The sequence below is a fragment of the Oryza sativa genome, chromosome 9 (genome assembly GCF_034140825.1).
Source record: "Oryza sativa Japonica Group chromosome 9, ASM3414082v1".
Lineage (NCBI taxonomy): Eukaryota > Viridiplantae > Streptophyta > Magnoliopsida > Poales > Poaceae > Oryza > Oryza sativa.
The window spans coordinates 19,959,753-20,030,251 of record NC_089043.1 but is presented as its reverse complement, the minus strand read 5'-3'; the positions used below and the strand labels follow the sequence as shown (position 1 = coordinate 20,030,251).

At 40.8% G+C, this 70,499-nt stretch overlaps 5 protein-coding genes and 5 long non-coding RNA genes across 13 annotated transcripts; 5 read left to right on the top strand and 5 right to left on the bottom strand.

Annotated features, from left to right (window-relative positions):
* The first annotated feature begins 20,385 nt into the window (after positions 1-20,385).
* Positions 20,386-22,909, top strand: LOC9267310 (uncharacterized). Its single transcript, XR_010735099.1, has 7 exons — positions 20,386-20,490; positions 20,581-21,108; positions 21,223-21,255; positions 21,345-21,466; positions 22,021-22,127; positions 22,222-22,441; positions 22,547-22,909. It is a non-coding gene; the product is annotated as an uncharacterized lncRNA (long non-coding RNA).
* Positions 22,910-24,325: 1,416 nt separating this feature from the next.
* On the bottom strand, positions 24,326-31,991 carry LOC112936396 (uncharacterized). Its single transcript, XR_003238501.2, has 6 exons — positions 31,825-31,991; positions 31,373-31,591; positions 31,126-31,246; positions 26,355-26,455; positions 26,222-26,278; positions 24,326-24,668 (listed from the first exon to the last, which is right to left on the bottom strand). It is a non-coding gene; the product is annotated as an uncharacterized lncRNA (long non-coding RNA).
* Positions 26,329-31,552, top strand: LOC107275670 (glutamate receptor 2.8). Its single transcript, XM_026020245.2, has 5 exons — positions 26,329-26,467; positions 27,171-28,501; positions 28,790-29,093; positions 29,558-29,964; positions 31,013-31,552. Exons 1-5 carry the CDS (start codon positions 26,344-26,346, stop codon positions 31,550-31,552), a joined length of 2,706 nt encoding a protein of 901 aa, XP_025876030.2. The 5' UTR covers positions 26,329-26,343.
* A 1,302-nt stretch (positions 31,992-33,293) lies between the features above and the next one.
* On the bottom strand, positions 33,294-42,055 carry LOC112936448 (uncharacterized). 3 transcript variants are annotated; one of them, XR_003238655.2, is made up of 5 exons: positions 41,626-42,055; positions 41,073-41,273; positions 40,631-40,910; positions 35,191-35,732; positions 33,294-33,786 (listed from the first exon to the last, which is right to left on the bottom strand). It is a non-coding gene; the product is annotated as an uncharacterized lncRNA (long non-coding RNA). The 3 variants fall into 3 exon arrangements; XR_010735104.1 differs by having other exon boundaries at positions 40,788-40,910; XR_010735105.1 differs by having other exon boundaries at positions 33,294-33,783; positions 40,788-40,910.
* Positions 35,486-41,459, top strand: LOC4347123 (glutamate receptor 2.8). The gene is made up of 5 exons (XM_015755712.3): positions 35,486-35,744; positions 36,479-37,815; positions 38,395-38,698; positions 38,978-39,384; positions 40,675-41,459. Exons 1-5 carry the CDS (start codon positions 35,486-35,488, stop codon positions 41,170-41,172), a joined length of 2,805 nt encoding a protein of 934 aa, XP_015611198.1. The 3' UTR covers positions 41,173-41,459.
* Positions 42,056-44,898: 2,843 nt separating the features above from the next.
* Positions 44,899-51,312, top strand: LOC107275886 (glutamate receptor 2.6). Its single transcript, XM_066303983.1, has 5 exons — positions 44,899-45,556; positions 47,808-49,144; positions 49,448-49,748; positions 50,787-51,147; positions 51,285-51,312. Exons 1-5 carry the CDS (start codon positions 45,295-45,297, stop codon positions 51,310-51,312), a joined length of 2,289 nt encoding a protein of 762 aa, XP_066160080.1. The 5' UTR covers positions 44,899-45,294.
* Positions 51,313-51,885: 573 nt separating this feature from the next.
* Positions 51,886-53,957, bottom strand: LOC112936445 (uncharacterized). Its single transcript, XR_003238637.2, has 2 exons — positions 53,748-53,957; positions 51,886-52,481 (listed from the first exon to the last, which is right to left on the bottom strand). It is a non-coding gene; the product is annotated as an uncharacterized lncRNA (long non-coding RNA).
* Positions 53,958-56,962: 3,005 nt separating this feature from the next.
* LOC107278794 (uncharacterized) lies at positions 56,963-64,802 on the bottom strand. 2 transcript variants are annotated; one of them, XR_001539704.3, is made up of 5 exons: positions 64,537-64,802; positions 63,489-63,691; positions 63,242-63,364; positions 61,536-61,703; positions 56,963-57,787 (listed from the first exon to the last, which is right to left on the bottom strand). It is a non-coding gene; the product is annotated as an uncharacterized lncRNA (long non-coding RNA). The 2 variants fall into 2 exon arrangements; XR_001539703.3 differs by having other exon boundaries at positions 56,963-57,761.
* Positions 57,509-62,289, top strand: LOC107275786 (glutamate receptor 2.8). The gene is made up of 4 exons (XM_015755330.3): positions 57,509-57,773; positions 58,839-60,175; positions 61,374-61,677; positions 61,874-62,289. The coding sequence occupies exons 1-4, from the start codon at positions 57,509-57,511 to the stop codon at positions 62,287-62,289; spliced, it is 2,322 nt and encodes a 773-aa protein (XP_015610816.2).
* Positions 64,803-65,405: 603 nt separating the features above from the next.
* LOC4347121 (uncharacterized) lies at positions 65,406-68,747 on the bottom strand. Its single transcript, XM_015756661.3, has 9 exons — positions 68,591-68,747; positions 68,369-68,490; positions 68,157-68,278; positions 67,859-68,054; positions 67,632-67,724; positions 66,774-66,833; positions 66,599-66,673; positions 66,084-66,164; positions 65,406-65,974 (listed from the first exon to the last, which is right to left on the bottom strand). The coding sequence occupies exons 1-9, from the start codon at positions 68,658-68,660 to the stop codon at positions 65,618-65,620; spliced, it is 1,176 nt and encodes a 391-aa protein (XP_015612147.1). The 5' UTR covers positions 68,661-68,747; the 3' UTR covers positions 65,406-65,617.
* Positions 68,748-70,499: the final 1,752 nt, after the last annotated feature.

The following is a 70,499-nucleotide window of genomic DNA, read 5'->3' as shown; positions in this document are numbered from 1 at the left end:
TGTATAATCTTTTATGTATTTGATTTGTGTGTAATTTTTTTAGGATTTGTGATGTATTTGATTTTTTTATATTAGTAACTTTAAGATTTGTGATGTGGATTGGGATGTTACTTTGATTTGGGGATTTGGGGTTTGATTTGGGATGTGCATGCCACTCGATTCAGGAGAAAATAAAAAAGAAACAAAAAAGAAAAGAGACCATCTAGACTGCTGCTATCCCCTCTTTAGTTCCGGTTGGTGATCTTTCTCTTTAGTCCCAGTTTTTGCTACCAACCGGGACTAAAGATTTATCTTTAGTCCCGGTTATTTCAACCGGGACTAAAGATAAGCATCTTTAGTCCTGGATTCCTACTCCCGGTTGAAAACCCGAGACTAAGGGGGGTTACCAACCGGGAGTAAAAAAGGTTTCTCCACCAGTGGATGGGAACAACGGTGGGAGAACAGAGATGGGGAAGAAAAGAAGAGGGTAGGATGGAGGAAGAAGATGGAACTGACATGTGGGTCCTACATCTAACTATCTAAGGGTATTTTGGTCTATATGATGGAAAACGTGATAGCGATAGTATTGTTCTAATTTTGTGTGAATTCGAATGGCATGGATACGAATAAAATAATTGTATTGACGTTTACATGAAAAAATATATTTGCAATGACATAGATCCAATTAGCCTTTTTTTAAGGACGTATTAATCCCTTTATTTCACTATAAGATCCGTAATTTTTTTGGTGGCCAACTGATTTCTTTGGCTCACTATGTGTTACATCCAAGAGCATTTACAATGTAAAACATTTACTATACGTACTATAGAACGATCAAATAGACGACAATCCTATAGGCGCCGGAAACTCTCTACATCAGACCTATAAGGCTTTTCTCGTGCTCAAGTGCGTGCCCGCGGGACGCCGAATTCGGCACCTATAATTGGGGAGCATTATGGATCGTCTGAATTATGGGTGTTGATTGTTTGCACTAACCAACATCATTTTTTGGGCTCCGCTAATAGTCGCAATCAAATAACCGTGGTAGAAGAGAAGATGGAGCACTGTTGCAAGTCGAGTGAAAGAAGAAGTTATAGGGATGGCGGCAGCGTGTCGTCATTTGAAGCCTAAGGTTATTAATAATAGCTTTAGTAATTGAAATGGTTAGTCATCGTTCCGTTATATCGATTGATTTTTATATGCAAAGTATATATGCATATGGTCCATGCAGAGGTAGGGGTGCCTATCTGGAGAAAGCTACCACTGGTGGAGAAACCCTTTGTAGTCCCGGTTCGTAACCCCCCTTTAGTCCCGGTTTCCAAACCGGGAGTACCAATCCGGGACTAAAGATCGCTATCTTTAGTCCCGGGTGAAATAACCGGGAGTAAAGATCGATCTTTAGTCCCGGTTGGTACACCAACCGGGACTAAAGATCGAGCTGACCTTTTTTTTTTTGCATGCCCCTGTTGCTGCATGGTTTTTATATATATATATATATATATATATATATATATATATATATATATATATATATATATATATATAAACCATGCATATATATGTTTCAATACATATATATGCATACATATATATATATATATATATATATATATATATATATATATATATATATATATATATATATATATATATATATATATATATATATATATATATATATATATATATATATATATATATATATATATATATATATATATATATATATATATATATATTATATGTATATACATGTATAATATATATGTATTTATACATATATATGTTATGCAAATGCATATGTATATAGATATATATATGAACAAAATATATTTACATTATAGAAAATGTGTACACATGCATATAGAAACATATGTAGTCATGTATTAATTACAATCCATTATATGTCCTAGCTAGCTACGATTTCGACGTAGTAGTACTCGCTGCTAGCTCAGAAGCTAAGGACCGGTGAATTGTGTTTCCGTCGTAGTAGAATTCACCCTTGGGATCAAGGATTTCTTCGTTGATGAATCCCATGAGTTGTTCTTGAACCGCCGCGATAAATTCCTTGTGTGTGGTCAGGTTATCCCTCATGCGAATAAACTATATGAATGTATGAAATTGATTAGTAATTAAACAAGAAATCGCTACGTAATGAAATTTTGAATTTATTTGTACGTACATCGAGCTCTCTTGTGGTGATGATTTGGTCTGCAAGGCAGTGGCAATACTCGCACACGTAATAGCCGCACAAGTTAGTTCCCTGCTTTTGCTTTGCGCACTACAAATAAATGACAAACAACGAGAGATCTAATTAATATACACTTGTATGTATTTGAATCGGAGAAATATAAATGTAGAGCATGTGTACTCACAGGAAATTTGAACTTCCGCCTAAGTCTTTCTCTCCATTTGCCGCGGACTAAATGACGGAACCGATACCAAGCCCTACATGGAGTTTAAAGCTATGATTCGTAGTAGCAATTAACATAACAAGATTTTCTTAATTAACAAAGGAACTTATGACGGTACCTGTCTATAAGTTCGAAAACCTTGTCAAACATAGACTCTTTTTTATCCATTGAGTCATATACGTTGACGGTGCAGGCCTCCAGGTCGATGAGTAAAAGCACCCAGTGGAATCTGCAATGTGCGTGGGATGCATTACATATGAAACACTTAGCAAGTTCGTACGGGAATGAAATTTGGTATGTAAGAAGACAGTAAAATTAAACTAACTCTGTGTTGTATGGCAACAGTATGAACGTCTTGTAATGCTGCGCCTTCAGGAGATGGACGAGATTGTCCTCTGTTTCTTGTGGATATTGGTCGAGCATTACGACGTTTACTTTCCGAGGGTCGATGAATCCAGTATCGAAAACCCTCCACCGTCGGGCCCTTTGAATCTCCATTCTACAACGATAAAAGGGAGTATATTATTTTCTATGGTCTACTTATATACAAGGACCTAATTAATTAAAGGAGACGTATAGTAAGAAATCTAACTGAACGATATACTTACAAAATCCAGCAACTCATAATAGAGACGTCGAGGGCGTCCAGCTGGTATAGTTCGTAGATTCCCCTGAAATTGATCCAGAGAATGTCATCTCCTTGCAAGAAGTCCGTGTCCCTGATCCTCGCTCCGATCATCTCTCTACCGGTGGCGCTCATCTCCATGTACAGCTGATAGAACTTGTACATTTGTGTGGGTAGGGACTGCAGCAGCTCAGGCTTGACAAGCGGTTTACCGAGTTCGTACATGTATTTCACTTCCGCCTTTTCGATTGGTGCGACTCCTAGCAATTGATCCGTAGTTACACCGGTGTCAGTAATAAATTGTTCTATCGTCATTTCTTTACCGGTCACCAACGGCTCGATCTCCTGGTTTGGTTGCTCTCCAAGCTGAGGGACTGGTTTGGACTTTCCAGAAGATGCTTTCTTCAGCGTTCGCTCATAGTCCGATAGCTTGATGGCCTCCTTGACAGATGCAGACATACCCCTGAAGAAGTTCCTGACACTGGGGTCTATAGGAATCTTCTTTTCTGGACTTCGAGGCTTGAATTGTCTCTTGACTTCTGATGCAACGTAAGCGTCAAGCTCCTCTTGCGTGCAATCATACCCCGGGTCCTTGTTCTTGGCGGCGTCAACTTTCGCCTTCTTTGTTGCCCTTGTGTGGGCAAGCGGTGGAGCTGGGGGGGCCCTTGACTTTGAAGGTGCCGGAAGAGGAGCTTGCGGGGGAGTAGGTGTAGGAGCACGAGGAGGAGTCGGTGCAGGATCCTGAGGAGGAGTCGATGCTGGAGCCTGAGGTGGAGACGGTGCTGGCGGAGCATGAGGAGGAGACGGTGTAGGATCCTGAGGAGGAGATGACGGAGCCGGAGGAGATGGTGCACGAGACGCCGCTTGTCGCCCAGGGAGGATGATGTACCGCCTGCGCCATAGAATAATGGCATGGCATGTGTCTCGTAGATGCGTCTCACCGTCTCCTCCAGGGTAATCCAGCTCGAGGTCCTCGTACGCGCCTTCGACCAACTCAACTTCGACCTTGGAGTATCCTGCTGGAATCGGCCTGCAGTGGTAAGTACCTGAAGGGTCCGTTGGGATGGCCATGCCCGACGCCACCTTCATGTTGTGAGAGATTATTTATTAGTAATCAACATATATAAGCAGCAACTAGTGGAATGGCTAAATCTTACCTTTATTGATAAGTTCTTGAAAGGAATATGCAGCTCACATGGTGTCCGCTGAGTGATGTCATCAACGGGACAGGTCGATTCGTCCTGTGTTTGCATGGCGTCCATGCTCTGTGATCCTACCTGCCCCGTTGAGGCGCAGCTGCTACGGTTTCCTGACGGGCTCACCATTGCAGGAGGAATGGTCGGCTGGGGATCATGGGACCGATGTGCGGCCATGCGTTCATCAACCTTCCTTGCCACCTCCTCTTGCATGTTGAGTTCGTAGCTCGATACCCGGAACTCTAGGTCTGCAATCTTCGCCTCGGTATCTCTCTTGCTCCTCATCTGACTCCTGTACGTGTGGATGTCCTCCTTGAAACCAATCTTCCAAGGAATCACCCCTTTCCCTCGAGTTCGTCCTGGATGCTCTGGAGTCTGCAGGGCGAGTGTCAGCTCGTCCCTATCTCTGTCTGGTCGAAACGTGCCCTGAGAGGAGGCTTCCACTGCATCTGTTAGTCGTCGCGCAGCCTCTTGTATCTGATAGCCGAAGACCAGTGAGCCATCAGCTGGGTTGAGCGTTCCACCGTGAGCATAGTACCAGAACTTCGATCGTTCCGGCCAATTGGCTGTTGCCGGTTCGATACCCCTCTCAATCAAGCTAGCCTCCATCTGCTCCCACTTCGGCATCGCGACGCTATAGCCTCCTGACCCCAAGTGGTGATGGTACTTCTTCTTGGCGGCATTTTCTTTGTTTCTTTCCATCATCGCCTGCCCTTGTTCACCTGTCTTATATGCAACGAACTCGTCCCAGTGATCCCTTAGCTTTGGGAATGTGTCGAAGTTCGGTGTCTGCCCCTTCAGTATATACTTCTGGTACAGATCTCCCTTGAAGCTCTGAAACTGTTCTGCCATTTTCTTCAGAGTCCACCTTTTCACTTTGTACTCTGTACCCGCAGGAAGGGTGAATGTCTCGAGCATTGTGGTCCACAGCATCTCTTTCTCCGAATCTGGGACAAAGCTCTCATGATCTCTGTGTGCCCTTGTTCTTCGCCAGTACACCGTACTGACAGGCACGTTATCCCGCACAACCCAACCGCTGTGACGTACATAGTTCTTGGCGGCTTCGGCCGGGGCACTAGGACGTCCATCTTCTTCCACTTCCGTTATGATGTGCCGACCCTCAAGCTTCTTCGCTGCACCTCGTTGCTCGCGTGCCCTCTTCTGTCCAACGGAGGGTTGACTACCACTAGCCTCCTCCTCCTGGTTCCCCTCCACATCCCTTTCCACGTGCCCCTGCTGGTTCCCCTCCGCATCCCTCTCCACGTTCCCTTCCTCGTTCAAGTACTGGTTTGGATCCTCGTTCCCCTCTTCTTCATTCCAGTACTGGCTGCTTCCCTCCGCGATTGTATCGTACAATATCTGTTCCTCATCGCGGTCAGCCATCTGTTGATACAAGAAACATCTGCTAAGTCACGAGACATTTATGTTTTAACAATCTAAGTCATGTATGCTAAGTGTAAATGTCGTACATTAGAACCCTACACAACCTTACGTGCTAAGTCTAATTACAAATCGTGATATAAGCTAAGTCTAGGTGACGTATATTATACAACCCTAGCTAGTAAATAATTATATACTAAATCTAATTACAAATAAAATAATCTTATATTAAAACTCAAATAATATTACATGCTAAGACTAAAATAGTCATGTATATGCTAAGTGTTTCGTGCGTATATGCTAAGTCTAATTAAGACTACAATAGTCAATTGCTACTTGTCGCACCAATTCCGTAGTCAATAATTACATACCAAGTCTAATTACAAATATAGTAATATTATATTAAAACTCAAATAATATTACATGCTAAGACTAAAATAGTAATGTATGCTAAGTGTTTCGTGCGTATATGCTAAGTCTAATTAAGACTACAATAGTCAATTGCTAGGAGTCGCACCAATTCCGTAGTCAATAATGTCATACTAAGTCTAATTTGCAATAAAATAATCTTATATTAAAACTCAAATAATATTAGAACACTACACAATCTTATATGATAAGTCTAATTACAGGTCTAATAATCTTAATTAATTGCATTACAAATATAACAATCATTTATATTATTACGTCACTTGCCTGCTCCAATTCCTTCTATGGCTAGCTCTTCCACTCAGGCTTGACGGACGACTCCGACAACACGTCTTTTCTGCAAGATACAAAAAAATGTATTAGGATAAATGCGAAGTAACATATATATATATATATATATATATACATATATATATATATATATATATACATATATATATATATATACATATATGTATATATATATATATATATATATATGTATATATATATATATTTCTATATATATATATATTTATATATATATATATATATATATATTTTTATATATATATATATATATATATATATATATTGCATTTCACGTTAACGTTCGTCCTCGTTCGTTCGCTCGTTCACGTTCCCTAGCTTGTTCACGTTCGTTCGCTCGTTCTCATTCACGTTCGTTCGCTTGTTCTCATTCACGTTCGTTCCCTCGTTCTCGCTTGTCTTCGTTCGATCGTTCTCGTTCTCGCTCTCGTTCGTTCGATCGTTCTCGTTCTCGTTCGTTAACGGCGGTGTGGCGGCATCGGGGCGGCGGTTGGCGCGGCGGCGTGGCGACGGCAGCGGCGGCGTGGCGTTGTGGGGCCGTGGCGGCGGCGGCGTGGCGTGGCGGCGGTGGCGTGGCGTGGCGTGGCGGCGGCGGCATTGCGCGCGCGGCGGCGAAGGCGGCGGCGGCGTGGCGACGGCGGCGGCGGCGTGGCGTTGGCATGCGGCGTCGGCGTTGCGCGGCGTCGAAGGCGGCGGTGTGGCGCGTCGTCGTCGTGGCGCGGCGTCTCGTGGCGGGCGGCGCGACGGAGAGAGATCGAGATCGGAGAGATCGAGATGCATGAAGGGAGATCTGGCGGCGGCGGCTCTCACCCCAGAGATGCGGCGGCAGCGGAGGAGGCGGAGGCGGCGGCGAGGACGACGAGCTCGAGACAACGGCGAGATACGGCGGCGTCGGCGCGGGGATTTGCCCTAGGCAGTGGCGGCGAAGGAGAGAGGCCGAGAGAGATCGATCGGCCGAAAACGTTTAAGTGTTGGTGAAGAAGACGAGGGCGCACCGGAAATATATATACCCTTGGATCTTTACTCCCGGTTGTTCTCAACAACCGGGAGTAAAGAAAAGATCTTTACTCCCGGTTGTTGAGAACAACCGGGAGTAAAGAAAAGATATTTACTTCCGGTTGTTCGGGAGTAAAGAAAAGATATTTACTTCCGGTTGTTCTCAACAACCGGGAGTAAATATCTTTTCCCGCTATTTCGAAATTCTTTTTAAACCCGGTTAGGGTTAAGAACCGGGACTAAAGATTATAGCACTGCATATGATTTTCGCTTACATATGTGTTTATAAAATAGAAGTTAATGCATTAACATTATTTAAAGTACAAAGATTAATGACAATTACTTCGAAAAATTATTTTTGGCTGTAATAAATTAAGTGGATAAATCGTAATAAGCAAATATAATTAATAAAAATTCCAATAATCATATATACTTAGCATATATATGAATGATATTATTATATTGGTAAAAACTCTAATTAAGATATGTATGTACATACTGCATGATTTAAAATTAATAAAAATTGTAATCATCATATGTACTTAGTGTAGGAATTATATTAAATTAAATGCTAAAAACTCTAATTAACATATGTAAATGCCACATGCATGATTTTAACCTTTTAAAAATTCGAATAGTCATATATAAGTAGCATATGAAAGATAGTAAATTAAATTGTGAAAAACTCTAATATATGAATGATAGTTTTAAAAATATATTAAATTTAATACTTTTAAAAATTCTCCAGTCAATTATAATTAGCATATGAATGATAGTAAATTAAATGTTAAAAACTCTAATTAACATATGAAATTGCCACTTGCGTGATTTAAAACTTTTAAAAATCCTCTAGTCAATTATAATTAGCATATGAATGCTAGTAAATTAAATGTTAAAAACTCTAATTAACATACATATGAAATTGCCACCTGTGTGATTTAAAACTTTTAAAAATTGTAAGTATCACATATAACTAGCATATACATGATTTAAACTTGTTGAAACCTCTAATAATCATGCGTAATTAACATATGCCATACATCAATTGATTTATATGGATAATCAATACATCCAAAATAGTTTACATCGTGTACACAATAATTACGGCACGTACTTTCTCCTCACTATTGTTCCCTCCTTGTGATCACTGCGTGAGTAAGGGGTGTCTTCATTTGATAGGAGGATGCTAGGGTCAATCGTCACCGTGAAAGGGGGTTGTCCATCCAACTGATCGTAATCCTCGTCAGTCTTGTCCTCAACTCCGACGATTTTTCTTTTGCCTGGGAGAACCACTTGACGCTTAGGCTCATCAGGCCCTCTGCCCTGCTTTCCTTTGCTAGACATGTCCTTCACGAAAAAGACTTGCGTTACATCATTGGCAAGGACAAAAGGTTCGTCCGAGTATCCAACCTTATTAAGGTCAACAGTTGTCATCCCACTGTCATCAATCATTACGCCTCCACCAGTCAACCTAACCCATTGGCACCGGAACAGAGGAACCTTGAGAGGACCATAGTCAAGTTCCCATATGTCCTCGATGGCACCGTAATACGTGGCAGTTGTTCCATCGTGTCCCATGGCATCGACACGAACAGCGCTGTTTTGGTTCGTGCTCTTCATGTCTTGGGCTCTCGTGTAGAATGTGTACCTATTGATCTCATATCCCTGGAATGTCGCGATCGACCCAGACGGTCCCCTCGCCAGGAAGGCAAGTTGTTGGTTGATCGACTCGTTACCCATGAGATGCTGTCGTAGCCACGCGGGGAAAGTATCAATGTGATGCCGTGTAATCCATGCATCGGACTTACCGATGTTCCTGGCGCGAACTAGAGCCAAGTGCTCCTCGATGTAAGGAGCTACCAATGAAGAGTGTTGCAGAACAGTGAAATGGGCTTTACGGAATAAATTGTTGTCTACCGTCGTTATTGCTTTCCTTCCGAGAGTTCCCTTTCCCCGTAGTCTCCCTTCATGGCGTGATTCAGGTACCCCGATTGGGCGAAGGTCTTCGATAAATTCTACGCAAAATTCGATGACCTCCTCTGTTCCATAACCCTTGGCGATGCTTGCCTCTGGACGAGCACGGTTACGAACATACTTCTTCAGAACGCCCTTGTACCTCTCGAAAGGAAACATGTTGTGTAGGTACATAGGCCCGAGAATACGGATCTCTTTCACAAGGTGACAAAGCAGATGCGTCATTATATTGAAAAATGAAGGTGGAAATATCAACTCAAAACTGACGAGACATTGCACCACTTCATTCTGAAGGGCTTCTAATCTATCCGGATCGATGACCTTCTGCGAAATTGCGTTCATGAATGCACATATCTTTGTTATTGTTGCCCGGACATTGTCTGGAAGGATACCCCTTATTACAACTAGTAGCAGTTGTGTCATCAACACGTGACAGTCATGAGACTTTAGGTTTGTGAACTTCTTCTCCTTCGTGCTTATTATTCGCTTGATATTCGTGGAGTATCCAGACGGTACCTTTATGCTCTCCAAGCATTCAAACATACTTTCCTTCTCTGCCTTGCTAAGAGTGTAGCTGGCTGGACTCAAGTAATGGCTTCCTTTCTCCTTTGGTTCCGGGTGAAGGTCGCCGCGTTGTTCCATATGCTTCAGATCATTACGTGCTTCCAGTGTATCTTTCGACTTTCCGTATACACCTAGGAAGCCAAGAAGGTTTACGCAAAGGTTCTTAGTGAGGTGCATCACGTCGATTGCGTGGCGTACGTCCAAGAATTCCCAATATGGTAACTCCCAAAATATAGAGTTCTTTTTCCACATCGCCACGTGACCATCTTCGCTCTCTATATGCTGGCTTCCAGGCCCCTTTCCGAACACTACTTTAAGATCTTTAACCATAGCAAACACTGTTTTCCCGCTGTGATGCTTAGGCTTCGTACGGTGGTCGGCCTTATGTTCGAAGTGCTTGCCTTTCTTCCGTACCGGGTGGTTTGCTGCAAGGAATCGACGATGACCCATGTATACAACCTTCCTACAGTGCTTAAGATACGTACTTTCTGTTTCATCCATACAGTGAGTGCAAGCCTTGTACCCCTTGTTGGACTGTCCGGATAGGTTGCTAAGTGCAGGCCAATCGTTGATGGTTACGAACAGCAGCGCTCGTAGGTTAAACTCCTCCTGTTTCTCCTCGTCCCACACGGGGACACCTTCCTTCTTCCACAACTGTTTAAGATCTTCGACCAGTGGTCTTAGGTACACGTCGATGTCGTTACCAGGTTGCTTGGGGCCTTGAATAATAATCGGCATCATTATGTACTTCCTCTTCATGCATAGTCAGGGGGGGAGGTTGTAGATACACATCGTAACGGGCCAAGTGCTATGGCCGCTGCTCATCTCTCCAAAAGGATTCATGCCATCCGTACTCAAACCAAACCGTATGTTTCGTGCGTCCTTTCCAAATTCTTTAAATTTTCTGTCGATGTTTCGCCACTGCGAACCATCGGCGGGGTGTCTCAGCATCCCGTCCTGTTGACGCTCTTCAGCGTGCCATCGCAACATTCTAGCATTCCCCTTGTTCCTGAACAAACGCCTTAGCCGTGGTATTATAGGGAAATACCACATCACCTTAGCAGGAATTCTCTTCTTTGTTAGCTGCCCGTCAACTTCTCCTGGATCGTCCCGTCTAATCTTGTATCGTAGTGCTTTGCAAACAGGGCATGCTTCTAGGTTCTCATACTCCTCACCGCGATATAGGATACAATCGTTCGAACATGCGTGAATCTTATGAACTTCCAGTCCTAACGGGCAGACTATCTTCTTAGCCTCGTACGTTGTCTCGGGCAATTTGTTTCCCCCCGGAAGAATGTTCTTGACGAGTTTCAATAAATCGCCAAATGCCTTGTCACTAACCCCATTTTTTGCCTTCCATTGCAACAACTCCAGAGTGGTATCCAACTTTTTGTGCCCCTGCTCGCAACCTGGGTACAACGAAGTTCTGTGGTCCTCCAACATCTTGTCCAATTTATGGGCCTCCTTTTCTCTTTCGCAGTCCTCCCTGACGTCCTGCAACATCTGACCAAGATCATCCGCAACGTCGTTACCATCAGCAGCTATTTCCTCCTCGCCCGTTTGATTTCCTTCAAATCCAACATACTGAGCAAAGTCCGGAATATTGTCGTCTTCCACTTCATCTTCTTCCATTTCAACACCTTGCTCTCCGTGGGATGTCCAACAATTATAGCTTGGCATGAACCCCGACTCAAACAAGTGGAAATGAATAGTCCTGGATGCAGAATACTCCTTCTGATTCTTACACTTATTGCATGGACAACAAATAAAACCCCTTTGCCTGTTAGCTTCGGCCACTCTCAAAAAATAGTGCACGCCGTCAATAAACTCTTTGGACCGCCGGTCAGCGTACATCCATTGCCGATCCATCTACATGAGTCAAAAAAACCGCACACAAATAATTATTCTTACAATAATGACAGTCATACAATAATTATAAGATATCTTTATTCGTACAAAAATCATAAAATATTACACCAAATAATTCTTAAAAACTATTTGTAAAGTTTTAAACTAATTTTAATGTGTTTTACTTCTTTTAATTTTCATTTTAGTTTGTTTTCTATTATTTAAGATTAACTTTCACTAGAGTTTTCCTTCTCAACTATTTTATAAAACCTTGTTTAGCAAATGAACTAAATTTCTATATATTCTTTCTTCCCCACACACATTTTCTCTCTCATCAACTTACAACTAAATTTTGGAGACAAAAAAAAGTGTGCAAAACATAGGTGCAAATGTAGTATGACAAAAAAAACATTGGAGGATGAAGTTGCAAACCTTTTAGGCACCTCCGATTTGTATGTAATCACCAAAATAAATTCAATAGAAATTTTGGCATGACCTCCCCTCTTTTTTGAAGTAATTTTGAAGCTTGCTCGGGCAGTTGGAGGAGGAAGAAGACATATATATAGGGGTGGGACTTTAGTCCCGGTTGGTAGCACCAACCGGGGCTAAAGATCACCTGGATCTTTAGTCCCGGTTGGTAATATCAACCGGGACTAAAGTTAAGATCTTTAGTCCGGGGGGGCCTGACAGGTCCTGACAGCATTCGAACCGGGACTAAAGATGATCTTTAGTCCCGGTTGGTAACACAAACCGGGACTAAAGATCAAATATGCCCGTTTCCCTTTTGAACCGGGACTAAAAATCATCTTTAGCCCCGGTTTTTATTGCATCCGGGACTATTGTGGAAATCGGCCGACCGACGAAAGATGGTTTCTCCACCAGTGTACTTCTAGCTATGCGCCTATCCCCTATTTCACACACAAAGGGTGCGGACGGATGGATGGACGGACAGATCGACATGCCAGATCAAGTGGACAACAGTATATATGGCTCGAGCTGTTGCTATGTATACAGACAGACATGCAAAAGGATAGGTATACGTACGTACTTGATCTGCAAATTGTGTGCTTTCTCGCCAAAGCGGAGAAAGCAGAATGCACTGGCCTGTGGTGTAGAGCTAGCCAGCTTTTGCATCCGTACGTTAATACTATAATAATGTTCGTCGTAAACAACTTGCGATTGTAGTTCATGTCCTTATGTATGTGGTCCGTGCCAATCATACTTAGCTCCTAGATTTATTGCATACGGTGTGCGCGTGTGCTTTTGGAGGGGAGACATACGCGGCCATGCATGCTTTCTCCCGTTTTTTTAATAACTGATCCTTTTCAAAAACTTATTTCGAAACTAGTACATGCAAAAAAAACTTTAACAAAAAATACGCCGTATACTCAGCGCCATTGACCTTGACGCTAAGCTATAACGTTTCAGCGCCAACGTCGTTGGCGCTAAGCTCTAATCCGAGGTGGCGTGAGTACGCTGAGTCATCATTTAGCTTGGCGTTGAGGTCCTAACGATTTAAATTAATGTGGAGCCATATCTAGCAAAGTCCCACTGATAGCACAATGGTAGTGGAGGTCTACTCTAACCTTAAGGAGCAGGGTTTGATTCCCATCCCACCTATTTCTGTTTCTTTTTAGTTTTCCCTTTTTCTTCTCTCTCTCACTCTTTGTTTTTTCTTTTTCTCTCTCTCACTCTTTATTAATATGTTTTTTCTTTTCTCTCGTTTTCTTTTTCTATCTTTATTTAGTTTTCCCTTTTTCTTCTCTCTCTCACTCTTTATTAATATATGTTTTTTATTTTTTCTCTCATTTTCTTTTTCTATCTTTATTTATTTTTTCCTTTTTTTCTCGTAATACTATCTTCAAAATATATAAATATATGTTTAATATGCAACTTTTTTTTGAATATGAAAAAAATATATTGAAGTGGTATATTATATGGCAAATGAGAACTTAAAATGAAATTTCAAATAAAATTCAAAATAAAATAAATTATAGAATTTGAAAGGAGCGTATACTTCTTTCATATTGGCACTCAAAATCAAATTCAAAATAAAACAAATTTACAAACAGAACAGTCATTTTTGTAAACAATAAGAGTGAGTAGGCAAGAGATAAAAACCCAAAAATACAAAAGAAAACAGGAGAGGAGGGATACAAGGATTCAATCCTGGCACCTTTGGGCTCACAACCTAAGCAATCAACCACCAGGCTATCACAGTTTTGCTTCTATATGTTGCTTGCGCTACTATTTAAACCGTTGGGACCTCAGCGCCAAGTTATTTGGTGCTAAGCTATGATGACTCAGCGAACTCACGCCACCTCGGATTAGAGCTTAGCGCCAACGACGTTGGCGCTGAAACGTTATAGCTTAGCGCCAAAGTCAATGGCGCTGAGTCCACGGCCTATTTTTGGTTGAAGTTTTTTTTGTAGGGGCTATTTTCAAAATAAGTTTTCTAAAAGAATCAAATTGTTAAAAAAAGGGTGTTTTCTCAACTGTTGCATTTGATGTCGTATTCTCTCGCCCTATTAACATCTAGTTTATAACTAAGATAAGCTAGGTAATTTTTATTTTTGAAACAGAATATGATCGTCATTTGTTCATCATTATATATATAGGTGAAATAGTCGCCAACCTACGTACATACAGGCTATTACAATTGGCATGAAAAAAAGTTCGAATTACCCTTAAAACTTATCCGACCAGTAGTCTAATTTATACACCCTTAATCTACAATAATGCCAGACATTTGATACCCAAGACTCCTAAATCTAGAGCGGTTTTAAGCATATGTGGTTCATACATGGTGATCCAATCAGCAGAAACAAAAAAAAAATTAGTGGGTCTAGTTGTCGGTGCTGCCTTTCTCCCCTTATATTTTTTGCCTTACTCTTTGTCAAACGCCTGCCCTCCACCAATAGCCCAGCTGGCTGCAGTCTCAAACTGTTGGCCGAGCTCCGCCTCCACCAGCCTCACCGAGCGAAGCTTTGCCTCCACCTCCGACCGTCGCCTCCACAAGCCTCCTAGAGTTGAGCTTCGCCTCCACCGTTAGTTGTCGCCTCCACAAGGCAACCCTCCACATGCCAAACTGATGTTGTCCTTTGCTACCAGATCGACGCAGTTGTGCAATCACCCATCGTCAAATCCATCTCTCCCTCTCCCTCTCCGGCCCTCTCGCTCTCTATGTGGCGAGTACCTCGAGGAGCACACTAGCGACGGGTGGTAGGCCACCACCGCCTTCCTCTTCCGCTCTTCCCATCTTCCCCTCTTTCCCAGCAAGCTTTGCCTCAAGATGCTCGTTGCTAGATGTAACTGCCTAGCCATTGCACATCGTCCACTTGACTCCCTCTTTTTCGCGCTCGTGGGATGAGCGTCAGCAATGAGGTCGCCACGGATCCACGAGTTATGTATAGGACGAGCTCCCTAGCAGTGACAACATTGAGCTCGAAGGCGCCCCTTACACCACCATGAGCTCTCTAGCAGCGGCGGCATAGGGAAGTTGTAACCAACAGGGGGCATCAGGCACAGAGTGGGAACATGCTCGACGATGGTGACCTCTCATCCAACGTGTCGTCCTCTCCTCGGTCTGGTGCATCCAGCGGGACGGGTTAGTCTGATGGTGAGATTCCATAGTGTTGTGGCAACGGAGTGGTGGAGGGTAAGGTGGTGGAGGAGCAGCCAGACCGAGCGACGAGCATTGAGGGAGTCCACATGACACGATCTGCCTCTAGTGTGAATGTGTAAAGGGCACGGACAAGTGGGCCGAATATTCTTTTTCTCCACTGTAGAATGCCACATCAGTTAGCCCAAAACAATGCTTAGGAGGGGGAGTGGGGGTAGAGGGGGGAGGAGGGGAGTTGTTCGTCTGGTTTAAAGAGTTAGGGTGTCAAATGTGTAGTTTTGTAGTTCAAGCATCGGACTATCACAATAGGTAGGGAGGTAATTTGAATTTTTTTTCCTAATTGGTATTATGAATAATATTTAGTTAGCTAGAAGGGTAGAAGAACGAAATGGGGTACTATATTTATATATATTCCATGCTTTGAAATGAAGATTCTTTCTCGAGAAACTTGGTCTCAATTAATTAACAAAAAATACGAGCGTGCCTATGTGTCAAACACAAGGCTTCCACTAGTATAGAACCGGGCATCCAAATCGGCCCATCTGTGGCGAAGGGGCGTGAGACCCATTATAAAGGTACTCATCTTTGTCGAGCCACAAAAAGCCCTATCACAGAGGCACCGAGAGAGGCAATATCTGAGTCCTCAGGGCCATGCCCGTCACCGATGACTCTCATCGGTGACGGGTTTGGTTGCAGCCCGTCAGAGGTAATCGGTGGCGGGACAGGCGTTAACAAAACTCTGTCACCGATGAGGGTAATGTCCCAACAAAGATGATGGTGAAGCCGTCACTGATGAGGGTTGATCTTTGATGGGGTTTGCACTACTACAGAAACACAAATAGGTGCCAGTTGGGAGACCTCCTTAGGTGCCGGTTTTCCTAACCGGCACCAGGGAGGCGGCACTGATTTGAAAATCAAATAGGTGCCGGTTCCTTAGAACTGGCACCTTTTAGGTTCGACGAATAAAAAAAAAGCGGCTCGAGAGTCGGCTCGATCGAGACAATGCATCGAGCTGAGCAGTCCCTCCTCCCACATCCGCATCCATCCACACCACAGCTAGAACAAGAATGAACAAAACAAACAAGAATATCATCATCCATCCACTCATATCCATCCATAGATGGATTCATCCACATATCACTATCCATTCATCCAACATTCATATCCCACAACACAAATTTTGGCACTCAAATTTATGCAGTAAAAAAAAGAATCACACCTCTTCAGATCCGCCATTGTTGTCGTCGCATGGTCGGTCGTCTTTGAGCCGTCACGCCACCTCCTGCCGCGACGTCTCCCGTCGGCGAGCCCGCCGCCGCGTCTCCTCCGCGGGCCCGCCTCCTGTTGCCACCAACTCTCGGTGAGCCCGCCGCCCCTGCCGCCGCCTCCCCTCCTGCCAGATCTAGCGAAGGGGAGGGCTCCTCCCTACGGCAGATCACCGCCTCCCCTCCTCGAGCCCGCCGCCTGCCGTCACCTACCCCCGGTGAGCCCGTCGCCCCTGCTGACGCCAGATCTGGCCACCCCGCCCGCCGCCGACGCCAGATCCAGCCACCCTGCCCACCACGGACGCCGCCTTTAATATATTATAGGTGATAATAAATAAATTACAACTACAAATTTCGTATAATATATAGCCATAGAATTTGCAGGTAGATAGATGTTGGATGTATAGAAGTGAACGAGTGTATAGAAGGGGTGTTGCCAATTTCATAAATGTTGCAGAGCAAGAGAAGAACAGAAGGAATAATCAATACATGACTTCTCCATACGATGATTGTAACAATGGAAAGATGTGAGCCAGTAGTGCACGAATAAACACATATCTGATATGTCGAGGATTCATTATAACAGTTACATATATTGGACCAAGCATGGAGAGCAAGGGTCGTTGAATATTTTAGATGAAACGAGCGATGGTACTACCCCTGCCTCTGCCCTAGCAAGCGCATCTAGAAATGAAGATTAACAATGAAACACACTGAAATTTGGAAGGGGGGTATTACTAGAGTGGTTTTGGGAAATAGGATTGGGATAATGGCAGGCGTATATTGGGACTTAAGATTCTCACATGGAATATGCACAATCTAAACATCACTTGGCGAAAACCTGTCAATGAAAAACACTTGAAGTACTCGCCGGCCGGGCGAGAAATACCCTTTAACAGATCTGCCATAATAAAGTTGTCTAGTTGAGAGTACTTTGAGACCAAACACAGAACAACACACAGACCAGTACACACCAAAATCGATCCATTGGCAAACTTCTTCTGAGAAATTAAGAACTCCATCATCAGGCAAACTGAACTAGAAGATGGAGACACATACCTGTCGATAATAAGAATAATCTAGTAGATCAACAAACTAACGTACACAAACAACATGTGCAAGAACATGTTCTTGATCTCTATAGACACACAGACATACAGAAACAACAGATTAGTGAAAGCCGAGGATGATTATTACAGCCTGAGAGACAGGTCCAGCCCGTCGCCGTGCTCGCCGCCGTACTCCGGCGAGCTCTTGCTGCTGCTTTCCACTCCAACTAGCCTCTTAGCTGATGGAGTGGAGTAACCGGCCGCGGCGTCGCCCTCCACCGCCCCCGGGAGCGCGCGCATCTCGGCGGCGATCGCCTCCCGCGCCGGCGCTTGGCGAGGCTGCGCTCGAACTTGTGCGCGTTCTGGTGGCCGCCGAGCGCCTGCTGCGAGCTGCAGAACGTGCGGTCGCAGTACATGCAGAGGAAGAAGCGGAGGATGGCCGGCTGATCCGGCGGCGAGGCCGAGCTGGTGAAGCGGAGGGTGAGCTCCTTGATTTCGGCCTCCTCCCTGTTCCCCTCCATTATAGTACTAGCTAGAACTGTAGTGTGTCTACGGACCTGTGTTTGGTTGGGTGTGTGTGTTCGAGAGAGAAGAGCTTTGGTTGGTGAGTGGAAATTACTGTGCTAAGAGTGATTAAATTCAGCACCTAACGGCCGGGTGTTACTGTTACACTATCCCGCAGGATCAGGTTACTGGATTGTCTCCGTACGCTTAAATTACATTGTGAAGATTATCCACCACTAGAGAAGAACACTATATTGGTGCTGGTTGGGCACTCCACACAGGTGCCGAACTCATTGCCAACACTGTAAAACGAGCACTGATGAGAGGAGGCTCTCAGCCTCTCAGTGCTGGATTAAGAACCAACACTGACATGATAATATATAAGTTGCATGACTTCGAAAAGAAAAAAGAGCTCACTCGGTGCTTCAAATTAATCCGCCAAAAATAAATCAAAAAGTCCTATAGAAAGAGAGTAACAAAATCAATTACATTCAATCCCGGATCATGGAATCAACAACATTCAACGTAACTTAGCACATCAAAGAATTCATTCAACTTAGTGTTGAAAATGAAGAATTCCGCCACCGTTGCTCACCTTAGGTAAAGTCCATCGCTGCTCAATGTAGGTGAAGTCCGCCGCCCACCAGCATTGCTCACCATAGGTGGAGGGAGAGTGATGCCGCTATTGAGTGGGCCGCACCTGTCAGATCTAGTCAACCCTAAGCTTGTGGTGGCTAAATCCAGTTGCCCCCGAGCTCTAGGTGGTCGGATCTGGCTATCCTCGAGCTAATCTAGACAACCACTTCTTTAGAATAAGGGATTTTTGATGAAATTTTAGAAGAACTCAATCCTATGGAAAATTTGCTTATGTGGCCCTTTTGATTAAAGGAATAGCGCTCCAAAATCCTTTGAAATTCCTTTGTATTGGCTCAAAACATAAGTTTGACATTAGGTCCATTCTCTTGAGAAAAAAAATTCATTTTGTGTCTATCTCTTTTCTGACTCCCGTGTTTTTCTACGCTCCACCTAGACGGTCATTTCTGCAATTTTCCTATATTTTTTTAAAATCCATAGGATTTAAAGTGTTCTCCTGTATTTTCCTATTTCTATATTTTAATTAACCTGCATTTCGAAGGAGCCTCTATATGTTTCTATATTACACGGTTAAAAACAGTTAAAAAGATTGACCCAATTATTTTTTTATTGAAAACACATCTCGTGTACATATAATATTTGTTGAAACCTGGATTTAAACTTTGGTGGATAGAGTTATACATTCAAGATTCCACAATGCCACCAAAACATCCCCCACATTCTTTGACGTTTGAGCAAACTACCTATAATTAAAATAGGTCTGGCATAAAAGGAATGACATAAAATCCAAGTGGCACATAAGAAATTTACGCGACTTTTTTTTTTGTCTTTGATAAATATTCATCTATATATATCCTGCAACGAGCTTTTACTGGTTGTAGCCTCAAACTCAATATATGCCGCAGAGGCTGCTGATGTAATCACGTTCCATATGAAAAGGACAAACTTGGGTTATATGTGTTCCTTTAATATGCACCCACCAGCTGTCAAGTCAGCGCCTCTTCATTTAAATTCAGCTGAGGGCCTGTTCGAAGGAGCTTTATAATTAGCAAAAATAATGCTATGCATACAATTTCTATATACGACCATTGTATGATTAATTGCTAACAAATGGTGAACTTCATGTGTTGCTACGTTAGAAAACGGCCGGAAAAAGCCATGGGCTTTGGCTGAAAAACGTTACGTTGTACGAGCATCGTACGCAAATAATCCTACGTATAGCAGCTATCTGTAATTAGCACATAATTAATTAATGGCATCACAATAAAAAGTAGTAGGGTCATAGGCTGAGATGGTAGCTTCTGATTAGTATATATATATATATATATTATACATTATGAAACCTGACAAGAAGGAATATTAGTTTACTTAAACACCGTGGGAATGCTTGAGCTCCACGTCAGCGTATTTTTGCACAAAGGTCCCCGAACTTCCAGTTAATTATGTGCCGGTCCTAGATTCCCACCGTCCGATCTTGCGCTACGATCGATCTGAGTCGTACATCTGTCCTACTGTGCCGGCGCTTCCACACCCGTGGTATCGTCGGATCGCAAACGGACGGCAGAGATTGCACCAGCCTGCGCCAAACCCTAGCCTCATTGTCCGCTTCCCTCGCAGCCTCGCAGGTGCGCCGCCTCGCCTGCTCCTCCCTCACGCGCGCCGGCCCGCAGCCCGCTCCCTCGCCCTTCTCCTCCCCTCGCATACGCCGTCATCGCCGTCGTCGCCGCCGCCGCCGTCGCTCGGTGCCCTCTCCTTCATGCTCTCCATCCTCGGCTACTCCTCCCCTCGCTTTGCGCCATTGCCGCCTCACCCTCCTCCTCTTATCATCGCAGTGCCGACGCCGTCCTCCTTGCCGGTGGATCAGCGAGGAGCCCGGGGCTGCCAGATCCGAAGACCCCGACCTCGCTGGTGGATCTAGCAGCCTGGAGGAAAGGGACGCAAGCCATAGCGACCCTCTTCCCCTCTTTCATCTCTGCTCCGCCATCACATCTCTCTCGATCGACCTATCCGCGCCGCTTGGTTGTTGCAGGTTTGTCTCGATGGCCGTCGGAATTGATGATCTCGACCAGAAGTGAAGGCTGCCACCCCTGCTCTCTTCTCCTCTTCCTCTCCGGTCCTCCACTGCTCCTCTCGACCCTCTTCCTCCCGCTCTCCGCGCCGCTCGGTGGCAGATCCAAGGGGCTATTTGGTCTCCTATGAGGAGGACACATGAACGCTAGGGTGTGGGGGCTGACCGATGGCTAGGAGGCTGGGAAGGAGAAGCTAGAGCCAGAGTGGCGCGGCTCAGACCCCAAAGCCACGACGACGGCAGGGCAGCGTCGACTATGGCTAGGTACAGTGACGACGACTGCAACAGCTTGGTTGGTCCTGCTCTTTTTTTCTTCTTCACTTCTTTTTTTGGTTCACTGGGAGAGGCAACCCACTACTGATGGGCATTTGAACTAACATGGCATCTCTCCTGGAGCAACTGTCAGTACTTGCATTGCAGTCAAATTGGCGAATCCAGAGTAATTTCCCATTTTGTCTCAACGATATGCTTTGTGCTTATTTCATTGTGATGTCTAACATATGTTCATGCTCCATCTCAACCTGTCAGGAAGTATACCCTGTGCGACATTCTAATTATGGGTCTCCTAATTTTCATATCCAAAAATAGAAGTATGAAGCTGTGCTAGGTCTGCTCACAAATGGTTCTTTGTGGAGCATATCAGTATATAGGTAAATTGTGCTTTAGATTTTCTCCTTAAATCATATGAAAAGTCTATATATGCTTCTTCATTGCGCATGACTGTTGCAGTACTGATATGACCCTTTGCCATGGACTCTCTGCGATCTTCCCATTGTATGGAGCACAAGAATAACATATACGCCAGATATTTAATCTATAGAAACTTCAATGTTGCACTTTGTCTTCAGAATTACCTATTGTCTAAATATACCATGTATCCAGCTGTAATACCAATTATTTACTTACATTTTATAGAGGAGTTTATCAAAATTGTTCTAAGATAATATAATATGGCAGGATATTTTTATAGTTTCATGGAGGTTTACACATTTAGTACCATAGCTTTCGTTTTACTAGGCTTTCTCAATGTTTCCTTAAAGGCATGAGATCATTTTTTTTAAACATGCTGCTGATGGCAAGTTAGTTTTTCTATGTAACTGCGGTGAACTGATACCAGTAATGTGCTCATCCAATCGTTAAAGAAAACTTGCGCTGAGTTAGTGATCTTAAGATAGTAACTGTCATACAAATGACCTTTTGTTAGGTGCAGCATTGTTTAGACTTTGGAGGATTCAACTCTTTTGAACTTATGTGAATGGAAGTATCTAATACTACCTGAGTACCTGTTCAGTCAAGAAAATCACATGCAAGGTATTTTGGATCTTGATAGGTTCTACACAAACTAATATCTAGCTTTTGGTTGATGAGAATTTCTGCTCCATACTGAAGGAGTTTGTTGTTGTAGTTGTACATATCCTGGTGGATGGGCTCACGTAATTTTCTGGAGCCTCAAATCCGCAATTACATTGTCAAATTTTGACTGACTGCCATGCTTGACTGATTCTTTACCTCATGCACGTGCTCTATGGACGCTGTAACCTTTTGGTTTAAGTGCATTGCTCAGGTGCTCCTGACGACAGGACTTCGTTGTACACAATTGTGCAAATTTGAGTGGATGAGCTTGTGTAATCCTCTGAAACTCCTATTACAGTTCCAGATTTTGACCTGCAGTTATTTTTAGTAATCATTTACCTTATGTCATTATTTTCTTTGTATGTGTATTTTTGCAGACTTGCAGGACCATTTTCTATTTTCTTATAAGCAAAAAGTGAAAGAACAAGAGTGACCCACAAAGCATGGCTTTCATTATTGAATCAGAAAGTGCAAAACTTAATATTCACATTGTAGAGAGCATATTTGAGGTTGAAAGATTGTACAGCTGCATTCGTGTAGAATCGATTTGCTATAGAAAGAAATGGTTTGTGGGTCACAGTTTAGTTGGACCAACCTTTTTCTCATTAGTCACCTTACAACTCACAAGGAGCAACACGTAGCAGTATAGCACTTTTTTAGAGGAACCATTTCTTCTGTTTGATGCGTGCACACTGTACGGCTATGATAAATCTTAAACGGGTGACAGGTAATTGGATGCACACTGTACTCTTGATTTGTGCAGCTATCCTTTCTTTCCAACGAGTGTGAATCAATCCCTTCAAAATTTCTTCTACCTATGTACGTATTGATGTAGTTGCGATCCAATTTGTACTTTTTTAATTGTTGCATGCTCTATGTATGTACATGCTTTTTATTTCATTCAATTTGGTATATACTATGTGAGCACAAAATGCATTCAAGTAATATTTAGTCAGTAGGTCTCAACTCTTCTCTAAAGGACGTAATGAATTGGATTTGTATACTTGCTCTGTTTTCATCTGACTAACTCTGGATTTGTATACTTTGCTCTGTTTTCATTAACTCTGAAACATCCTTACAATGCAGGTGCCATATAGTGTCGATAATTCAGGAAGGGAAAGCTATGTGGACAAAAAATGATGTCCTTTTTAGTGTTCCATGGTAGTTTATTTATTTTTACTTTTTCAATGATCGTTGTGACAAACATGTAAAGTTATCTAATATACTCCATAGTGTGTAGGGCTATGTCTCTTGGTATGAGAGCTGCTTTTGCTTAGCACACGATTTTACACATAGTCATCCGATCAAACGAATCAAAATATATTTGGATCTTACCTATATATACATGTATATCATTTTCCACTTAATGCTGAGAATTGTAGCTATTTCGTAGAAAGTTATGCTGTTATTATTATGTCTGATTGGTCGCACCAAATTATTTATAATCACACGCAGCGTAGCGCGTGATTCTTTCTAGTTATATGTTAAAGTTCATTACAAGCTTATGACTCGGTCACAAGAAAGAAAGAAAAAACAAGTTAAAACTGAAGTGTGAGGATAGTTCATTTCTCATGAGAAAGCTGACTCCAGGAAACCCAAAATAGGCGCCACATAGGACGACGACGGGGACAACACACCACATCAACCAAAACCGTCGTGTGACTCAATTTGTATTGGTTTCAGATGTTTATGGTGCTTTATATTTGGTTTTGTGGTTGGGGATGCGCTTAAAACTCAACCCCTATTTTCCTCGGAAAAAAAAAACTCAACCCTAATTGAAGGACCTGAATTGGACTTTTTCCTACACCGGTGAGGGAGAATGGGCCTTTGGGCTTTGGTTCCGTCAACTTATATCAGGTATCCAATATTAATTTAGGCCTACTGTGCAAACTACATGCTAAAATCTTTTTCAATTTTTTTTTACCAAACTGACACCGAGCCAAAACCCGGGGCTCAGCGGTTTTTTTCAGTTTTTTTGTCAAATCCCAGGGGACTCCTAGTAAAATCCAATCAATTTTTGTAAAAAAAAAAACCAGTTTAATTTTTTTTTAACTTGACTGAAAAACTGTAAAGTTGAGCAGAGCTGGTCCGAGAGGTCTGGTTCTCCTAGAGGGATTGTAAACCCTGGTTGTTGCACTGCTCATGTATAGGCATTCTTTTTTTTTTTAAGATAATAGAAGCTTTATTTAGACTCAGTTAATTACATCAAGAGCAAAGCTCCGGCGAGGACGAGGACGAGAACAAGGCCCGGTAAGCAGCAAAGCTGTAAGCTCGGGAAGCTATACTAGTTGCTAATGCTACCGGACATTTCCTTCGACAGGTGACAACCCCCCTGTGAGAACTAGCATTGCCTGACCCATTAATTGGGAAGAATAGCCATTTAGATCGCCTGCAGCTGCCAGTGCCAGGAGAAGCATACCTGACGGAGGCGAAGCAAGGAATCGGAGTGAAGAAGGCAGTGCCACTGCAGCAGACGATCGTTAGCGATCAGTCCATTACCTGCAAAGTCGAAATGGACGACATTTGATCAGGATATGCTTCTCTCATCTAGTGTTATTCTTTAACTCTTTTTTCAGTGTATTAAAAAAATTCAGGGGAGGAAAAGAAAATGCTTGAAGTTTCCTTGAAACTTCCCAAAAGAAAAGGACAGACATGATCTTTTAGTTCAAAATTGAGGGCGCGTTCTTAACAGCTATAATAGGTTGTTCATCACACACCACCAAAGATTACGATTTTACTAAAAACTTCCCACATCAGCAATGTTGAGATAACTCTCTAAGCTATTTGATAGCTTTATAACATTCAGTTAATCCATAGGAGAAATTTTCCTCTGTCCATAATCTACCCAATCATGCAGTTATAGAATGTTCCCTTAGAATGTTATAACAACAGCTTGTCAACAATTCCCTTGAGTCAACCCTTATACCCTGGCCTAACCTTCCTTAGTGTGGGTTGTAACCTCTTGAATCTTGGTGTATAAAGGAGAGCAACCTTTGAACCAATCAAAATCTAGGTCAGACAAAGATATTGTAAGTGTTGCTACTCCAGTACTAACCTTTGAACCAAGCAAAATCCAGGTCAGACAAAGGTTTTGTATGTGTTGCTCCTCCAGTGCTTACCACTTATTCTTGGTAGTGTACGTCCTGCACCTTACAATATTGTTCATCTTAATTCGTCAATCAACATCTCAATAAGTTTTTAATTTTTTTTATGGACCAAATTGATTGGATTGGATTGGATGGTCCTTGAAGCTTCAACGAACAGAAGCTCAATTGAATGTCAACCAAATCTGATTGTTGAATGTCAACCACATCTGCCAATTCTGGACTCTTGTGATCAGAGAAAATCCCATTGAGTTGACTTGCCATTACAAACAGTATAATCAGTGATGTACCCATAAATTACGATACCAGGAGAATATTTTTAGACCTACCATATGCACTCTTCAAGGAATATCCCATACCATTTTAAAAGAAGCTATCATTCTGTTTATAAATATAAATGATTTTTCCTAATAGCTCCCTGTTCAGGTATGTCTGGAAAATACAAGGAAATTCTAGCTTGCAAACGTAGGAAAAATGAGCTGGACATACACACCTTCCTCAAGTGGTCTTTGGGCCTTACGAAATGGTGTGTTGTGACAACGTATTTAATGCCTGAGGTTCTGAATTTTGACTCTCCTGGTATAATACGTTGTGTTTTTAAATATTTATAAACAAATTTATTACTAAAAGGTGAGTAATCAAAGTTTGAAGAATAGTAATTTCTGGTGACAAGTATAGGGAAACAGAGATGGTAAGATTTCATTTGCAAAGCCCATGCACTCTTCTAGGCGTTGCCGATCACCTTACTATTGTTTATATAATCTTGCCAGTTCCTTTCAATCCTATGAACAGCAAGAAGGAAGCTTATAATTTTAATTCAGAGACAACAGAGCCTATAATGCAATCTGACCAAGTCAAAGAAATGAAAAATCAGTGCTATAAGACTGCATGGCACCATACATTCAGTAACCAGCAGAGCAGACCACAGGATAGGGATGGAGAGAGCACCTGAGAGGGCTGCAATCTTCTTCTTGCTCCTCAGTCTGACTGTCGCTCAATATACAACTGAAAGTGGAACAGGTACACTGAATGTTGGAGTGATTCTCCATCTGAAATCGTTGGTGGGCAAAATGGCACATACCAGCATTATGATGGCTGTGGAGGATTTCTATGCAGTCCACAGGAGCTTCAAGACAAAGTTAGTTCTCCACATTAGGGATTCCAATGGAGACGATATCCAGGCTGCATCAGAAGGTACGTTTTAGAGTTTATCAACTGATATTGTCAAATTTCGGATCACGGCATCATAATGAGGCAAGATCATATAAAGAAGGGAACTTCAGAAATTTTAAAACTTTAATTTCTTTAGATTAAAAAGTTATAGAGGAAAAAAAGATTAAAAAAAACACTGAAACTCCATTTCTTTTCATTTATATAGCTTTTATTTTCACATTTCTCTTTTCTACTGCTGCTGCAAATCTTCAAAATATTATGTGCATTTACAACGTTAAGCTAAATCCAACAAATTTTAAGCTAAATTAAATTTCCTATGACAACTCCATGGATCTGTATTGAGTTAAAAGTGAGGACCTCCCAACTTGAGTTACTGAATTTACGTTTATACCACTGACTTTGCAAATAAATCCCTCTGTTCTGTTCTCTCTTATTAGCAACTTCTTCAATTTTGGAGCAGGAAAAAAAAAGAGGAAAGCTCCATACCAAATATAACTAAGATAAGTTAGAGCAAGCTCCCTGTTTTGCTCCCCTGTGCTCAGTGTCTGAATAAACCACTATCATAGTTCCGTATTAAGTGATTAGACAGTCAACCCATCATATTCTAAGTTATAGAACAGCTAGTTCTAGCTGCATAACACTCCTATACCTGCAATAATATTCTTAGAGAAAACCACAGTACAAATGTCCATTAAATTAATTGCTTTCCTATTCCATTGCAAAGCAATTGATCTGCTGGAAAATTACAACGTGAAGGCTATAGTTGGCCCACAAAAATCTTCAGAGGCTACTTTTGTGTCTGATCTTGGGAACAAGAGCCAAGTCCCAGTTATCTCCTTCACTGCAACAAACCCCACTCTATCATCTATCGATGTGCCATATTTTTTGCGTGGAACATTAAGTGATGTTGCTCAAGTGAATACAATTGCTGCTCTTATCAAGGCATATGGCTGGAGGGAAGTGGTACCCATCTACGAGGATACAGACTATGGTAGGGGCATCATACCATATCTTGCTGATGCCCTCCAAGAATTCGGAGCTTATATGCCTTATCGCAGTGCGATATCTAAATCAGCAAACACTGACCAAGTTGAGCAAGAACTCTACAAGCTAATGACAATGCAGACTAGGATTTACGTTGTTCATATGTCAGTGAACATTGCCTCCATTCTCTTCACAAAGGCCAAGGAATTAGGAATGATGAGCAAAGGTTATGCATGGATTTTGACAGATGGTATTTCGAATATTGTTAATTCCCTAAGCCCTTCAATTCTTGAGGAAATTAATGGTGCAATTGGTGTCAGGTTCTATCTGCCCGCATCAAAGGAACTTCACGACTTCACTGCAAGATGGAATAAGAGGTTCAAACAAGACTACCCAAATGATCCACCATCACAACTAAGCATTTTCGGGCTTTGGGGTTATGATACTACTTGGGCCTTAGCACAAGCAGCAGAAAAGGTAAACATGGCTGATGCCATATTTCAGAAACAGAAAGATACAAAGAACACAACAAGTTTGGGAACTCTGGGAATTTCTACAATTGGTCCGAAACTCCTAGATTCGATCTTACATAGTAAGTTCAGAGGTCTAAGTGGTGAATTTGACCTTAGAAACAGGCAGCGGGAGTTTTCCACATTCCAGATAATTAATGTGGTTGGAAGCAGGTCAAAAGAAATAGGCTTTTGGACAGCAAAACAGGGAATCTTCCGACAACTGAACGAAAATAAAACAACAAACATAAACTTTGTGCCTGATCTTGATCCAGTGATGTGGCCAGGAGAAGTATATACAGTGCCTAAAGGATGGCAAATTCCCACTAATGGAAAGAAGCTCCGTGTAGGTGTACGGACAAGTGGATATCCTGAGCTTATGAAGGTGGAAAAGAATCCTGTCACCAATGAAGTAACTGCCTCTGGGTATGCAATCGACGTATTTGAAGAGGTATTAAGGAGGCTTCCTTATGCAATACCTTATGAATATGTAGCATTTGATAATGGACAAGGAGTAAATTCTGGGAGCTATAATGATTTTGTGTACCAAGTTCATCTTGGGGTAAGACATTCTGATTCTCACTTTGTCAAAAAAATCCTATACAAATTGGTATGCCTACTTGAAAATTTTATTAAAGCTAATTTAATTATTCCAAGAAATTTATTTTTCACCAAATTATATTAGTCTACTCCTATTGGAACAATTCGGTGATCTTTCACGTAGTTCAGTTTGGATATATTTTATCTTCTTTTACATTTTCCACCATATTTGTATCATTTTTCCTGTTGTTTTCCACTAGTCACCAGAAAGTCATGAGTAACTGAAACAAGAGAATAAAAAACCTTACAGGTATATGATACGGCAATTGGGGATATAACCATCAGGTATAATAGAACTTCATATGTTGACTTCACACTACCTTATACAGAATCTGGAGTGGCAATGATAGTGCCAGTCAAGGACGACAGGGATAAAAATACATGGGTTTTCTTGAAGCCATTAACTACTGACTTGTGGTTTGGAAGCATTGCTTTCTTCATCTACACAGCAATTGTAATATGGCTGTTGGAGCGACGAATCAATAATGCTGAACTGACTGGTTCATTTTTTCGCCAGCTTGGGATCGCAATATATTTCTCATTCTTTGCAGATAGTAAGTGATGATATTAGGTTTTCTTAATCTTATGACCAGTTTAACCATTTAGATTTGTTTTCTCGAAATTATATCATTGGATTTATCATTAAAAATATTTTCATGATATTATAATTTTATTATTATACCTTAATTTAAAATGTTAAAATATGATGCTCAAAAGTTGCATCTTCAACAATTCAAAATCCTCAAGTAAAATAGAATGGATGTAGTATTTACATACGAGATAATGTCTACGTCACATTCAATGTCTTAGGAATTTCTTGGTGACTGATTGTACTTTGGTTAAAGGCAAGACAAATCCAAACTATACACTAAAAAAAATAGAGAGAGAAAGCTGACAAATAAGCAATTTATTCAGCAATTCCAGTTAATAACAAACAAAGGATACTGCAGTGGTAACAGTAAATTCAGCATCAATGTTTATTTCATGTTCTAAAATATAATGGTTCTCCATTTTGCAGGGGAAAGGGTGGACAGTATTCTGTCTAGATTGGTTGTCATTGTATGGGTCTTTGTGCTTCTTGTGATTACATCAAGCTATACGGCCAATCTATCATCAATGCTAACTGTGCAACAGCTTCAACCCACAGTAACTGATGTTCATGAACTCCTTAAAAATGGAGAATATGTAGGGTATCATAATGGTTCTTATGTGGGTGATCTATTAAAAGGACTTGGTTTTGACAGAACAAAAATTAGGGCATATGACAATTCAGATGACTTTGCCGATGCACTCACCAAAGGGAGCCAAAATGGTGGTATTGCTGCTGTCGTACATGAAGTTCCATACATCAAAATATTTCTTGCAAAGCACTGCAAAGGGTACACGATGGTTGGGCCAATTTACAAATCTGAAGGTTTTGGCTTTGTAAGTTAAATTGCTAGTAGTAAATACATACTTGTGAGTGTGAGCTGCTTATATTTATCAGCACATATGGAACATTTGGAAATGGAGGCATACATAACAAATACAAGATGATAACAAACCTGTGGACTCTAAACATAGCTATGTCTGTTATGAAACCCATCATCCTCCATAACCATTTACTGCAACAAGCAGTTTATCTACTAAAATTCATACTGTAACTTAACAGTAATTTATTCTGTGAGATGTCTATAGTGAGTAAGTAGCATTCAATATTGAACAATGTTGCAAGTAGTGTGTACCTATGACATGTTGTAACTGGTGGTTAGCTCACATTTCTTCATGTTGCAAACTGAATTTGGCTTCGAGGTTATAACTTCTAGAAATTGAAGAGCTTATGTATTCAAAGTCTTAGTTTTGGTTCTAGAAAAGAACAGAATGACTTAAAAAGTATAGGCAGTGGATTGATGTACCACCGATACAAATTTCATATGGTGATTTGATCAATACAAGGACAACAAAAACTACTACCTCCATTCCTAAAGAGATACTACTTATTTTCTTAAAAAGAAAGGAAGATAGAAAGGCTATCATCAATGGTTTTTTCTGTTGCTTGTAATGCCAGTCGAATTTAAAACAGTTACTTTACATGGTAGATAACCCCAGTACATACTTCCACCATTTCAGAAAGTGATCATTTCAGAAAGTGATAATCTATAAAGCTGATCTGGATTTTCCAGTTTTTAATCAAATCGATTTTTCTGAATTGATATTGCCCCTACCTATATGCTTACTTAGCCCATTGAGAAAAACTCAAAACCACAGTCCACAGGTATGTCATTACAAAAACTAACTGCAAGTGTGTACCAAAGCAATCTATTTTACCATAAACATGTTTCTCATATATTATGGAGAATTTTAGAATGTTCACCTTTTAAAAAAAAACTAACCATAGTTAGACTGTGCCTTACCTTTTTTTTTTTTCTGCTGAGGAATCGCTTCAATACTTATCAGTTTGCACATAGCTGAATTAGTTCTACTTCTTGTGTAGGCATTTCCTAAACGATCCCCACTAGTTTATGACTTCTCAAGGGAAATCCTCAGCATACTAGAGGGAGATTCTATAATTCATATAGAAAAGAAATGGATTGGGGACCAACATGCCTGTCAGAATGATGGCACCGTCATTGGCTCGAGCAGTCTAAACTTCAACAGCTTCTCGGGACTTTTTCTAGTCACAGGAGTTGCTTCAACCTCAGCCCTTTTGATCGCCCTGCTGATGTTTCTATACAAGAATAAGCACAGGATAAGAAACAGCATAAGCCGTGACCAGACTCGGAGCAGATATGGACCAGAGCACATAAACGAACAAAATGAAGAAAGGGTAATAGATTCCAGCCAGGTCCAGAACCTGCAATTGACAGTACCAGATGACTCTGAATACACATGCCAACAGGAGGAAGAAATATCCATAGAACTGAGCCCAGCTTCAGGGTTCCAACCAAGTCCAGATTTCTCATCCCAGGAACATCGAGCAGTAGCTAGTAGCACAATCGTAGCTAATTCATCTTCTCAAGTCCCTAGAATATGACCAGTAACATCTCCCATTTGCAAGTTCGTTCCTGAATGTCTGTGCAACGCAAACCAATTACCCAATGTCAACTGATAATCTACATTGCTCAGGTATCAGACGTAATCTAGCAGTGTAATGCACAGCAATGAAATCCAGGAAGCTTGTGGAAATGAAGTTGCTGACCAAAATTTGCCGAGAAACTTCCATCACTTTGCTAAATCTCGTCATGGGCACTTCGATGTTGATAATATAAAAACGCTCGCATTAGGAAAACAATCAGAAACGCTCACCTCCCATGGGGGAACAGGGGGCTCGAGACGCAGGCGCGCGAGGGAGGGAACCTTCTCGCCCTTGACACGGCTGTGGCGCCGCCCGCGTGTTTCCCACCGGCGGCGGCCCTCCGCCGGATCGCCGGCGGCAGCTAGCTTTGCCCCTCCTGCACAACCGCGCTAGCATGTGAACACTGGGTTTCCGTATTCAATTTTGACTGTCCGTTATAATTTGTATTTTTATTATTATTAGATGATAAAACATGATTAATATTTTATACGTGACTTGTCTTTTTATTATTTTCATAATTTTTTCAAATAAGACGGACGGTCAAACGTTGGGCACGGAAATCAGGGTTTGTCTTTTTTTTTGGATGGAGGGAGTATGCCACAAGTGTGGCATGTCATAGTTTATGTGGCGTAAAAAAAAGAGCCACACTTGTGACAAATTTTTGTTAACAAGTGAGTGCATGACGTATGGGTAATAAGAGTAGAAAAGTGTGGCATATGCTATACCTTTAGCTTCAACCTAACATTTACACCACAAAGTTAAACTTGCCTAACTATAGTGTGGCAATGTTTGTCAAGCAACCAAACAGCCCCTGAAACACCGGCCTCTAGATTCCGGAAGCCCCCCCCCCCCACCCCCCGCGCGGGCGCGACGGTGGAGGAGGAGAAGGGACGAGGTGAGGTGAGGCGGCGGCTCATGAAAAAAAAAACTGTGACGAGACGTATTTTATATTGAACTTTAGTTCTCATTACTATCTCAGTTTAAAATAGTTATAGGATTCAAAATTTATTACAAAATAGTTGTAGTTTTGTAGTACTCACTCCGTTTATATGCCGTTTTGATTTTTTTTAAGTTTGATTAAGTTTATAAAAAAATATAGTAAATACTTTTAACACAAAATAGATATATTATCAAAATATATTCAATGTTGTATTTATTTAAACTAATTTGGTGTTATAGATATTGCTATTTTTTTATAAACTTAATCAAGAAAAAAAAGTCAAAGATGTTTCACAAAGTATTTGAGGAGAGTGGACGATGTGAGGTGAGGTGGCGGCTTATAAAAAAAATCAAAGTTTCACGAAACTATAAACTATAGATGTTTTGACATGTAGCACATAATCTTAGTATTGTAGTTCTAAAGTTTCACAAAACTGCACGGTTGATTATTTTGACTTATTTTGTCACACTTTTTTAGTTCTAAAAAATTTGTGAGGATTTTAGCCACTATTTATACAAATGTTACATCCACTTTTAAAAATTTTGATATGATAGTATGCCAAAACAATTGACGGTGTGATTTTGTAAAACTTTAAGACCATAACACCCAGAGTTATGAGAGTTATGTGCCACATGTCGAAATTCAAATGGTTTTATGTAACTTAGTTCATAATATATATGGTTTGTGGAATTTACTTACAAAAACAGTGTTCTAGCGATGGAAACCTCATAGCAATGGGAACAAAAAAGGAAAAAAACGTTGCGTAATGACATTTTATAGTATTCATATTCGTCGATGATAATTTATAGAACCGGTTGCCAGTCCATAGCAAAATGTACAATTTCTCAAAAATAAAGGATAAATGTACAATTAGCTCATCTTATCTACTATTACTGGTTCAAACCTTTAATTCTGAACTAATCTTCCACATGCCAGCAACGTACGTCAGACTAGCTTCTTCCAAACGAGGATTTTATAAGCGTTGCTACTCCAGTGATCTTCACTTTATTCATGCTATCGTCCTGTCCTGCATCTTTTACAGTTTGTAGATTCTTTTTGGATAAATATTGATACTGGATGGTCCTTGAGACTTCAAGGAACAGCATCTGGCAGTCGAATGTCAACTGAATCTAACAATTCCCGACTATTTTAATTGTTTGTCAGAATATACACTTGGCATCGCAAGGAAGTCCCATGCATTGATTTGCTTTGCAGCAGGAAGTCCCATGCACTGATTTGCTTTGCTGCACTGCTGCGTCCATAAATTACAATACCATATGAGATTATTTTCAGAAATGTCATTCTTGAAGGAATCTCTCGTGTACTTTTTAAAAGATAAAAATTGCTACTGACATACTGCACACAGCAACAGGCAATGACCAATGGCTCTATAGCGTTCTTTTATAAGAGGAGCTGACTAGGTAAATTGTATACTACCTCCGTCCCCTAATATAAGAGATATTCACTATATTTTTTTAACGTTTGACCACTCGTCTTATTTTAAAAAAAGTTGTGCAAATATAAAAAACGAAAAGTTCTGCTTAAAATACTTTGAATAATAAAGTAAGTCACAAATAAAATGAATAATAATTCTAAATTTTTTTAATAAGACGAGTAGTCAAACAGTGCAAGCAAAATGTCAAAATCGCTTATATTAGGGGACGGAGGGAGTACACAGTAGTAGTAAAGTTGATCGGCAACGCCCGGAGCACATAGGCTCTACAAATAAAATCTTCCGATCTCGCTTTCTATTAAATACTTGTTCATACTTTATTCTTAAATTTTGAATACTCCCTTTTATAATAATTTGTAAATACCTAAACAAAGGCCATATTATCATAGTGCGGTGTATCATAAACATAACCATATATTCTCTCCATCCTAAAATATAAATATAATAACTTCTAATAATATATTTGGATAAAGATATGTTGAGATACATAGTTAAAATTTACTACTTCCTCCGTTCCACAATGTAAGATTTTCTAGCATTGTCTAAATTCATAAAGATGTTAATGAATCTAGACACATATACAAAACATATACATTGATCAATGGATATATCTAGGTAAGACTAAAAAGTCTTACAATATGAAACGGGGGGAGTGTATTTTAGGATGGAGATAGTAACTTTCATTTGTCATAATATAATCATTTCAAAATAATTGACCACTAACAGAACTAAGGCTGTGTTTAGATCTAGAGGTAAAAAGTTTTAGCGTGTCACATCGAATATACGGACACACATTTAAAGTATTAAACGTATACTAATAACAAAACAAATTACAGATTCCGCCCGTAAACTACGAGACGAATTTATTAAGCCTAATTAATCCGTCATTAGCAAATGTTTACTTAGCACTGTATTGTCAAATCATGTAGCAATTAAGCTTAAAAGATTCATCTCGCAATTTACACGCAATCTGTGTAATTAATTTTTTTTTGTCTATATTTAATACTCCATACATGTGTCTAAACATTTGATGTGATATGATGAAAAATTTTTGCGTGGTAACTAAACAGGGCCTAAGTACTATTTGAAAACTCAGAGAGTAATGCACATGCAACATACCAGGAGCAAGCAAGCAAAGCCAGCAGAGTTGAAGATTCAAAACCTACAACCATGTCAATTGTAAAAGGCGAGTCCTTGACTTACACAACATGCCAGCTCATTCTTCCCGCGTCTGCAACTTGCAACCCAGATTTTTCTTGAATTCCCAAAGTCGTCACCTTAACACGGAGCTATCCAGAAACATATCTTTTTATACTTACAAACAGAACGTTTAGCTTCTTACCAAAGAAATAGCAGTAGATAGCCAGAAGGAAGGTTAAATTTTCAATTCAGAGACAAAGAATACTATAATGCAATTTGACCAAAGCAGAACAATGAAAATTCAGTGCTATAAGACTGCATAGCACCATACATTCAGTAACCAGTAGAACCATCCGGGATGGGGAGAGCAGTTGGGAGGGCTGCATTCTTATTCTTGTTCCTCAGTCTGACAGTTGCTCAAAATATCACCAAAAATGGAGCAGGCACACTGGATGTTGGGGTGATCCTCCACCTGAAGTCGCTGGTGGGCAAAATAGCACGTACCAGCGTTTTGATGGCTGTCGAAGATTTCTACTCGGTCCACAGGAACTTCAAGACAAAGCTGGTTCTCCACATTAGAGATTCCAATGGAGATGATGTCCAAGCTGCATCAGAAGGTACGTTATACAATTGTAAGCTGTCACTAAAAATCATCAAAGTTTGGGTCATCATCGCATCATAATGTGGCAAGATCCTATGCAATAGTTATTTCTTTGAAGTTAAGGGAACTTCACAAATTTTAGAACTTCAATTTCATTATATTTAAATGTAATGGAGGGAAAATGATACAAAAAAGGCACTGAAACACATGTTTTTCATTTATACAGTTTTTATTTTCGCGTTTCTCTTTTCTACAATTGCTGCAAATCTTCAAAGCATTATGTGCATTTAGAACTTAATCCTAAAAATGAAAATTTTAAGCAAAATAAAAAACTAGAATCCCGTGACACCTCCACAGATCTGTATGCAGGTTAAAATCCAGTGTCTTCACAGTTCACACTTGTCTTATCGAATTTAAGTTTTTGCCATTGTATTTTAAAAATACAACCTTTGTGTAGTCTTCTCTATCTTTAGCAACTCCTTCAATTTTGGAGCAAAAAGAGAGCTCCGTATCAAATATAGCTATGCTATGTAGAATGAGCTCACTATTTTGCTCTGATGTGCCCAATGTCGTGATGAACACCTAATAAGAGGTGATTATACAGCCTAGCCATTATATTCTAAGTTATAACACCGCTACTTCCAGCTGCCTAACACCTCAAGTTGCACTAAGATTCTTATGTGTGCAACCACAATGTATGCACGTCTTACATGTTCTTCAAATTAACTGATTTCCTATTCCATTGCAAAGCAATTGACCTGCTGGAAAATTACAACGTGAGAGCTATCGTTGGCCCACAAAAATCTTCAGAGGTTACGTTTGTGTCTAATCTTGGGAACAAGAGCCAAGTCCCAGTAATCTCCTTCACAGCAACAAACCCTGCTCTTTCATCCATCAATGTGCCATATTTTTTGCGTGGAACGTTAAGTGATGTTGCTCAAGTGAATACCATTGCTGCTCTCATTAAGGCATATGACTGGAGGGAAGTGGTACCCATTTATGAGGATACGGACTATGGTAGGGGCATCATACCATACCTGGCTGATGCTCTCCAAGAATTTGGAGCTTTTATGCCATATCGCAGTGCAATATCTGAATCAGCAACTACTGACCAACTTGAGAGAGAACTCTACAAGCTAATGACAATGCAGACTAGAGTCTATGTTGTTCATATGTCATTGAACATTGCCTCCATTCTCTTCGCAAAGGCTAAGGACTTAGGAATGATGAGCGAAGATTATGCATGGATTTTGACAGATGGCATTTCAAATATTGTTAATTCTCTAAACACTTCAATTCTAGAGAAAATGAATGGTGCAATTGGTGTCAGGTTCTATGTGCCTGCATCAAAGGAACTTGATGACTTCACTACAAGATGGAATAAGAGGTTCAAAGAAGACAACCCAAATGATCCACCATCACAACTAAGCACTTTCGGTCTTTGGGGTTATGATACTATCTGGGCCTTAGCACAGGCAGCAGAAAAAGTAAGAATGGCTGATGCTATATTTCGAAAGCAGAAAGACGGAAAGAACTCAACAAGTTTGGGAACTCTGGGAATTTCTACAATTGGTCCAGAACTCTTAGACTCGATCTTACATAGTAAGTTTCAAGGCCTAAGTGGTGAATTTGACCTTGGAAACAGGCAGCTGGAATTTTCCACATTCCAGATAATTAATGTGGTTGGAGGCAGGTCAAAAGAAATAGGCTTTTGGATAACAAAGCATGGAATATTCAGGCAAATAAACGAAAATATATCAAAAACAACAAACGTGAACTCTATGCCTGGTCTTAATCGAGTGATGTGGCCAGGAGAAGTATATACGGTGCCTAAAGGATGGCAAATTCCCACTAATGGAAAGAAGCTCCGTGTAGGTGTACGGACAAGTGGATATCCCGAGTTTATGAAGGTGGAAAGGAATACTGCCACCAATGAAATAACTGCTTCTGGATATGCAATCGATGTATTTGAAGAGGCGTTAAAGAGACTTCCGTATGCAATACCTTATGAATATGTAGCATTTGATGACGGACAAGGAGTAAACTCTGGGAGCTATAATGATTTTGTCTACCAAGTTCATCTTGGGGTAAGGAATTTTGGTTCTCACTTTGTCAAAAACTGTTCTATAGATTGGTATACCCACATGAAAATTTTAATCAAGATAATTTAGTTATTCCCTTGCTTTTGCTAATTTTTTTTAGTTATATGTTTGTCAATAATATATAAAACATAATGATGTGAAAGTGCTTTTGACAAAAAGTCTACTATAGCATTCCCTTTAACAAATCTAAATTATTTTGTGTGTATTAGTGGTCAGAGTTTTTAAACTTAACAATTCACATTCTGAAATGAAACTTATAGTAGATGGGTATACAAAAAAAATGAGCAAACTATGTGAAAACTAAGGGAGTAACTTTTCCTTGTTTTATGTATAATAAGTACAGATTGATTAGATGTATGCTCAAGCATAGATTGCAGTACTGTTCCTTTCAGATTAAGTCTGTCTATGTTGTCTAGTGTGGAACTTCTTGGTATCCCCTCAAGGGGAGTAAAAAGTCTTTCATCAGATAAGGATAGATTGGCACGGTGTAACTATTGCCATTTTTCTATGATTTTCCCAAATCATCATAGAGTAACTGAAGTTAAAAAAGAAAAGGCATTGCAGGTATATGATGCAGCAATTGGGGATATAACCATCAGGTACAATAGAACTTCATATGTCGATTTCACACTACCTTATACTGAATCAGGGGTGGCAATGATTGTGCCAGTTAAGGACGACAGGGATAAGAATACATGGGTTTTCTTGAAGCCATTAACTACTGGCTTGTGGTTTGGAAGCATTGCTTTCTTCATCTACACAGCAGTTGTAATATGGCTGTTGGAGCGAAGAATTAACAATGCTGAACTGACTGGTTCATTTTTTCGCCAGCTTGGGATTGCAATATATTTCTCATTCTTTGCAGATAGTAAGTGATTATATTAGGTTTTCTTATTTACATGCAAAATACTACATTTTTGACATTTAATTCTGTGATTTAGGAATTTCTTGGTGACAGATTCTACTGGGGTTAAAGGCAAGATAAACCTGAACTATCACTACAAAATTAGAGCGAAAAAGAGCTGACAAAAATAATTTTATTCTGCAATCTCAGTCTTTAACTAACAAAAGATACGCTGTACTAAGAGTAAATTCAGCATTAATGTTTATTTGAATTTCTAAAAAATGAAGGTTTGTCATTTTGCAGGGGAAAGGGTGGACAGTATTTTGTCTAGATTGGTTGTCATCGTATGGGTCTTTGTGCTTCTTGTGATTACATCAAGCTATACAGCCAATTTATCTTCAATGCTAACGGTGCAACAGCTTCAACCTACCGTGACTGACATTCATGAACTCCTTAAAAGTGGAGAATATGTAGGGTATCGTAATGGCTCTTATTTGTCCGATTTACTAGAAGGACTTGGTTTTGACAGGACGAAAATGAGGGCATATGAAAATCCAGATGAGTTTGCTGATGCACTTGCTAAAGGGAGCCAAAATGGAGGTATTGCAGCAGTCGTACATGAAGTTCCATACATCAAAATATTTCTTGCAAAGCATTGCAAAGGGTACACAATGGTCGGACCAATTTACAAATCTGAAGGCTTTGGCTTTGTAAGTTAAACTGCTAAATATTTCTTTGCACAGAACATACCTCTAAAGTACAAAAATCCTTGTAAATATATGTTCGAGAGCTGCTCATACTTATCAAAACATACAGAACATTTGGAGACAGAGGCACACATAATAAATTTAAGATAATAACAAACCTGGGACTCTAACAGAGCTATTCGTGGTATGGAACCCATCATTCTCCATAATCATTTACTACAATAAGCAGTCTGTGACTAGTAAAGTCATACTGTAACTCTTTTGTTCTGCTAGCCGCCTATAGTGAGTAACATTCACTGTTGGATAATGTTGTACGCGGTACGTACTTATGATTTGTAGTAATTTGTGATTAACTCACATTTCTTCTTGTTGCAAATTGAATTGCCATGGAGGATGTAACCTCGAAAATTATTTTATGTGCTCAAATAGTTCTGAGTAAAAACAAGAATTACCGAAGTTTCACTTCCGACCACCCTCTATCCAATCTTTTTTACTTTGGACTAGGTTTTTTTTCCCCTTTGTTTCACTTTGGACCACCCTAACTCTTTTTTCTAGCCAACCTCTCCTCCAGCAAAGATGTGAGCTGAACGTAAAAGGGGAGACCATCGGAATGAGGGTGCCGATGTGCTTGAGGCTGTTGATGTGATCACGAAGAGAGTTTGAGTGGTCCAAAATGAAAAAATGACAAAAATACCTAGTCCAAAGTGAGAAGATTAAGTAAAGGGTGGCCCAAAGAGCAATTCACTCAAAAAAGTATAAGCAGCGTTTTGATGTATTATCAATACAAAGTTTCATATTTGTGATCTTATCAATACAAGGACAAGAAAATAATTCTTTTCTCAAAAAGATAACATAGGAAGGCTATTATCCTTGGTGTTTTTCTGTTCCTTGCAATGCCAGTCGAATTTAAAACAGGCGTTCTATAACACTGCTGTGGACAATTTTCCTTTTTTTTCATTGAATAAATTTCTCTTGTTTGATATTGCCCCTACTTGTGTGGTAACTTTAGTTCATGGAGAAAAACTTTAAACCACAGTGCATAGGCATGTCTTTGGTAACACTAACTGCACATATGTACCATGCAATTTATTTAGCTCTATTTCAGACACCAATTTATTTGTCTTAAACATATTTTTCTTGTATTATGGAGAATCCTAGAATGTTCACCTTTAAAATAATATTAGCTATATTTCAGACCTATAGTTGAGTGTGCATTTGCTGTTTTTCTGATGAGCAAGCGATTCATTACCTATCAGTTTGTACATAACTGAATCAGTTCAACTTCTTGTGTAGGCATTTCCCAAACGATCCCCACTAGTTTATGACTTCTCAAGGGCAATCCTCAACATAACAGAGGGAGATTCTATAATTCATATAGAAAAGAAATGGATTGAGGACCAGCATGCCTGTCAGAATGATGGCACCATGATCGGCTCAAGCAGTCTAAACTTCAACAGCTTTTCAGGACTTTTTCTAGTCACAGGAGTTGCTTCAACCTCAGCCCTTTTAATAGCCCTGATGATGACTCTCTACAAGAATAAGCACAGGATAAGGGACAGCATACGTCGTGGGCAGACTCAGAAAGAATATGAAAGAGAGACAATAAATGAACAAAATCAAGAAAGGACAATAGACTCCAACCAGGTCCAGAACCTGCAACTGACAGTGCCAGATGATTCAAATGAATATACCTGCCAACAAGAGGGAGAAATATCCATAGAGATAAGCCCAGCTTCAGGGATCCAAACAAGTCAGGATATTGCATCTCACAGAACATCGAGAAACGGCTAATAGAGGAATGGTAACTCGGCTAATTCAGCTTTTCATGTCTCAACAATATCGAGCCTGGTCACCTTATGTTTGCACCCCACATTATGTCCGCATCCGCATGTCTGTGCAAACAGAAACCAATTAATTATCCAATGGAGTGTCAACTGAAAATCCACACAGCTCAGGCACTAAATGGACACAAACCATCTAATCTAACAATTAAGTACTAATACACAACAATGCAGTCCAGGAAGCTTCTGGAGCAAAGTTTTGACTTAATCTGTATATAGATTCTGTGACTTCTGACATCTCTGTCGAGCTAGCATATATTACTACTACTACTAAACAGATATAAACAAGCAAATCAACAAACATGTCCAGAGCATGGATGATACATGCCGTAAAAAAGAGACACGATTGGTTCAGGTTGCATCCACATTAATCTCATAGCTAGAGCTATAGATAGTGTACCACCTGAACTGCAAATCGCATTGCTGCTTCTCTTCCACTCCCATTCGCGAGCAACCGACAGCCCCTCCTCCACCTCCGGAGAGCGGCCGCGTCCGGCACGGACTGCCCCGTCGCATACCGATTCTTCTCCGCCGTCCCGCTGGCGTCAGGAGGAGACACAAGGCGGAGATGCGGGCGGCATAAGGAGGGAGAGGAGAGAGGACGGGGCGCGGCGAGATCTGGCGAATGCTTTCGACGGAACGGATGCGGCGAGATTCCAGTATCAGCCATGTTCTCCGCAGCGCTCCTCTCGAAACCCTCCCTCCCTCTCCGTCGTCTCCGCCGCCCGCCGTCGGCGTCGCTCTCATCGCCGGGGGCGGCGCTTCGCCGGACAGCGGGTGGGGACTGGGAATCCATGCCTATCCAGTTATCACACCGACAAGACGGTCCCACTGGTCAGAGAGAGAGAGAAGGGTCCGTAGTTCTTCACGTGGCCCCTCAGATTACGTATCAGCGTTCAACTTTAATCATCCGTCTTATTTAATTACTTTTTTAAAAAAATAAAAAACATAAGTCACGCATAAAGTACTATTCATATTTTATCATCTAATAACAATAAAAATACTAATCATAAATAAATTTTAAATAAGATGGACGATCAAAATTTACCTAGTTGCAAATGACCTGGTGTAGCACCGAACACGACCTCTGTGGAAGCTTATCCAACAAGGCTCTGCTAGAGTATTTCCAACTTAGGGACGTGGTCCAAGACATCGGGCTATAAGGGGATGCGAAGGATTCCATTAGATGGACATTCATAGTGGGTGGAATATACTCAAAAGTATTTCCTATGGCATGTTCTTCATGGCGCGCGCACATTTGCAATGCGTTAATAAATATTAGAAGCTAGTATTCCCCCAACAATATGAGTAGAGAGTTTGAAAATTGCTAGAGCATGGTATTCCGTCCCAACTACAAGATACTTTATATGCTGATGTCATTCGCGCCTCCACTTCATACTCACGAGTCCACGCCTATGTCCCACCCCATGCCGTATGCTCGTGCCCCGCACCTTGAGTAGAATCATCAACTAGTGGAGAAGCATGGCGAGGCGCTAGCAAAAGATGTTTGGCCGTATTGGCTGGGACACTAGGAGGTGCTAGTACAGGTCATCACAGTAGCAGGGCGATGCCTGTAGCAAACACCGTAGGGAGCAAAAGTTGGAGCCAAACGGAAGGAGTGGAATTGAGAGGAGGAGACGAGGCTCTGGTAGATGGCTCGCCGATCGACTGAGCAGCAGCACCATATAACCTCTTACCGTGCCTTGATACCTAATACTTGGTATCAATGGGATATCAGCGGGTACCCTCCGTACCAGCCATGGTACCCTCATGTACCAAGCTTGTACATATAGGTATTAGCCGTTGAGTACCTATGGTTACCAACCGAGGATGGCACATCGCATGATGTACCTGCACACAATGCTGACGAGGATAGGGGTGGTATTCGGTCAGACCGAAAATTTTGGTATAGGTCTTCGATCTTTTGGTCAGTTCGGTCAATGAAAAGTAAAAATCGAATTTCAACGGAAAAATATTAGGACCGGCAATTCGGTCTCAGGCTCGGTCCTGACCGAAATTCAGCAACATTTTCATATATGCAAAGAAATCATAGAAATTTTCAACACAAAAATCCAAAAAAAAATCGTAAGCACATATAAGTAAAGACTCTTATCGGGTTGCATGCCTAGAAGTAGCAGGGATATGAAAATTAGAGTTTAATCCTATTGAACTTAGTAGATTTGTAGGTTGCATTTGGACATTTCTTTTGTTAATTCGGTCTTTTCGGTTAACGAGGAGACTAACCGAATTGATCAAATAAAATTCGGTCTTTCACTACCTCGGACCGAATTTTTCGGTCTCGGTCTTTTAAGTTCGGTCTTTTTTTCCCACTCCTAGACGAGGAGCATGATGACTTCACCAACCACATTGTTGCCTCCAGATCTAACAGCTTCATTGGCCTTCTCTTTCCATCACCTTCGACAATACGCCTAAGAAGAGGAGCACATGCCGGTCGGCATCCTCCTCGACAGCCTCTCTTTTACCTAGTTGCCCCTTCTAGTGGGCGCTGACATGTCTTAGAGCATGAGACAAAGAAAGAGGCCACAAGACTGAAGCTGTCCACCGCTCTTGCCGCTAGATCCAGAGGAGTAGCAGGGGAGGCCTAGGCCTAGGCTAAAAAACCTGCTTGCCCGCCCCGCTTGTATCCCTACTAGAAATGGCACTAGTAGCCCGCTTCATGTTGCCAAACCTGTCCGTGGAGAAGATTCCTCACAGCTAGAAGAAAGAAGAGGAACATGAGTTATTGGGAGGGAAAAGGAGCTAGGGGAAGGAGGAGATGGGGAGCATAGCATGAGAGGAGAAAGAGAGGAGTATGTGGGGAAAGATAAGAGTGAATGAAGGAGGAATAGGGAGCCGCGAAAGAAAGGATAAGTATCCTGTAAGTTGATGCTTAGACAGGATGTCGTGCATGGTCTAAAAAAAAAAAGACAGGATGTCGTGCAGTAGTACTTCACAGATAGCTTAGCAGCGTTTTGCTTTGTTTTTCGGGGGCAGCGATCATCGGACCGTTGTCCCGTCTAGACAGTATATTGTCGATAATGTAAACTCTGTACATTTCTCTCTCCTGGATACAATCTGGTTTGGCCGACCCGGCAAAAATGATTTACCTAGGCTGTGTTTAATTAGTGTGCCAATTTTTTTTTAATTATACGGACACATATTTGAAATATTAAACGTAGACTAATAACAAAAACAATTACAGATTCCGCATGTAAACTGCGAGACAAATTTATTAAGCCTAATTAATCCATCATTAGCAATGTTTACTGTAGCATCACATTGTCAAATCATGGCGTAATTAGGCTCAAGATTCGTCTCGCAATTTATAGTCGGACTGTGCAATTGGTTTTTTTCATCCACATTTGATGCTCCATACATATGTCAAAACATTTGATGTGACGAAAAAGTTAATAGTTTAAAGAAAAAAGTTAAAATCTAAACACGGTCCTAGTTAGAAGTACTGCCCAATTCTCTCGACAGCAATCTTACAACATTTCACTCGAAGCATTTACTGCTCAAAATAAGCTCGCAAACATCCTCTTCTGCGATGTCAACACGCGCATTTCACTGAGGACAAACCCCCATTGTCAAAACCATTAGTTTATGAACTGAAAGCAGTTCCGGAAGGATCCCATCAATTGGCTTTTAAATAAGCTACAGAAACCTCCTGCACAAATCAGTTTCTTCAGGAAAGAAGGCAACTGCTTTGAAACTTACATAAACAACTGCTACTCTCTCAAAGTCTCAATTGATCTAACGAAAGATTGCTTGCATCTGTGCAAGTAACTATTGCCTATTGCTTAGTGCTGTAGTACTGTCAGTAGCTTGCAGAAATGCAGAGCTGCATAATGGTGCACTGCATGGCTATGGACACATCATTTGACCTTCAAGGGTTCCAAAAATACAACTGAAATAGAGTAAAATAACACCTATGGCACTACATTATTTCACGCGTAAAGTTTAAATTAAGCTAGCCTTACTGTTTGAATTCCTCAAGCCCCTAGCCTTATAAGAGTGTAAGGCCTTGGGAGGCAAAGTCTTTCACAAACATTCCACAGCCACAGCACTGGTAATGGAGAGAGCACCTCAAACCATACTGTTCCTGTTACTCCTTGTCCATTTCACTGTAGCCCAAAATGCTAACAAAACTGGGGTAGTAGATGGGTTCCCAGTTGGAGTGATCCTTGACCTTCAAACAATGGTGGGGAAAATAGCACGGACCAGTATTTTGATGGCGCTGGATGATTTCTACGCGGCACACACAAACTACAGCACAAAGATAGTTCTCCACATCAGGGATTCTGGAAGTAATAATGTCCAGGCTGCATCAGCAGGTAAATGTTCTGAAGTCTTGTGGTACAATCTTGTAGCAATATGGATGTTTTTATTTTCTACTATTTTTTGTGGCGATGAATAGATGTTTTACTGTTGTGCTGCCTCCAAGATTCATTTTCAGGCCGAGTTTAGTTCGAAACTTTTTCTTCAAACTTCCAACTTTTCCATCACATCAAAATTTTCCTACACACACAAACTTTCAACTTTTCCATCACATCGTTCTAATTTCAACCAAACTTCTAATTTTGGCGTGAACTAAACACACCCTCAGTCACTAGTTTTCTTCAAAACATGCAGCTGCAAGATAACATATTCCACAGAAGTCCTTTTCTTCAAGAATCTATGTATGACAAAATTTCTCCTAGTACGTATGGCCTTTTCATAAAATCATTCAGCTAATTGCACAATTGGATAAATTACATTATACTCCACAATCTATTATATCTTGCATGTTCTTACACAGTAACACTATATATATTTTAGCAGTTCATGCCCAAATGTCAAATCAGCTAGTACCAATAGGTACAAGCGTTGTAGTATTAAATAGTGTTGCATTAGTTCCAGATCGGTTGTTAGATGAGGCTGTACTCATGGACAAACCTCCCCCTAGACCAAACACCAAGAGGTTTTGTTGTTCAATTGTCAACATATTAGCCAGCTAGTTACTATATAGTTTAAAGTAACTTGGTTCAAATGTCAATGCATGCAAATTAAATTTTAAGTTATGTTCTGCAAATTGGAGGTTTCATGAGTACCCATGGACCTTCTCTGTTTTAGGGCCTACCATAGATGCAACTTAGCAAATAAGTAACCCGTATCCATTCTCTTGCACTAGCAGGGCTGCCCACCATTTAAATTGTTTCTTAATCTAGTAGATTCAGTATTAATCTTGAATTAAGAAAGATAAGAGATCCCTGTTCAAAATAAAGTAAGTCATAATTGAGAGGAACCTACCACTGTTTGCTTCTGATTTTTTCTTTGCACCAACAACAGACAAATTTCACACTGGTTGGGGATCAGTCTACAGGACTTCTTATTCCCAAAGCTGAAGCCATGCATTCAGCTGACAAGAACGGAGAATGATAATATCAAATACCAACTGAGAAAACATATACTACAATGTGGTATCATATAACTGACCATTCAAGTCAACATTCAGTCATTCATATTAACCAACAGAAAGATTGAATTACAAGTTACTGACTTTGAGAAAACTTGATGGTTCAGGGATGCTCAGCATCCAAAAGGAAGCAAATGAGTTTCAATGTACCTACACTTTTTTAATGGGGTCAATCAGCCTTAGTTGTTGTACATGAATAATTGGATATCAATGCATGGTTCGAAAGAAATAATTTAACTACCAACAAATTAACAGAACATCGAAAGGTTGTAAACTAGTGGACCCTCGAATACCTAGTACTTAATCAAATTCTTTTTAAACAAATTGGTAAGTTCAATGTAATGTTTCATTCTGTGCACAATAAAGCAAACTCATGATTTTACTAAACTCTGAATAACATCCAGAATCAAACTTCAAGCAGATGTAGACATCATACCATGGAACTATCCTGCTCCTCTTGACGTCAATTAACTTTACGGCCACCCAAAATTTCACTAGACAAAGAGCACATGAATTCCTTGGTCAGCAAAATAATTTGGGTTTCCATGAGTGATTATGTCTAAACTGCATCTCAAGCCCATGAGTTTTGGGCTTCTGTCATGAGTAAATTGCTCTTGTTCATTACAGGTATTAGGTGATATAGTTTGGCAACATGTGCAAGATATGTGATGCTTTTGTCAGCCCTGAATCTGTAGCTGTTATGTTACCTTTTCCTTGAGGGAGAAGATTGTCATGTTCCTGGACCAAAGATTTGATGCCAAGTATTTCAGATTTCTCCATACGATATTTGACCAAAGTTAAAATGAGTATGCAATTCTGCAGTCCTTGATCTGATCGAGAACCGTAATACTAATGTAGTGATCCCAGAGAACTTCACGACCTGTATTTATCTCAAGATCACTAAAATAAAATTTCTAGGCCAATCTTTCCTTCACGACAACCAGCCCATCACAATCTTCCAGCTGCCTTAAATATTTTTGTGCATGCAACACTCAATGGCTCAAGAACATCTGAAATGCAATAATGCATTGCCACTCTAACCCAGGAATTTCTTTCTTTTATTTTTAGGGGATCAGCAATTTTTCCTGCTTGTATGATCATTAATTACAACTTGTTGATCTATGCTGCAGCTCTTGATCTTCTGGAGAATCACAATGTACAAATTATCATAGGCCCTCAGACATCCTCACAAGCTTCATTTGTATCAGATCTTGGAAATAGAAGTCAGGTCCCTGTAATATCCTTCACAGCAACAAGCCCATCTCTTTACTCTGCCAGTCTTCCATATTTCGTTCGTGCAACACTGAATGACTCAGCACAAGTGCAAAGTATTGCCTGCCTAATCAAGACCTATGGCTGGAGAGAGGTAGTGCCAATTTATGAAGACACTGACTATGGTAGAGGTATCATACCATATCTTGTAGATGCTCTCCAAGACATTGATGCACGTGTTCCCTATCGGAGTGTTATCCCCCTGTCAGTAACTAGTGAAGAAATTAGCCAAGAATTATATAAGCTTATGACAATGCAAACAAGGGTCTTTATTGTGCACATGTCATCTACTTTGGCTGCATCTCTCTTCACAAAGGCAAAAGAGGTTGGTATGATGAGCAAAGGATTTGTGTGGATCATGACAGATGGAATAACCAATATCGTGGACTCCATGAGCACTTCAGTTGTGGAGGCAATGAATGGTGCCTTGGGTATCCAGTTTTATGTTAATAACTCAGAACTTGATAGCTTCACCATAGGATGGAACAGAAGATTTCAAATCGACAACCCAAATGATCCACCATTAAAACTAAGTATATTTGGACTGTGGGGCTATGATACTATATGGGCAGTTGCCCAAGCAGTTGAAAATGTTGGGGTTAACAACAGAACATCAATTCAAAAACCATCAGTTGCAAGAAACTCAACAAGCTTGGAAAACATGGAAACTTCTGTATATGGCCCAGAACTCCTAAAGGTCATCTTGAGAAATAAATTCAGGGGTAAGAGTGGCTATTTTGACCTTTCAAACAGGCAGCTGCAAGTCTCCACATTTAGAATAATAAATGTATTTGGGAAAGGGTGGAAAGATATTGGATTTTGGAATGAAGGAAATGGTATTTTACGACAGTTAAATCTTGGAAAATCAACAACAAAGTATGCGGACTCAGTTTTGGACTTAAACCCTGTGATTTGGCCAGGGAAATCGACAGAAATTCCCAAAGGATGGGAAATCCCTGCAAGTGGAAAGAAGCTTCAGGTTGGAGTACACAAAAGTGCATACAAGGAATATATGACGAATCAAAGAGATCCCATCACAGGTGCAACTAAAGCAAGTGGCTTCTCAATTGACATATTTGAAGAGGCAGTAAAAAGACTCCCTTTTGCGCTACCTTATGAATATGTAGCATTTGACACAAGCCGGGATACAAGTACTGGAAGTTATGATGACTTTGTTCACCAAGTTTATCTTAAGGTGCTAAGATCATTAATGCTGTTTGGTAAAAAAAAAAAAGATCAGTAATGCTTCAGCTGTTCAGCATACAGTTTGTAAGCAAACTGCAATTCATGATATATGTCAAGAGTACATACGACAACTGCACATAGGAATATTATATGATATAATTAGGTGCTCTTCTCAGTTAATCAGAGTACCTATTTGTTCCTCAAAAATAGTAAAAACATATATTAAAAAGAAATTAAAGAATTCTTAGATAATTTGTACTAAGATTTTTTTTTTGCTTGATCAGTAAAACTATTCTCTTTGGTGTCCTTGCAGAAATATGATGTGGCAATTGGAGATATAACAATCAGGCATAGCAGAATGGCCTATGTTGACTTCACTGTACCATACACAGAATCAGGAGTGGCAATGATCGTTCCATCCAAGGGCACAGTAGATAAAACATGGATTTTCCTGCAGCCACTATCACGTGATCTGTGGGTTGCAACCATATCAATGTTTTTCTACACAGGATGTGTTGTATGGTTATTGGAACTTCTAGGCAACAAAAGAAATGTTCGTGAACCAATTCCCAGGAAGATTGGGATTGCGATATTCTTCTCCCTATTTGGAGATAGTTGAGTACACTTATCCCAGCACCTCAGTTATTTACAAAAGAGGAGTGTAAAATAGTGGATAAAATATCGAGCTGACTGATCTGCACTAAAAATCATTTGGTATTACCAGTGCATTTAACAAACCTACCTTGTTTGCTAGGAAACATGAATCTGGTAGTTTAGTTTCTTGAATGGTTCTACATGCATGTCTTGCATGATGCAAGCTTATGAGCCTTGAAAGAAACAAATGCTAGTTACATGCGTGCATCTTAAAATACTTAAAAGATGCATAGCTGGGCACAATGGGCAGAGAGAATTCAAAACAGATTTGTGCCTGCTGGTCCTAGGAGTGAATAAAACTATGGCCAAGCAAAGGCAGGTCCGTTGGAAGAAATATTGCTAACTACCTCTATTGGAATAGTGAGTTTACACTGACTACATTGTGGAGTTTAGAACATATAATGTATCCAGTGAGTTTACACTGACATGAGTTTATTATGAAAGACTTCATTTTTTTACGACTATTACAGGATAGAACTCAATGTTGTTAAACTAACAGGATGGAAAGGAAAAATGAATTATATGCAAGTAGGTGTCAGGTTAGAAACGAGTTTTGCTAATCAACTGAAGGAAAGTATAGCTGTATAAGGGAGTAGTTCAAGGAAAGAAAGCTAAGAAACAAGGCTAACATATCTTAACAAATATTTCTTATGTATTCACATGGTTGACTAGATAGAGAAAAGATGCAGTGTTGCTCATCTGGTAAATGAAACCAGCTAGAAGTAGACGTAAATTTGGCCATTCTCTCGGCAATCACAATTATGAAAATTGATTATTCCTTTTAACCAAGCCTTGATAAGTCGTTGCAAATTACAACCACTTTTTTGGAGAAAGTCCTTTTCTTGGAACTACAGATAGTTTGCAGCGAATTTCTTATGAATATTTTCTTTGTTACAATTCTTTCAGTTCAAAAGCATTTTTATTTGGCAATTCTATATTTGTGAATTTTTGCTTGGTATAACTGAAGATAACACTATATATTTTTATCAAAATTTCAGATGAAAGAGTGGAGCGCATCCTATCTCGGATAGTTTTGATTGTATGGGTATTTTTCTTCCTTATACTTTCATCAGGTTACACTGCAAACTTGGCAACAATGTTGACTGTACAGCAGCTAAAACCAACTATAAATAGTATTGATGAACTTCGGAAAAGCGGGGAAAACATAGGATACCACGATGGTTCCTTTGTCAAAAACCTTTTGGAAGATCTTAATTTTAACACATCTAAGATCAAGGCATATGATACACCCGATGATTTTTACAATGCACTATCAAAGGGAAGCAATAACGGTGGTATTGCTGCCTTCGTGCATGAAGTCCCATATATCAAATTGTTTCTTGCAAAGCACTGCAAAGAGTACACTATGGTTGGACCGTTTTATAAGACAGCAGGTTTTGGATATGTAAGTAATTTTATTTATGTTCCTGTTTGCAACATAACTCTTCAGTCAATTAGTTACTCTCGTATGTTGAAATACAAATGTGAAACTATAGATGTTGGCATGTTGCCTTTCATGCCTGAGTGTAAATTGAGGGTACGAATTTGAACTAATACAATAAGCTTCATTTGGAAGGTTAATTATATCCACAATTTCACAGAAATACCAAGGAAATTAGAAACACACAAGCTAAACAATGAGCAATCCAATTACTCTGAAGCATAGGGTTTGAGTGTAAATGTACACAAATTCAACTGGTTAGGCTTTTCAGTGCATATTCGCAATGTAAAACTATGTATCCAATTGCGTAGATTATATATAGCCCCTCCTGTCATGAATATTTGACACTTAGGACAACATCCTGTCAATCTTTTCAAACTTTGACCATAAATTTTATATTAGAATGAGTTTGCAAAATATAATTACTTTATGATATTATTGTAGTACTTTTCAAGGCAGATCTATACATGGCATTTTTTTTCCTTTTTAAGATAAGCATTTGGATTTTGGAAATTATTGATGGTCAAAGTTTCAAAAGTTTGACCAAATATTGTCCTAAACATGAAATATTTATGACTGGAGGGAGTACAAACTAGAGAAATACTATACGTTTTCTTAAGGGAAAGAATAATATGAAAAAGCCAGCTTATGAGTGAAAATGTGAAATCACCTTTGATAGCAAGCTCGTATGAACAACCAAATTTTGGGGAAATTGGATACATTAAGAAATAGCTAACATAATACATCTGAACACATCAAACTTAAAGTTGATGATAAATTTTGCTCTAGAATACTATATACAAATTAATAAGGATGGAATTGATTATTTTATCTAGTTATGCTAGTTCATTTTATCATTTACCATGTAATATGTTAAGTTCAGTTCACCTTGCTTTTAGTCCTCATCACATGGAAATAACCCCAAATTAGAGCCAACAAGCTAACAAAAAATCTACCTTTCTCACACAGGCATTCCCAAAAGGATCTCCTCTACTTGGAGACATTTCAAAGGCAATCCTCAGCATAACAGAGGGGGACATTATCATGCAACTTGAGAACAAATGGATTGGGTACCAAAATGACTGCAAAAGTGTGGATTCTGCGGTGGGCACTGTGTCTGATCCAGACAAACTTAACGTTGACAGTTTTAAGGGCCTGTTCATACTTACTGGAGTTGCCTCAACCTCTTCTCTTCTCATAGCTGTAATGATTTACTACTATGAAAAGAAAAAGTCGATGACTAGCATGCAACCTGACCAAAATGGAGAAGGTTTAGAAGAAAATCACAAGCCACAAGAAGTGAATGAAGGAGACAGAGAAGAAGAAAATAATCAGCCTGGAGCAAGTACAGGCCAAAGTGGCCAACAACAACAACAAACTGGAGCAAGAGAGATGTCTAACATAAATTTACAAACAAGCAGTGTTAGAAGAAATAGCTCAATTTTCATTTGGCATGAAAGAAATCTTGGTGCAAGAGTGGCACCCATTTCAAGTTCAAGTCATTTTTAGCTAAACAATTGATATTTATGTTCAGGATCAGGATGTTACATAAAGCAGTTTCAAGCTGAAAGTTTAAAATGGTAAAGTTTCGCAGAAAATGGCATGACATACAGCCACTAGTTGTGTTAATGTTTTTTCTTTACTATAAAAAGGCGTTAGATGATGATGCGTTCTGCATCCATCCTCCAGTCATTTTAGATTTTCTGTGGCTGCAAGTAGACATGTATGTGTTTTCTGTTCTTTTTAATCCTTTGCACATTTGCATCTGCAATTACTTAACTACTCTCGTATGATTGTGTATAGAGGCAACTTGCCATCTGCGCAACTCGCAGGCACTTGGTAGTAACCTAATGTTTGCACATAACCAAAAGACACAGTTGTCAGTATTGATCATTTCCCCTTTTCCTTTTGTTGTAAATTGCTCATGCATATCTTGTTTAAGGGCACAGATCGAAATCTGTTCTCCAGGGAAAAGATCTCAAAGCAGGTGACAAGTCGCCTCTAAGCTGAACCATCAGATGAGCATCTGAAACTGAACCTAATTGAGCCATCTGTTCAAGAATATTGCCACCCGCAAAAATATAAGACTGCTGAACTCCGCGTGCCAAACAGCACTTCCCTCAGATAGGATGATGAGCGCCAGCCCTTGCAATAGGGTCGCAAGACGAAATGCAAAAGAAAAATGGAACCTCGGCGATGTACGAGTACGGCACTTCTGATCCTTGATCACCAATTCATCATCGTCCTTCTATCAAGCACATCTTTGACATCGAGTGTAGGTTCATCTTGGCATTCTAACAAACATCATGAACGCATTGTTTCGGGAGCTGAAAATTGTGGTACAATCGTACAACTAAATTGCAATAGGCCCTGCCTTAACGATTAAATCTAGACACACCAAACCACGCAGCGTCCATCGGGTGAACTAACGTTAACCCCCACATTTCAAAGCCACGAAATCATGAATGGAAGGAGGTCTGCGGGAATAAGCCAGAGTTTCTCGCAGCGGGGGTCGTACCTTGTCGGAACGACGCAGCGTGGGCTCCTCGGCAACTGGAGGCATATCCTCTCCGGCGTCCATTGCCTTGTCGGGGAGGAGGAGCACGGATACGCCGGGAAGGCCTCTCGGCCGCGGCACCGCCGACGACGAGCCCTGCGGCCGCGGCAGCCGCCCAGGTGTCGCCGTCATCGTCGAGGTCGGCATTAGCGGTTCGTTTCTGGTCGAGTTGGGCTGGAGCTGGACTGCACGCGAACTGTTTTAGATGGGCCTAGGGCCTGAGAGTGTTATGGGCCATTGGATTCGCAAAGTAGCCCACGCGTTGCAACGGATCAGGCCCATGTAACCATGGATGGGGGCTGACCGGCTGGGAAATTGGATTGAGATGGTTGGGAAAGTGGAATGAGGATAAAGTGCTGGTGGTGGTGGTTGCGGATGCGAAAGCTTGGAAGAATGTGCGAGGAGGGGATAGAAGGAGAATGACTTTGCTTTTAAATTTTAAATACTAAGCAGTAGAGATAACGATATCGGGTGGCAAGAGCACATTTACTTCAAGAATTTCCATATCGTCAATCTCTATGAAAGAAAATCGCTCTTAAATTCTTCTTTTAAATAGGAAAACATATAGAATCCATTAACCTCATGAATTTTATAAGAATTTCACATACTCCATTGCATGAGCTCTAACTTATGTAGTACTATGAAGTGCTTACAGGTGTTGGTTCACAAGAGAATGGACGCATTCTCGACAACAATGTTGGAATTTTATCAATTTCTTCTGTATGACATATCAATGCCCTCTACATGAAGATGGTAGATCACGCTGGTCGACGGGTCAACTAATTGGTGATCCTCATCTTTTTTTTTGTTCAATCACATCCTTAGTCGTGACGCTTATTAGTAGCCAAAAAAAATTTGGTAAAATTTGTGAGTGTTTTTAGCGATTTAAGAGCTAATAATGCTGAAAATAAACCACAATAAAAAAAACATTAAAGTCAACTTTACAATTAAGTTTTAAAATCAAAATTTTGCTACAATTGATCAACTGAGGAGAAAATGATAGTTGTAGCAATGCTGGTCCAGGAGTAATAGGCAATTATCAGTATCATTTCTTATGATCGTCTCATGGGGACGAATCTGTTGAGAGAGCGACCTGGTGGTGTCGCAGCCTCGCAGGTGGCCAAGAGAGCACTTCCCTAACAAGATTCCGAAGCTCATATGCAGTACATGCAGACTAAGTAAATCAACGTGGTTTTAATGGTTGAGGAGAAAAAAAAAAGACTCGAGCTATAGCATGAGAAAGATAAAATATACTTATTTTTTTCATGTAATAAGGTAACCATCGTAAATCAACCTGGTTTTAATGGTTGAGGAGAAAAAAAAATAGACTCGGGCTATAGTTGAGAAATATAAAATAGACTTCTTTTTTTTCAAATCAGGGCAGAGACAAGTAGGGCTTAAGCCCTCGGCCTCCATCTTAAAATTTGGAGAAAACCTACATATAGCTCATCAATTGAGTTCTAGTTGAGCCTTAGGCTTCGATAACTTTTGGTTTTGTCACCGCATCCGATGTTTAGCCCCAGCTCCTATGAATACTCATGCTAAAATCTTTTCAAAATGTCTGGGTTGTTGCACATTTTCACTGAACGCAGTCATTTGGTTCTGGCGAGGACAAGGGCCGGAAGCAGCAAGCTACCTCAGGAAGCAGTCATTGATCTCACCATTGAACATTTTCCAGCTGGTGGTGAAGCGGCAGCGCCGCCGGAGCATCAGGCGAAAATGTTCAGTTGAAGGAACCATTAGAGCATGTACAATAAACCATTTTAGCTGGCGATAATGCATCCACACTGGCGTTATTGATATCAGGATAGGAGAGAGGGTGTGAGCGGACGACTAATTAATCACCGACTGCACACGAGCTCCAAGGCGAAAGAAACAATAGAAAAGAGCAGGACGAAGAGATGGCGACGGGAGCAGGCTGTGACGCGAGATACCAAATCCATTGAAGCTTGTGAATATAGCCGGCTGCTGTACGTATTAACTTTTTGCTGTCTCCATTGCTGACGTGTTCTTTTTTACCGCCAGCAGCCATCGCCATTATTGATCTTGCTCTTAGGAGTTTATTCTATTACCTATCCACAAAGTCAAAATGGACATTTGAGGAAGCTTCACTCATCGACAGCTATTATTTACTCTCTTTCAATATGTTAAAAATTCATAGAAAAGAAAAGAAAACGCGGGAAGTTTCTTTGAACCAACCCCCCCCCACCCCCCACCCCCACAACATAAAAAAGGATAACCAATGCGTTGTTAGGTTCAAAATTAGAAGGCTATGATACCATCTTCTCCAATATCTGTTATCTGTTAGGTCAACCCTTATGTACTGGCCTATCCTCTTGAATCTTGGTGTATGAAGGACGGCAATCTTTGGACCAGGCAAAAAATTTAGTGTTGCTACTCCAATGCTTGCCACTTATTCTTGGTAGCGTCTTGCATCTTACAATGTTCATCTTCATCAACCAACAGCTTAGTATTTTGTAAATTTTATTAGGACAAAATTGATTGGATGGTCCTTGAGACTTCAACGAACAGCATCTGATTGTCGAATGTCAACTATAATCCTGACTCTCTTGTTTGCCAGAACCATAGGCTTGACATCACAAGTCCCATTGACTTGACTTGCCATTACAAACAGCATGCTCAGTGCTGTGCCCATAAACTGCAAAACTAAGAGGTTATTTTCAGAGATATATCATTCTTCAAGGCTCTCGCACTTTGTTTAATTGCTACGGACTTACTGCACATAGGAAAAATATACATGCATTGGCCATTGACTGTCATTTCTACGAGCGAACTGGCTAAGTACATTATATACATGTATGAACTTGGTTGGCTGTTTACATCCCGTTAGATGTAGATGCCGGGTTTCTAATCCATTATCTAAAAGAAGTAGATTATCTACAATAGTAAGGTGAATGTCCTATTCTTTTCTCCAACAAGAGTTGGATGAAGATTAAGATTTTCGTAGCACGCTTTTCAAACTGCTAAATAATGTGTTTCGTGCGAAACTTTCTATATGAAAGCTGCTCTAAAATATCATATTAATCTATTTTTCAAGTTTGTAATAATTGAAACTCAATCAATCATTCGTTAATATCACGTCGTTTTGCGTAAAAAACTTAATATTCATCTTCATCTTCAGGAGAAAAGAACACCACCGAAGTGATGCCTACAAATGAAATCTCACCGTTGCCATGCAACCTTTATTTATCAAAATCTCGTCATTCCAAAGTTATCGGTGATCAAAGTTGAAATAATAATAGTCAAAGCTAACAAACATTTGGAAACAAAGGGAGTACCACACATCAAAGCATGCCAAGAGAGTCAAACATTCAGAGCAACTCCCCATGCCAAACGCGAGTTCCGACTTCCTTGACTATCACAATCCCATTCCTTGAGGACCAATGATTCACTTGAGGAAGGTGAAGGTATATATGCGTTTCCAGCTCATTCTTCCTGGGTTTCCAACCCAGAATTTCCACAGCCATCACCCTAACATGGTTCTATTCAGAAACGTCTCTTTTGTACTTATAAACAGAACAGTAGCCTCTTACGCAAGGAAGAGATTGCCAGAAGCAAACTTAAAATTTTAATTCGGAGACAATAGAGACTATAATGCAATCTGACCAAGTCAGAATAATGAAGGAAAAAAAAAAGGATAGGGCTATAAGACTTCATAGCACCATGCATTCAGTAACCAGCAGAACATCAACCAACACAGCATGGGGATGGAGAGAGCAGCTGGAAGGGCTGCAATCTTCTTCCTGTTCCTCAGTCTGACTGTTGCTCAAAATATCACTGGGAGTGGAGAAGATACACTGAATGTTGGAGTGATTCTCCACCTGAAGTCGTTGGTGGGCAAAATGGCACGTACCAGCATTTTGATGGCTGTGGAAGATTTCTATAAAGCCCACAGGAACTTTAAGACAAAGCTGGTTCTCCACATTAGGGATTCCAATGGAGATGATATCCAAGCTGCATCAGAAGGTACATTTCACAATCTGTAAATTTTAGCTAAGATTGTCAAATTTTGAGTCAATACTGCATCATAATGAGGCGAGATACGATAAAGAAGTTACTCCTTATGTCCCAAAATATAGCTACTGCTAGTACTTTGTTATGGAATACTCTTTGATCTTAGGGAACTTCAACAACTTGAAATTCTTTAGATTAAAACTTTATCGAGGAAACACACAGAAAAAAAAGCACTGAAACGACAAGCTTTTTATCATCTATATAATTTTTTATTACACACTTATCTTTTCTACTGCTGCTGCAAATCTTCAAAACAATATGTGCATATACAACTTCTCTTTTATAAATATCATAAATTTAAGCAAAAATAAAAGGCTGAATTTCATGATAACTCCATGGATCTATATGCAGGTAAAAGTGAGGGCCTCCCCACTTTTAAGTTTATGCAACTGTAATTTACAAACGAATCCTCCTATTTTGAGTTCTCTCTTATTAGCAACTCCTTCATTTCTGGAGAAACAAAGAAAGTTCCATACCAAATATAGTTAAGTCATATAGAGGGTGCTCTCTGCTTTGCTCAATGCCTGAGGAGTTTGGATGGGGCTAAAAAATTTTAGTCACTATCACATCGGATGTTTGGACACTAATTAGAAGTATTAAATGTAGACTAATGATAAAACCCATTTTATAACCTTGGACTAATTCACAAGACAAATCTATTGAGCCTAGTTAATCCATGATTAGCCTATGTGATGCTACAGTAAACATTCTCTGATTATGGATTAATTAGGCTTCAAAAATTTGTCTTACAGATTAGCTCTCATTTATGAAAATTAGCTTTGTAAGTAGTCTATGTTTAATACTTTAAATTAGTGTCTAAACATCCGATGTGAAAGGGACTAAAGTTTAGTCCCTGAATACACCACTATAATAAGAATAGCCATTATATTCTAAGGAAAGTTATAACATAACTAGTTCTATATGCATAACACTTCTAATTGCATTAAGATTCTTAGCTGCAATTAATATGAACACAGATATTCTTCAAATTAATTGTTTTTCTATTAAATTATAAAGCAATTGACCTGCTGGAAAATTACAATGTGCGAGCTATTGTTGGCCCACAAAAATCTTCAGAGGCTACATTTGTGTCAGATCTTGGGAACAAGAGCCAAGTCCCAGTTATCTCCTTCACTGCAACAAACCCCACTCTATCATCTATCAATGTGCCATACTTTTTGCGTGGGACATTAAGTGATGTTGCTCAAGTGAATACACTTGCTGCTCTCGCTAAGGCATATGGCTGGAGGGAAGTGGTGCCCATCTATGAGGATACAGACTATGGTAGAGGCATCATACCATACCTGGCTGATGCCCTCCAGGAATTTGGAGCATCTATGCCTTATCGTAGTGCAATATCTGAATCAGCAAATACTGACCAAATTGAGCGAGAACTCTACAAGTTAATGACAATGCAAACTAGAGTCTATGTTGTTCATATGTCAACAAACATTGGATCAATTCTCTTCAAAAAGGCCAAGGACTTAGGAATGATGAGTGAAGACTATGCATGGATTTTGACAGATGGCATTTCAAATATTGCTAATTCGCTAAGCCCTTCAATTCTTGAGGAAATGAGTGGTGCAATCGGTGTCAGGTTCTATGTGCCTGCATCAAAGGAACTTGATGACTTCACTACAAGATGGAATAAGAGGTTTAAAGAAGACAACCCAAATGATCCACCATCACAACTAAGTATTTTCGGGCTTTGGGGTTATGATACTATTTGGGCATTAGCACAAGCAGCAGAAAAAGTAAGAATGGCTGATGCCATATTTCAAAAGCAGAAAGATACAAAGAACACAACATGTTTGGGAACTCTGAGAATTTCTACAATTGGTCCGAAACTCCTAGATTCAATCTTACTTAGTAAGTTCAGAGGTCTAAGTGGTGAATTTGACCTTAGAAACAGGCAGCTGGAGCTTTCCACCTTCCAGATAATTAATGTAGTTGGAAGTCAGTTAAAAGAAATAGGCTTTTGGACAGCAAAACATGGAATCTTCAGGCAATTAAACAAAAATAAATCAAAAACAACAAACATGAACTCTATGCCTGATCTTAATCCAGTGGTGTGGCCAGGAGAAGTATATACAGTGCCCAAAGGATGGCAAATTCCTACTAATGGAAAGAAACTCCGTATAGGTGTACGGACCAATGCGTATCCTGAGTTTATGAAGGTGGAAAGTAATCCTGTAACCAATGAAATAACAGCTTCTGGGTATGCGATTGATGTATTTGAAGAGGTGTTAAAGAGACTTCCATATGCAATACCTTATGAATATGTATCATTTGATAATGGACAAGGAATAAACTCTGGGAGTTATAATGATTTTGTCTACCAAGTTTATCTAGGGGTAAGAAATTTTTACTCTCAATTTATCAAATTTATGCCACAGAAATCAGTATGCCCACTTGAAATTTTAATAAAGCAAATTTAATTATTCTCTGACTTTTCTTTTTGCAAAACTTTATTCATCTACCCTTATTGGAACAATTCAGGTGATTTTTTATGTTGTTCAGTTTGGATATATTTATCATTTGTTTTCTTACACAACATTTTCCACCATATTGGTACCATAGCAAGCATTGGCGCAGTCTCATGTATACAAATTTGAACATTATTTTTTAATTATATGTCAGTCAAAATTATCTTAACATAATAGTGTGAAAGTACTTTTGATGAAAAATACACCCTCCGTTCCATATTATAAGTCATTTTAGTTTTTTCCTAAGTCAAACCTCTCAAACTTTGACTGAGTTTACCAAAAAAAAAATACACCAACACTTACAACATCAAATTAGTTTCATTAAATCCACCATGAAATATGTATTGATAGTGTATTTAGTTTTTACTGTAGATGCCGGTGCATTTTTATATAAACTCGGTCGAAGTTAGAGAAGTTTGACTTTGGACAAAAGTAAAATGACTTACAATGTGGAACAAAGGGAGTAGTAGCGTTCCCATTTGATAAATCCTTTTGTGTATATCAGTGGTCAGAGTTTCAAAACTTGACAATACATGTTCTGAAATGAATTTTAATAGTCAATGGGTATATAATAAAGGAAAAAGTCTATTTAACCCCCTGAAGTATGTACTCCCTCCGTATTTTAATGTATGACGCCGTTGACTTTTTGACAAACGTTTGACCTTTCGTCTTATTCAAAAAATTTATGTAATTATCATTTATTTTATTGTGACTTGATTTATCATCAAATGTTCTTTAAGCATGACATAAGTATTTTTGTATTTACATAAAAAATTTAAATAAGACGAATGGTCAAACGTTGGTTAAAAAGTCAACGGCGTCATACATTAAAATACGGAGGGAGTATGTAAAATAGATTGCAGTACTTTTCCTTTTCAGATTGAATCTTTTTTATGCTTTCTACTGTGGTACATCTTGGTATCTCCTCAAGGATGGTAAGAAGTTCCATTCAGATTAGATAGATTGGCATGATGGAACTATACCCATGTTTTCTGCCATTTTCCACAAATTATCATACATTTCAAAAGTAACTGAAATAACAATTTTTTTAAAAAAAAACTTGCAGGTATATGATGCAGCCATTGGGGATATAACCATCAGGTACAATCGAACTTCATATGTTGACTTCACACTACCATATACTGAATCTGGGGTGGCAATGATTGTGCCAGTCAGGGACGACAGGAATAAGAATACATGGGTTTTCTTGAAGCCATTAACTACTGACCTGTGGTTTGGGAGCATCGCCTTCTTCGTCTACACAGCAATTGTAATATGGTTGTTGGAGCGACGAAGCAATAATGCTGAACTGACTGGCTCATTTCTCCGCCAGCTTGGCATAGCAATATATTTCTCGTTCTTTGCAGATAGTGAGTGACTATACTTGTTTTCTTATCTACATACAGAATACTGCGTTTGTCAAATTCAGTGAGAAAGAGCTGACAAAAAAGCAATTTATTTTACAATACAGTCTTTAACAAACAAAGGGATACAGGCATAGTAAGAGTAAATTCAGCATCAATGTTAATTTGAAGTTCTAAAATATGATGGTTCACCATTTTGCAGGGGAAAGGGTGGACAGCATTTTGTCTAGACTGGTTGTCATTGTATGGGTATTTGTGCTTCTCGTGATTACATCAAGCTATACAGCCAATCTATCATCAATGCTAACTGTGCAACAGCTTCAGCCCACAGTAACTGATGTTCATGAGCTCCTTAAAAATGGAGAATACGTAGGGTATCCAAATGGTTCTTATGTGGCCGATCTATTAAGAGGACTTGGTTTTGATAGAACAAAATTGAGGGCATATAATGATTTAGATGGCTTTGCCGATGCACTCGCCAAAGGGAGCCAAAATGGTGGTATTTCAGCTGTCATAGATGAAGTTCCATACATAAAAATATTTCTTGCAAAGCACTGCAAAGGGTACACAATGATAGGACCAATTTACAAGTCTGAAGGTTTTGGCTTTGTAAGTTAACTTGATAGATATTCTGTCCACATCACATATCTTTGAAGTTTGAAGTACAAAATCCTAGTAAATACATAATTGAGATCGGCCCATACTTATGAAAACATATATAAAACATTTGGAAATAGAGGCATACATAATAAAATCCAAGATAATAACAAACCTGTGGTCTCTAGACAAGATATGTGTGTTATGTAATGCCAGTTGAATTTAAAACATGCATTTAACATGGTAAATAACCCCACTAGATACCTCCGTTGTTTTAGGATGTGATAATCTCATAGTCTATAACATTGCTCTGGGCAATTTTCCGGTTTTCCGTTGAATCCTTATTTTCTTAATTGATAGTGCCCCTACTTATGTGCTACTTAGCTGATGGATAAAAACCTCAAACCATACCCCGCAGGCATGACTTTGCAAAATCTAACTGCAACTATCTACTCCCTCCGTTTCAGGTTATAAGACGTTTTGATTTTGGTCAAAGTCAAACTGCTTCAAGTTTGACCAAGTTTGTAGAAAAAAAATATTTTCAACTCAACACAAATTTATTATGAAAATATATTCAATTATTGATTTAATGAAACTAATTTGGTATTATAAATATTACTATATTTGTGCATAAACTTAGTTAAATTTAAAGTAGTTTGACTTTGACCAAAGTCAAAACGTCTTATAACCTGAAACGGAGGGAGTACCTTGCAATTTATTTACCTTAAATATATTTTTCATCAATATTATGGAGAATCTTAGAATGTTCGCCCTTAGAAATCTATCACATTAGGCCTAAAGTTAATTCTGCATTACTTATCGGTTTGAAAGTAACTGAATTAGTTATATTTCTTGTATAGGCATTTCCCAAACGATCCCCACTGGTTTACGACTTCTCAAGGGCAATCCTCAGCATAACAGAGGGAGATTCTATAATTAATATAGAAAAGAAATGGATTGGGGACCAACATGCCTGTCAGAATGATGGCACTATCATCAGCTCGAGCAGTCTAAACTTCAACAGCTTTTCAGGACTTTTTCTAGTCACAGGAGTTGCATCAACCTCAGCCCTTTTAATAGCCCTGGTGATGTTTCTCTACAAGAATAAGCACAGGATAAGGAACAGCATACGTCGTGACCAGACTCAGAAAGGATATGAAGCAGAGCGAATAAATGAACAAAATCAAGAAATGACAATACACTCCAACCAGGTTCACAACCTGCAACTGACAGTGCCAGATGATTCAGATGAATATAGCTGTCAACAAGACGGGGAAATATCCATAGAGCAAAGCCCAGCTTCAGAGATCCAAACAAGTCCGTATTTTGCATCTCATGCACAACAATAACTCAGCTAATTCAGCTTTTCATGCCTCTAGAATATGCCAAGTCACCTTCTGTTTGCACGTTCATCCCCGCTTGCCTGTGCACACACAAACCAATTTTCCAATGGCATGTCAATCAAAAAATCTAAATTGCTTAGGTATTAGACGGATACAAACCATCTAGCAGTGTAATGCATAGAAATGCAATTCAGGAAGCTTCTACAATGAACTGTTAACTTAATTTGCAGAGAAACTTCATCATTTGCTACATCTTTGTTGACTTAGCATACTGCTGAAAAGATGAACAGGCATTATAACAAACATATCCAAGGCATGGATCAAAGACGCTGTAAAGAAAAGAAAAGGTTGGTTCAAATTCCAGCCCAGAGCAGCTAGTGAGCGACATCAAGGAAGAGATCCTCATTTGGAAGTCGGCAGGATTTTTCACCACTTGTAATGGCGATAATGATTAATCTGTAATCCCTGTAGCATACAACTATAGCTTACATGGTTGGGATTGTTTCCCCAATCATTTCGACATCATATTATCGTTGTAAGCTTCTATTGTAATGATCCTTTCTCCCAATCTTAATGAAATTGGTCGGCCGAACTTTCGGCCGACCCGGCAATCAAATTTCAGCCCACGTTAATGAAGAACCGACCCTTCGAAGAGCTCTTGTAGGAGTACACTGCAATTAATACTACCCGGCAATCAAATTCCAGCCCACGTTAATGAAGAACCGACCCTTCGAAGAGCTCTTGTAGCTAGAGTACACTGCAATTAATACTGCCTGAACTGCGACTTTGCAATCTGCAACGAATCCCTCCTGTTCCTGTAGGCGTTGTCACGGCCACTACAACATTGCTCGCGCTACGAAAACAAACCAGAGACAGGCTGTTCCACCAATGGAGAATCTCGTATGTAGGGTAGAGAAACGCTCACCTCCCTCCCATCCCATGGGGAACAGGGTTCTCCGGACCTTCTCGCTCTTGCCACGGCTGCGCCGCCGCCCGCGTGCGTCCCATCGCGAGCCGCCGACAGCCACTCCGCCGGATTGCCGGCAAACATCCCGCCGTGCCGCCAGCCTCACCAACATGGAAACAAGCTAGATCTCTTGAGCCGAAACATTCCAGGACAACCTGAAACACCAAAACCTGCTCCTGCGGCAGCAATGGCGGCGGTGCCCGCGGCGCGGCGGCGAGGGGAACGAGCTGAGGTGGCCACCGGCGCGGCCCGCTTGTAGGCCCACTACCACTCACCTTCCCATACGTGGGAGGGAGTGGGGCCCACTGACATAGGGTCCTACTATTTTTTAATTTTATTTTTTTACTAACATGTGGGTCCACATATTTTATTTTATTTTTTTAATTGTTAAATCTTATTTCACGTGCCACATCATATGAAGACATATGGGTCCCACTATTTTTTAATTTTATTTTTTTGACTAACATGTGAGTCCACATCTTTTATTTTATTTTTTTAATTGTTAAATCTTGTTTCATGTACCACGTCAGCGGAAAACGAGTCAAATTAGCTGCGCCTCGAAACCGTCATCCAAACCGTCTTGAGACTTATTTTTGCACCGGTTTGTATCCGGTTGAAGGTCGAAAGTTGGATCATTGACAAATTAAGATTAGGGACCTCATATGAACTTATTCCTAGGCCATATCGCCACCTGCAACGCAGTCCAGGCGGCCCACTCGACAAGGCAGCCAATGGTTTTATACATGTCACGCAACCCAACAGAGATCACCAGCATGGAGATAGAAATGGCAAGAACACATTCACTTCAGGAATTCCACGCTGCCAAATTCTTTCTGAAAGAGAAACACTCTCAAATTCTTTCTTTAAATGAGAAAAGCTAGAGAATCCATTGACCTCATGACATTTTAGAGTAGAATTTCATAAGATTGCATACAGCTTTACTCCATGGTAATTAGCTCTAATATATATTTTTTTCATGCATACAGTTTACTGCATGAGCTCTATTTGTTTTTCAGATAATGAGCTCTAATATATGCTCCTACAAAATGCTTACCTTTTCCCTCCATGTTAAGTAGCTGTACCGGTGTTGGTTCACAGCACTGGAGAGAAGGGCTGCATTCTCAACAACAATGTTGGAATCTTGGTCAATTCTGTATGACACATCAATGCCTTCTAGATGAAGGTGGTAGACCACGCTAGTGGACGGGTCAACGGATTGGCGATCCTCATCGTTGCTGCAACCGTTGTCAATTTTGCTGCCGCCATTATCAGTGACATCTTTTATGGTCACATCATGGGGACGGATCCGCTGAGACAGCGACCTGATGTCCCAGGAGAGCACTTCCTTGACAAGATCCTGAAACTCATCTGCTGAAGCGTAGAGTGATTGCTTTTTCTGAAGTAAACAAAATTTGAATGTAAGTTAGATGTTTGTAGTTTGCTGTTCAGCTGACATAAAAATCTGCCATGTCATACTGCAGTAAGAAGCAGCAAATTTTACTTACTACATGCATCCAGCAATCAGAAAGTGAAGAAATGAAGTGCTCAGAAAAGTGGATAGACTCCACAGCTAATGCACCGTCAACCTGATTGGAAGATAATACTCAAAATTAGTTGGTGGTGGACAAACCAGGCGATCCAAGAGTAAACCATTTATAGTGTTGCCTCAAAAGCTAAACAAGCGAGCCTGCAGTTGAGATGGTTCTAAGTAGAAAATGAACTATAGGATGCTACTTTCACAAGATCACAAAAAAGTTAGTTGTGCAAACTGAAGTACTGAACCAGTGAGCTTTCAACCCACAGTACCTAAACAAAATAGAACAATAGATTCTCAAGATTCAGTCCTATCTACAATTTCACAAAAGATAAGTTTCTGAAAATGAGAAATGAATGCAACTACCTAAGGGTAAAACACCACACTATACATATCTCCAGTCATGTTGGGTCAGTGCCCCTTATAAATAGATAGGAGAAATGTGCTGAACAAATATTTTTCTAGAAAGAAATATATAGTATGTACCTCTAACCAATTAGGAATAGCTGCACCTTTAACACCATCAGAATATGGCAGATACGGTTTGATATCAAGCACGGGCTGTAGATAGAGGAGCATATTAGGAAGGTTCATGTGAGGCATGCTGAATCATGTCAATTCATTATGTACTGCTGGAGAACATAAGCACTTAATATGGTACCGTGCCATCAACCAAATCTACTCCAGAAAGCAAAATTGAATGCCCATCCACCGCCTCAACCTATGAAATGTTGAAGCAAAAAAATATGAAGACAAGTTGGCATGCTAAACATGACTACTACAAATGAGATACAGTCCAAGACAAATCATTCTACTGATTTATGTAGTAATTTGGGGGGCATGTAATTCCATTCGTATGTAAGTCAATTGCCATCAGAATCCAGACTAGCTTGTGTTGGTTATGATAAAATCTTTTCTCATCAAACCTATGTGGAAAGCTGTAACTGAAAACAATAAGAAATACTGGCAGTCATAGCTAGCACCATTCAGGTTAAAAACTGTCTGGAAGTGCACAATTGTTGCCAATAGCAAAGTTAAGTATACTTATATGAATCATGAATGCCTTTCCCGACTTGTCCAAAAAGGCAATAATAATTGGAGCCAACAATTGGACTCATATTACACTTTTACCTTTACTAGAACAAATGCCCGTGCGTTGCGACGGGTGAAGGTTATTTTAATCTTATTATTGTTATACGGTTTAATTAAGTGAACTTCATTGTGGGAATTCGCTTAAAATCATGAGTTGTAATTAGAGTCCGATCGTCTCAAGTTAGCATGCGATTTTTTTAAAGAGATTTCTTATACGACTCTTATGTATTTCCAAGAGAAAACAAACTTAATAAACGATCCAAATACGGATATGTATTTCCAAAAGTGAACAAACTTGAAAACCGACTCATACACAGATGACGTACAAAAGTACCGGCAAAAACATCTTCAATTTTTATAATAGTAGAGAATTGCATATGCTGCACAGATAATAAGAGCCTGCAGGGTTGGATCCTACAATACTTACCTTCGCTACACTGAGTCCAATTGGATTAGGCCGGTGTGGAGATCTAGTTGCCAGAACCCCCATCTTGCCCCCTTTCAACCTAGGTACTCTCACCTTCAACAGCAAAAGGAACATTTGATTAGTTGGTTCAGCCCCTTATCCTCAAAACATATAACATGACAAAGAATCATTTTTCATCAAGAATTAAAAGTACAAACTAAGGATTAAGCATTAACACCGTATCATACTTTTGCTTTTAGCTTGGACCTAGCAGGGTCATTCCACATTTTATCAAGGTCAGTGTTCAGATGGAACACATAAAGGATCCAGCAGTGCGAGTAATCGGCAAGTCCCTCAAGCGCTTCCGCAGGGACACGGGCTGGATCAAGCATCACGGTTGCTCTGGCAAGTGGCACCACCAAAGGCTGCCTCGGCGTCCCATTCCTGCAAAAAAAAATCACTCACTCTTACATTCTTACTACTCAACAAGTTCACCGAATCCTACAAAAGCACAACTAATTGGCTGAAATGAAGAGATGGCACCACCTAGTGGAGAAGCATGACTGCACGACACCGATCGAAGCCATGGGGAACGACTTGGGGGATTGGCTCAGCTTCTTCTTCTCATCCGAGCTGAGCTCTTGCTCGCTCAGAGCCTTCCTTAGCGACTGCAAGTAGAAAAACTAATCAAAAACGGGGGGAAAACGTGCAAAATTTGAAGGCCGTGAACACCGGTATCGAGATTTACGGATTGCGACCTGCTGCGCCCGAACCCTACCGCGGCGCTCGGCGGCGGCCTTCTCCGTGGCGGCGGCAAGCGAGGCCTCCAGCTCCCGGACCCTCGTCGCCAACCGACGGCACCTCCGACTGTAGAGCTCGCCTGTGGAGATCGGTGCAACGCCGGTGAGCAACAGGAGAGAAGTAAGTACCCCAACCGTAAAGCTATAAGAGGACAAGGGAATTCCCAGATGCGATATTACTTGCAAGAACGGCGGCAGCGCCGGCGATGGCGGCGACGGCGGCCGCGGCGGCGACTTGCTGCCGCGCCATGGCGGCGGCGGCGGAGGCGGCGTCCAGACCAGCGAATCTAACGGAACGGAAACATTGAGTTGGGTTACAGTCTCAGCATGGGCCGCTGAGGTCCATCCAGAGTCCGCGACACAGACTAAGACGGGACATGTCACAAGCTCGGCCCAAGTTCATGAGATGAATGGTGAACTGGGCCCAATACGGCCCAGTTCACGTCGCTTGAGTGGCAGCTTGGAAAAAGTACACCGAAGGTCCCTCAACTTGTCAGCGAGATAAAAAACGTCCTCGAACCGCAAAACCATATATGCGGGGTCCATTTGTCACCCGGTTTTATCCTACGTGGCGCTTTGACCACAGTCATCGGTGGTTGAGTCAGCGTGAGACCCACGTGTCAGCATGTGCACCTCACCCTCCTATCTCTTTCCCCTCTTCTCTCCCTTCCTCCTCCTCTCTCTCTCTCAATCTTCTCTCTGGGCTTTGGGCAGGCCGGCGCCGCCGGCCGACGGGGTGAGGCGGGAGAGGAGGATCGGCATCCGGCGACGCGGCGGCGGCGGCGACGATGACGCGGGAGCAGGGGAGCAAGGCGGCGGCGGGGGGAGCTGTGCCAGCCCGGAGCTGCCGATGACGATGAGGCTGAGCGGCGGGCAGTCGGCGGCGGCAGTGTCGAGGTGGCCTGCTCGCCGGAGCGGCGGCGCGAGTGGTGGCACCGGCGCGGCTCAAGGGAGGGAGGCGGCGGCCAGGTCGGCGAAGGGGACGGCGAGCAGGCGGGGCGTGATACGGGAGGCGAGTAGCGACTTGGCGGCTGCGAAGCGGTGCGTGGCGAGGAGCGAAACGAACTCCGTGCGGCATCTAAGTCACTCCTCTCGATCGATCTCTCCATTCATGGCGGGGAGCATGGAAGCGGTGGCGGCCCTATCCTTGCCCGGAGGCGCCGACAACGACGAGGTCAAGCGTCGTATCCCTGCCCGGAGTCGACGACGACGATGAGGCCGAGCGTCGCCACTCCCCATCCGTGACAGCGGCCCGTGGGAGGAGAACATGGCAGCGCGGCGATGCGGGAGCTGGAGGTGGCATCTCCCCTGCCCCTGAGAGCCGCCACTCCCCATGCGCTCTCCCATGCCCGGCGGCCGCGCACCTCCCACTATTAAGTTGCATGCACCAGCCAGTTGCACCTAAAAGCCTAAGCTGATAGGGAAAGACGGGCAATTCACTTTATACACTCCAACACTCCCCTTCACGCGAGACCCTCCTCAAGTCTCAAGGGTGGAATATTGGAGTGGGCTGCAATTATTTTATTTAATTGCGCGCCAGCCAGGATCGAATTCGAGACCTCTGGCTCTAATACCATATTAAGTTGCATGCACCAACCAGTTACACCTAAAAGCCTAACCTAATAGGGAAAGACGAGCAATTCACTTTATACACTCCAACACCCACTCTCCCCCAGCCGTCGTCATTCCTCTCCCCAGCCTGCTCCCGCCTCGCCGCTGCTCTTCTCCCCTGCCGGTCGTCGGTCGTCGGTCGCCGGACCTCCTCTCCTCTCCCGCCTTTACATCCTCGTCGGCGTCGCATCGCCCGTCATCGGCCACCAGACGAGCAGACGAGGAGAAAGTGAGAGAGAGAGGAAGGGAGAGAAGAGGGGAAAGAGAGAGATGATGTGGCATCCTGACATGTGGGACTCATGCTAACTCGGCCGCCACGTAGGACAAATCTGGCATCAAAACCACCAAGGGACCTCGGGTGACCGGTTTTGTATAGTTAAGGGATCTCGCATATCTAGTTTTACGGTTCGATGATGTTTTTGTATCTCGCTGACAAGTTGAGGGATCTTCGGTGTACTTTTCCTGGCAGCTTCGACGT

What these genes read in the sequence shown, in the direction of transcription:
- LOC107275886 (XM_066303983.1), top strand. Translation starts at nt 45,295, where the DNA reads ATGGAGAGAGCACCTCAAACCATACTGTTCCTGTTACTCCTTGTCCAT. An exon ending in TGTCCAGGCTGCATCAGCAG is followed by an intron (nt 45,557 to 47,807) that starts GTAAATGTTCTG and finishes TCTATGCTGCAG; the next exon opens with CTCTTGATCTTCTGGAGAAT. An exon ending in CTTCTCCCTATTTGGAGATA is followed by an intron (nt 49,749 to 50,786) that starts GTTGAGTACACT and finishes TCAAAATTTCAG; the next exon opens with ATGAAAGAGTGGAGCGCATC.
- LOC4347123 (XM_015755712.3), top strand. Translation starts at nt 35,486, where the DNA reads ATGGGGAGAGCAGTTGGGAGGGCTGCATTCTTATTCTTGTTCCTCAGT. An exon ending in TGTCCAAGCTGCATCAGAAG is followed by an intron (nt 35,745 to 36,478) that starts GTACGTTATACA and finishes TCCATTGCAAAG; the next exon opens with CAATTGACCTGCTGGAAAAT. An exon ending in AATCTGAAGGCTTTGGCTTT is followed by an intron (nt 39,385 to 40,674) that starts GTAAGTTAAACT and finishes CTTCTTGTGTAG; the next exon opens with GCATTTCCCAAACGATCCCC.
- LOC107275786 (XM_015755330.3), top strand. Translation starts at nt 57,509, where the DNA reads ATGGGGATGGAGAGAGCAGCTGGAAGGGCTGCAATCTTCTTCCTGTTC. An exon ending in TATCCAAGCTGCATCAGAAG is followed by an intron (nt 57,774 to 58,838) that starts GTACATTTCACA and finishes TAAATTATAAAG; the next exon opens with CAATTGACCTGCTGGAAAAT. An exon ending in TTTCTCGTTCTTTGCAGATA is followed by an intron (nt 61,678 to 61,873) that starts GTGAGTGACTAT and finishes ACCATTTTGCAG; the next exon opens with GGGAAAGGGTGGACAGCATT.
- LOC107275670 (XM_026020245.2), top strand. Translation starts at nt 26,344, where the DNA reads ATGGCACATACCAGCATTATGATGGCTGTGGAGGATTTCTATGCAGTC. An exon ending in TATCCAGGCTGCATCAGAAG is followed by an intron (nt 26,468 to 27,170) that starts GTACGTTTTAGA and finishes TCCATTGCAAAG; the next exon opens with CAATTGATCTGCTGGAAAAT. An exon ending in TGTACCAAGTTCATCTTGGG is followed by an intron (nt 28,502 to 28,789) that starts GTAAGACATTCT and finishes AAAACCTTACAG; the next exon opens with GTATATGATACGGCAATTGG.
- LOC4347121 (XM_015756661.3), bottom strand. Translation starts at nt 68,660, where the DNA reads ATGGCGCGGCAGCAAGTCGCCGCCGCGGCCGCCGTCGCCGCCATCGCC. An exon ending in GGTCCAAGCTAAAAGCAAAA is followed by an intron (nt 67,725 to 67,858) that starts GTATGATACGGT and finishes TTGCTGTTGAAG; the next exon opens with GTGAGAGTACCTAGGTTGAA. An exon ending in TAGATTTGGTTGATGGCACG is followed by an intron (nt 66,674 to 66,773) that starts GTACCATATTAA and finishes CTCTATCTACAG; the next exon opens with CCCGTGCTTGATATCAAACC.